Here is a 72089-nt window from a genome sequence, read left to right as displayed (position 1 = left end):
TGTGTGCTTGCCACTATGCGGCAGCCTACTGTTGAGCGTGCTCATCGCACCTTAAAGGAAACTTTACAAAAACATAAGGGGGGAATAGGAGCTGAACATACTCCTAAAGAACGCCTGTCCTTAGCTCTCTTTACCATTAATTTTTTGAATTTGGATATTCACGGTCGCTCTGCGGCCGATAGACATGTGTCCCCTCAGCCCTCTGTGAGTGGCTATGTTAAGTGGAAAGATGTTCTTACGGGCCAATGGAAAGGCCCCGACCCCGTGCTGACATGGGCACGAGGATCTGTATGTGTTTTTCCCCAGGATCGCACGGAACCATTGTGGGTCCCTGAACGCCTGACAAGAAGAGTCTTGACGCCAGCTACTCAGCAACAAGAAATACCACAGCAATCCCGTGATGAGGATCTTCATTCTGCTGAGCGCTCTGGCTCTGGTGCTGGTGCTGATGACATGGACGACACCAATGCAGTGGTGGGCAGCGGCACGGGCTTGGCCAATGCCGATGCCGGTTCATGATTTAATGATTCCAGGAATGCCTCCCGTATCATTGGCGAATATTTGGCCGGAAATTGGTCCAGATAAAGCTATGATCATACAAGCTCTTGCAGCTTTAGAAAATGGCATCTCACCTCAAGTCTGGCTTGCGCAGATTAAACAGTAAATCTTTGACATGGTCGTTGCACCCCAAGTTTTATGAACATTGCACTGGGATCGACATGTCTTTCTTTGTTATTCTCTTAGTGTTGGAAAGCCCTTGCACTCTGCCGGCTTTACTGCCATTGCACGCAGATGGGTTTCCACACTAGTGCTTTTCTATCGCCTTAAGACCCGTGCCTTTCTTTTAGGGTGTTGCCAACTTGTTTGTCGTCGTATTTCTATACAGCCACAGTTCAGCCTCAGCCATCCCCCTTCGTCCACCATCATCACGATACAGGATGCGAGGCAAGGCACTGCACTTGAGTGATCCTTGAAGTGGACCTCAAGGAGAGCATGTCCTATTGCATGCGGGTTAGATGCGTCCACGCCCCGTCCCACGAAAAAAGGCGTCGGCTGATATGGCCTCAGATCTGGGGAAGGGCCCTCCTTGGGGCTGAGCCATACTATGCAGCCACTTCTGCACAGTGGGATAGGACCTCTACTCTCGCCTGTATTGTTTTTGGAAAACAAAAGGGGGAACTGTGGTGAGCCGTTTCTGCGGACTGTGGTCGCCATTACAAGATGGCGCTGGCTCCGCTGTGGTCTGTAACAAACAACTCCTTATTTGGGAGAGTTGGCGCATGGTTTTTTAACACCCTATGAGAAAGCTCCACGTGGCAGCTTCGCATTGGGGCTTGAGATGCTTTATTAAGGCTGGGAGAGGCATCCGAAGAAGAGAAGAAGAAATATCAAGGACCTGAATAAACGGCTGAAAGAAGATTCCTGTTGTTGCGTCTTCCTTGCGGGCAAGGGGGTCGCGACACTTACCTACATTCATCCCTAGAAATCTAGCAGTAGTTTAAAAGAGAACTTACATGGTAATTTGTCTGTACTTATTACACTTGGAGGAACACTTAAAAAACACTACACATAAACAAAATACAAAGCAGGCACATTGCTGTGGAGTACAAGTTCCTTAGAGTGACAATAACAATTAGTATAAAAAGAGCAGTGTTGGCTCCACTGAGGACTGACATTTCCTCAAAAGCAAAGGAGTAATTTAGAGGAAAGCGATGACAATTAGCCACCATATCAGTGAGTTGATTGTTAAATCAGTGCCCTAAACTGACTTTGAAATAACACATGGGCATAGCAGTGTGACTGTGTGCTGGTAAATGGTAACAAATAGAAAACTTTTGAATTTCTTTTTGTCAAGTAGGGTTTGTTGTTGTTGTTTTGTTTTGTTTTTTTAACCACAAAGAAGTCAAGAAAGCACCTGTCCATTTATAAATATTTCACAGAATTAGATTGGTACCTATGTTAGAGAATTTCAAGACTGCTTTGTAATTATCAAGAACAGATCTCAAATTCTTATTTAAAAATAAAGTTAATGTCATGCCCAAAGTCATGGAAAAATTTTAAAGTGGTGATTAAAATAGAAATTTAGACTACTGACTTGAAATCCCATGCTCTGACCACCAGACCACACGCCTGCCCAAGGATACTTAAAATTTTTACAGAGTTATTCTTCTTTGTAATTAGATGCAGTGATTAGAGTGTCTTTTGCATTACACTGCATTTTTCTTTTAAGTCGGGGTTGTAAGCCACATAGGGCACTGTCCCTTAGAAAACTAAACAAGGGATTTTAAGTTTTGCAATACAATCTCCTGATATTTGTTTATAGGTTTCACACATCAAAAAACAATGAAATCTGTAATTTTTCAAATTATAATCTTCTCATTCTCTAAGTTATATGCCTATGAGAATTTGCAAATCTTTTGAAGAGAATGTAATCTTTATGCTTACAAAATGTAGGCTTTCATATTTGGGTACAATTACAAATCAAGGCCCTTTTCTCCCATAATAATCAGTTTCTCAGAGTTGTGGGTTTTACTCATTTGAAAATAAATTAATGGGAATTTTAAAATATAATTCATCCAGCTATTAAATCTTTTGAATCTTTAAAATTAGAAACCATTTATGCTCTCAATCCCCAAAGAAGCAATGGCAGAAAGTGCTTTATATTATAGAATGTTATAATTTAATTTTTTTGATTGGGGAAATAAACAACTAAAGCCAGTTGAATTTAAAGTACAGAAGATACCTTTTATGTTTTACATAGAACCTTTTATTATTTCACATTTTTTTCATTACAGGTATATACTGTGTGACCAATATTAAGTTTATGCCTCTCAAGTACCTGTGAAGAAAGAAAGTCAATTCTGAAGCATGGAAAATTTAAATTGAATTAAATAGCATTCAGTGTTGCAAAAAACAATGATATATTTTCTTGCTCTAAACATTAGTTTTTAAATTAGAGGCCAATCTATAAAGGAGCTAACTTAGCATAATCATTATTTATTTTAAGATAATAATAGATGATAGTTACCAAATGAATATAGTAGTTTTATGTAGAGATTTATACATATTTTCTTAATGAAATTTCTAATTAGATGACAACATTCTCAAGGCCATGCATTTTGGAACAGGGTTTTGGGTTATTTTCCTATTGATATTTTGAGATGAAAAAGTGGTCATTCACATTTTCACCACTTTCCCTAGAGTAATCTTCAAGGCAGAGATTGGGATCTGGGCAAGCAAGGTGGCGACAGACACAAATAAAATTTGTTAGCTCCCAGGCAAGTGCAGGTTTTTAAAAAAATTATCATTAGTTTACATGTTTACTTAGTTTACTTAGTTTAAGGGAATTTTGTGAGGGTTTAAGTTTCCCAGATGAAAAATGTGTGGAATCAGGAACAACAATCTTTGTATTCTTCCAAGTCTCTTGCTCACAAAGGTAGGAAATAAGCTGGAGTGCAGGTTCTTTGTCTAACTTGCTCAACACTGAACCTCCAGTGACAAGAACACGAATGAAAGAGCGAATGAACAGTGATTCATTCCCCTGGACACCTTTCAAACCAAGTTGCCAAGTTAACATGAGTAGTCATGGGTATTCCGTAGGTAATACCACTGATCAGTGGGTGGTGAAGGAAATATACACAGAAAGATCTTTGAGAGAAAGGAGCCAGGGCTGTCATCGGGGATTCATGAGGGCAAATGGCTTTCTGACAGTGACCAATTGGTTAACCTGAACTTTCCCAAAACAGATATAAGTCATAGAAAGCCTAGTGATCTATTCACTTCAAAATTCTCCTCTTACATTTATGAATAAAATATGACAGTTGGGCTTCTCTTTAAAATCATTCTTTGAAGGGTAGGGTACTGGGGAAAAGGAAAAATGAATAAAGATGAATTAAAATTGGATAATGTTGATAATTATTGAAGTTAGGCACATAGAACTTGCTATCCTATTCTCTCTACTTTTGTGTTTGAAATTTTTTACAATAAAAATTGAACAAATACACACCCTTCTACTGTTTACTGACAGTAAACATCTATACTGCCTAATGTGTACACATGTCATCTAGTCTTAAAAAAGCCCATCTTATAGGCATAGTAAGGACATTTTTTAAAGTATCTACATATTTTTATGTATCTACATAAAAAATACTTTTTAACTCTGCAAGAAATTGTGATGGAAATTGGTACAGTATCACTGATACCAGGTTATTGATGATCTTGGGGAAGAACTAAGGATATATACACATTTTCTTTACACAAAGCCTAAATGGTCCTCAGAACATCTCTGTAGTCCCTTGGACAAGGTCTGAGGAAGTCAAGAAAGTTAAAGTTGCTGAGTAATTAAGGTAGACTTCTATATCCACCTAATGGCAGACATCTGCTGAAAAGACTTACGTGCAGTCCTTTCTTCAGATGGTGGAATTATCAGTTGATAGTGTTTTCATGGGATTCTTATTGAATATGAGTCAAGTTTATTTACTAAATGAATTTAATCTTAGTTTGTGGCTGAATAACCCTTTTATGATTTTCCATTTCTCTTAAAGTCTAATTCCTTGCCATGAGATACATTTTTAGGCCTCTTCAGAGGACTTTTTTTTTGAAACAGAGCCATATCTTTTATTTTTTGAGTTGTATATGGGACACAATCCCTTTATTTTATTTATTTTTATGTGATGCTGAGGATTGAACACAGTGCCTGCCATGTGCTAGGCAAGCGCTCTACCTGTAAGCTATAGTCTCAGCTCCAGAGCCAAATTTTTAAGCAAAGCGAGTACTGGGAATTTCTTGAAAAAGTGATCTGGAAATACGTAGATGGAATCATGAAGGCTCATGTGTTCCTTCTCTATGGATATTTCAGAGCCTCTTATGGTGAGGGTTCAGGAAGGTGAGACTGCTAACTTTAGAGTAGAGCACTTTCTCAGCTCAGTGATTTGTGACATCATACATAAATGTTAGTCTAACATATGTTAAGTAATTAACGTGAAATGTGTTGGAATTCTCAATTTATCTTGAGATATCATCATAAATGATATATTCAAATAAGATTAAAAGAGATGATCAGAATAAAGGAGATGATTTTTCTAGCTCAACCCCCATACTTTCCCACTTAAAGAGGAATTTCATGATTGATTTGTGAATGTTTGTCATGGAAGCTTTTTTTTTTTTTTTTTTTTTTTAAAGACAACTTTAAATTACAGGGTCCTAAGGGGCCAGGAATTCTCTTTCTACAAGTACTTTTTTCATTTTTGATAGTACCTAATAAATTCTATTGCCTAATAGACCCAATACCATTCTTTGCAATTATTACCATCACTAGTGCAATTTAATATGAAAATAAATGATTCAACTCTTACAAGTGTTAATCCAAATTTTTTAAAATATTTATTTTTTAGGTGTAGATGGACACAACACAATGCCTTTATTTTTTTTATGTGGTGCTGAGGATCGAACGTGGGTCCCGCTCATGCTAGGTGAACGCTCTACCGCTGAGCCACAATCCCAGCCCCAATCCAAAATTTTTAAAGCCAATTTTTTATTAAATTAAAAAATAAAATGTTATCAGTTCTAAGACAAAAAAATTACTTAACAGACAAGGTCAAAATTAAGTGACCTGTTCACTTAAAATCATACCTTAACTCTATATAGCATATTCTGTAATTTCCAGCTGACACCACTCCTCCAGCCCCCTGCATCTTTCTACTTACAGAAAGAGGGGTTTCTACTTCAAATGTTATAGGAAGAGGAAATCTAATTTTGACCTTCAGTCAAATTGATGCCAAAGGAAATTTATGGTTTTCTTTACTTTATAAGCTATAATTGCAAATACAGTTTCCTTCATCTAAAAAAACTATTCCACCCTGAAATTTTCAAACAAAAATAGTTTGCAGAAACATTGGCAAAAGACTCCTTCAAAGGAAACTAACTAGTTAGAATTAAAAAGAAAGAGATGGTAGATATTTTAAAAGGGATTATGTTTTTCAATATTTTGGGCACAATATGTCTAATTCCTACTTTTAAAAGCATTTCTCTGTTAAAATTTAAATGTGCTTAATTTGTAAATAAAATAAAAATAACATGACTCTATAACTTTGAGAGAAAAAAGTACCAATGATATAAAAATCCTTTTATTAAATATTGTAGAAACAAAGTTGTCATCAGCTAATGACATAAACTACTAAAATATATGGCTCTATATTATGGAATTAATGAAATATGTAACCAACTCAGTTACCAAAAGCATTTTGGCTTAGTGTTTTAATCATAATATCTGATCATATTAACTTCATATAAAGGTCCAATAAATAAATTATATTAACTCTGATATTGTTTATTCTAGTATGTCATGGTTATATTTAAAATCATGACTAATTTTGATTTTTACTGACTGATCACCTTTGCCACAACTGTTGGTGATGTTCAACATGAGACACATTGGTATTTCAGTTTTACAATTAGTATCATATTTCAGTAGGTGAGAGGTTAAGGTAAATCAAGAGGTTAGCATTCAGTAGAAATGTCATCCCTTCTTATTACTTATTGCCTCAGATTCCAATCTTTACACTGATCCTCTCATTACTTGTAAATAATATCGTGTATGTATGAACATATATATGAATTTTAATTCTCACATTCAAATATTTTTTATTCCATTGATTATTGAACATGACTCTCATTACAAAACCATATTTGACCAAGGTGTCACAAGGAGACACCCACTAACTTAAACTCAAAATAGTTTTAGCTTACCTTTTTGAATGTATCAGATTCTGAAATGATAGCTACAGTAATGAAAACAGTAGATGCCTGAATCATTGAGTGTACTTTATTATTGTATTGAGGTAGTTTGTTTATCTTTAAAATGGCCATCCTAATGTTAAGTTCAGAGGTTATTTGTTTCTAGGAGAAAATAATTAAATACAATAAAACAAAAGAGTTAGAAAAGATATCCCGAGAAGCATCAAATCTTTCCAGAAATGGTTTTTGTGTCAGGACAGGATAAATGATACAGTTGGGAAAATAAATAAAGTCATTTTAAGAAATGGTAGCCAAAAAAACTTCTGCCAAAAAGAAAATGACAAATCAAGCCCAAAACAGCATAAAATAAAGGTAAAATGGCTTCTGGCATCATTAAAATGATGTTAGCTGCTATGAATATTCAACAAGACAGTGTTCTTGGTAGTGAGAACCAATGTTATTTGCTTTGTGAAACATTGAAAGGGATTCATGTTCTACAGGCCTCTTCAGGAAAACTATAAAGGAATGTATATTATGAAAGGTTCAGATAATTAGAGCCTTGATTTTGGAATGGCAGAATTAGAAGATATTCTCTAAAACTTTAAGGAAATATTTACAAGTAAAATGAAATCTTTCTGATGTGGCATAGATACTTAAACTGTACATTGTTTGGTGCTTACTTTCAGAATGAGACTATTAAAATTGAGCTATGTTCCTACCCAAGAGGACAATTCATAGAATGCTAATATTTTAAGTTGAAAAGAGATTTAAAAACACCAAATTCAGCTCCCTCATTTTACATATAAGGCAACTAAGGTGCATTGAGGTGAAGCCACTTGTGCAATGTTATTTACTTGGTGACAGGCTGGCATAGAAATATGGCTTCTTATCTCTGGTCTGAAGTTCTTTCCACCATGCAATATTTGATTAATCAGAGACATCTGTATGTTTACCCAAGGCCAGAAAACATATTATTTATAGCAGTGACTGCCTTCTTACAAAGGCAATGTGGGGTTAAATAGAACTAAATACCATTACAACTACTGCTCTAGTGGTTAGACTGCTGACCTAGTCCACCTCTGGGCATCTATTTTCAACCATATAGACAGGCAAAGTCATCTACTGTGCTATCATGTGAAAGTTACTGTAGAAAACATTGTATTTAACCACCCTTTCTTTCTCACCATTTCCCAAATAATGGTATCTTATTTTATAAAAGAATGGAGCTTAAATACCTAGATGCCCCGGGATGAAACTGGTTGACAGGTCTTGATGTTTCTATTTGAAAAGGTGAACAAAGGAGATGATTAAGGAACAAAATTTTTGCTGAATCTTTGTATTTGGCTCTGGGAAGCTTATCTCATGGACAAGACAAGGAGATTGTTTATCAGGATGGAAAAAAACAAGAGTTTTAATTAATTAAATATTTGGCCTATAAAATTAGATTTTAAGTACATCTGTTAGAGATGTTTTTTCCACATCAGAAATCCTACAAAGGCTTCCCATACTGCCTTTAGTATATGATGATCCTGCTATTTTGTGATGAATATTCTTTTAAATTAGAAGGGATATTTTCACATGTTTCAAAAAGAGGAAGACACTTCAAATCCATTATGTTTGGGATCATCTCCTTTACATTTTACTTTACTTTCAGATTTAGAATAGAGGCATATCAAATACCTAATTAGGCCAAATACCAAATGGTTAAGTATTAGATCAACGTTTTCCAGAGACTAATGGGAGGTATCGTCATAGAATGAACTTCCTATAAATAATAAATTAGTTTCAATTATATTTTTATAATATTAGCAATCAATTTTTAAAAGTTTGACATCATGATGGCACAGGGACATTTGTACTATTTAATCGCCTCTCTCTCTCTCTCTCTCTCTCTCTCTCTCTCTCTCTCTTTTATATATATATATATATATATATATATATATATATATAAATCTGTTTCTCAATTTAACAGTTTAAAGATTCTTGTATTTTCTGAATAACATTATCAACTTTCATAATCTTCCCTAATTTTGTATCACTTTGCTTTTTAATACTGCTAGCAGAGAAGGAAATTGTAATTCTAAGTCATATCTGTACATTCAAGATGAATATTCTAATATTAAACAGTACATGAGGATGACCTTCCTGGTTGGCATGTCCTTGCTTTCCTGTACATGATGATAATTTATGCAATGCAGATGTGACAATAACGACATAGGTATGTGGTTATTTGACTTTCCAAAGGCCAAAGGGTAAGTTGTACTTGAAGTCAGTAAATAATGACTGAATACCAAAATTTAAGTAAAATTTCCCTGTGTCTCTAATTCAGAGTCTGGTAGAACATTTCAATAAGCAAAATGCATTTTCGTTTTTAAAAATAGTTTCTCTGTTCTCTTTCACTCTCTTTGTGGAGAAATAGCTAGATATTTTAAACTGAAATAAATGAATTCCTCTAAGATCCACAAGATGGTGCTATAAAGTGGCATTTAGAAAAATTTTAAAAACTATACAGCTTCTAGGAACAAACTTTTAGGCAGGGTCAACTAAGTATCATTTATAACATCAACTACAGATAAATACTATTTTTAAAATGGATAAGTCAATATAAGGAAGGCATGCCTTTACTCCTAATGCTGCTTTCTACAGACTGTATACATAAATTATATTTTTGTTTAATTTGTTTTTGACCTCAGGTTTTAAGAATATTTTATGAGAGCTAGCACCACAAAATAAAACAACAATATTTTGTGATAAAATTAAGAATTGAATTTGGATCTCAGTAAGTCTAAATCATAGGAAAAGTGTTAGACTGAAACAGAGACCAGGTTTCTAATCCCTGTTCTCAACCTGAACTACATCCTCTTATCCTTTTACCCATGCCAGGAGTTCTTAGCCAGGAACATTTTTGCCCCAGGTTGGATATTTGGCAATGTCTGGCAATATTTTGGTAGCTACAACTGGGAGGATAAGTGAGGGAGTTGCTATTGGCATCTAGTAGGTAGAGACCAGGGATGCTGATAAATATACTAGGATGAAAAGGACAGCCTCCCACAACAAAGGATTACTCAGCCCTAAGATAACAGTAATGCCAAGGTTGAGAACCCCAACCTACTTAATTTCATCATCTTGATTTTTTTCATTCATTAATTCCTCCACATTCATTCATTTATGTATATAATTATATGCCCTTTAGTCCATTAATACATTCCTTCCACAAATTTTTATAAAGTATCTAATTCAAATCTGTACTAAGCTCCAGAGATTTTTTAAAACAAGAATTAGAGTATTCCTATTAAATATAATGGGAGAGATGGTTATGAAATAATGTAACAACATATGAAGTGACCAGTGTTTCATTCCCAAGTGTAAGACATTCTGGGAACAAGGAAAGAATGCAGGGAATCCTAGGGAAAAGGATAGAATTCAGGAAGGCTTCACAGGCTGGGGGTTGTTTATTGGGAAGGTGGGAGAAGGTAGAAGATAAAATTTTGAGCAAAGGACAAAACAAAGCCAAAGGCATATAATAGTCAAAGTGTGTTTGATAAGCATGTACTTTTAAGATAATGAGTAAGAAAGATGGGAAAAGGAAAGAGAACCACCCCTCAAAACAAAAATTGAACAGGGCCACTCTGGGAAGGTACTTGAACTTCATTCTCCAGATACTTAAAATTTAAAGTAGAAAAATGATATTAGACATGTGACAATTACTTACCCTATTTAGGTTTGAGTTTTACACCTTTAATTGTTTGATGAGATCCATGTCAGATTTTCTTTTAGCTTTAAAACTGTTTTGTAATTATAAATTCAATCCATTAGATACATTAAATATTACAATTAGATTTATTATTGCAACTGTCATTAAAAATCTTCTCTATAAAGATCATACTGAAAAGATCATATATTTTCAATATACAAAATTATTTTGTCACATTTACTTTCATTAAAATGAATAAAATATATTCTATGAATATATTTGGTGCTTGTTTTAAGGCCGCACATACTTGTGAAGATCAAAAGATCAAGGTTCTGCAGAATACACAGTTCTCCAATTGGTTTATTATTGTCAATTAGTAAGTAACTAATTGTTTGCCCTCAGGATAAATTCTTAAAACATATTTTTTTCAATCTTTTCTACTACTTGTACTTTTATCAATAAGTTGTAGACTTAATTAGATTTAAGTAGTTTAACATTTATTTTGTAATTTGAATAACTACTTCAAAAGTATTCATGTTTTAGAAAAATAAAAGTTTGGAGAGTTTGTCTCCCATTAATAAATGAAGAAAACCTACCTATTAACAATTGTGTGAATTTTGAATAAAATTAGTAGTGATCAAATGAATGTCTGATATAATTTATTTCTGATTTACAAAACATATTTTCATTGTATATTTTCCATTACATATTTTTGTATTTGTAATTTAAATTCAGCTTTAATATATGGGAGGCTGAAACCACTCCTGCACACAATTCTGCAGTCATTCAAAATTTCTTATCAAAATATTGAATGGCATAACATGACAAAAAAGAAAAGGAAGGGGGTACAGTGCAGAAAACAAAAGCAGGCTCCATATCTAAACAAAATGCAGAAACCCCAGAAATCTCCCTTAAGGAACACTGCCATCCTCTTATCCAAAATAAAGGAATTAAAAATACTGATGTTGAAAGTGATGGAGGCACTGGGAAGGAAAGGGCTATATTACAGTCTTCCAAACTAGTTAATGATACAGTAACTTAACCACTTTCATCCTTGCTTGTTGTCTGAACTATAATTGTCTATTCTATTTGATTGCATCTTTTTAAATCCTTCTTCCTCCTTCCCCTAAACCTTTATCCTTCTGGTTTCTGCTTCACATTTTCTTGAATATTAATTAAAAATTTTGATGGGTCATTTAGATTTGAATAGCAATTCATATTTATTTTCCATCAGATGAATTATTAAAACCCATCCAATAATTACAGAGTAATGTGGATTTTCTACAGCACTTACATTTTGAGACCACATTATGGCCCTCATTTCAAGATATAGGGTTAATCTTTTTTTTAATAGTTGTTGGTGGACCTTTATTTTATTTATTTATATGTGGTGCTGATAATTGAATCCAGTGCTTCACACATGCTAGGCAAGTACTCTTCCACTGAGCTATAACCCCAGCCCCAGGGTTAATCTTTAAAAGATGAAAACATTCAGATTATTAAAAAGGGTTTAAGGCCAAAAAAAAAAATTCTGTGGTTTTCAAAGGCACCTTAGGGTTCAGGAAGGGATCTTGGAAAAAGCAGAAGTGGGGAAAATACTGAACTGCAGGGACACCCCAACTGTTTACCCTCACCACTTGGTCCCTTAGAAGCTCTGCTTGCATCTCTATTGCTTTAGGTGAGGCATCACTTGAATGAAGGGTTTTGAGGAGCTACCAGATGATCTCTAAATCCCTTCTGCCTGAGGGTCTAGGAAATTTTATTTTCAAATGTTTCTATGAGCATAGAATTCCAACTTAAGAGTTGAATAATGTCTGAGAAGCACAAGGTAGGATACAGAAAACATTAAAAACATCAGCACCAAAGTATTCATCTTTTCCACTCCTTCCTAAGACATTTGACATTTTCTATTTACATGTGATAAAAAGGTACATTTTTAAAAGTTAAGTATCCTCAAACACTAAGATATGTAGTAAAAGACAAACAAACTAGCATGAAAAACCTTCATCTAAACTTTCAGTCTGAATGTTCTGCAGAGAAAGACCTTGAAATGTGCCTTAAGAGCAGATTTTAAGAGCAGTAAGAACCAGGACTGGTTCTTTCCAGAAAGGCTCCCTTTCAAAACAAGGGATGCCTCTGAACACAGATCTGAATGAGGACAAGACTGCTTCTGTTCAGGGTGGCTGATTTCTGTGCACACAGTATATTCCTTACCTTTTTGGTGTCAATAACAGTTGATATTCATTTGTATATACCTATGAGTATTAAATAGCAGCATCAACAATAGTACAAAGTTGCCTATAAGTTCAGAGCATGACTGGATGCTACTGACTGCCATAACATGTATCATCTTTCTTAATGAAAGCTGGCAGTCACCAGCATTGGTTGAAATTTTTAAGTAAATATTTCTTTATAAAACCTCACAATGCAACAAAAATTCAGAGGACAATGTCTAACCATTCCCAGCAGTTTTCTGAATACAATGATACATTTTGTAAATTATAATAACTTTAGAAATAATCTAAGTGTAGTCCCATAAAACAAATTTTCAGCAAAAATTCAAAGTCTATTTTAGGAATTGATTTTCATCTGCACTATAACTAACAGTAATAAAAAAAACATTTTATTCAATGTCTGGTTCCATAATAAAGGAAAGGGTAACCAAATGACCATGTGGAAGGTAAGGCAAGGAATGAATTAAGAGATGGGCAGATGATAGAATTTAACTTTTGGCTTGTTACCTGAGATGTTCCAGCTGTTCATGAATAGGATATATAACAAGTAATTTCAATTTAAGCCAATCAGTATGCTGACATTCTTCTCTACTAGTTTTTCATGACACAGCTCAGTAGACCAGAGGAATTGTGCAAAGGTAATCTATTGCACAATCTATAAAGGTAAAGATATTTCCAGAATATTAAAGTGAAAAACAGTTAATTCTGGAAATTGTGTGGAGTTTCCCCTGCTCCTTCATTAAGACAAAAGTAGCTAGATATGGTTTTTCATAATTAAGGAATATATATATATATATATATATATATATATATATATATGTAATGGAGAAATACCTATATATAATACATATATATATATATATATATATATATATATATATGTAATGGAGGTATTTCTAGTAGTAACTGTAACATCTTTCTGGACATCAAGTTATTTTTCTTCATTTAAAATAAATGAATAGCACAGCTTCCACCACTACAGTAAAAATGGCAACAATGAAACCCATTTGCTATTTTAGCTAATGACTAATAGAACATATATTTCATAATATCACATGAAATAATTTAAACTCACAAGAAAGAAGATTGTAGAAATGAAATCTGATTTAGTGCAAAAAATGATGAAAGTTAAATCTCTGAAAAAAAATGTTACATTAGGGAATTCTGTCTTTTCAACAGTAATTCTCTACTCAGGTTCTCCTGAACTCTGAAAAATGCTAGAATATGAACATAGATATATAATATTAATTAAAGCTATTCTTCAAAACATTTCAAAATTTCAGCATGATAGGAAACCCAATTACCATGTACTGAAATGTATCAGGTAAGTAAAGTTGATTCTTCTGCTTATTCTAATGGGAGTTTCTCTTCTTTGGAAATCAGTTGACTGCTTCCAATTTATGGCAGTCTAGAAACTCTTGAACAGATTATAAACTATATGTCTCCATTGGTCTGGAAAGTTTTACCTTGACATATTTGGTTTTAGGCAGAATGGAGTGGGTCAGTTTCCTCTTAGTCCTGCAATCCAAAATAAACTGGCACAAAGGGGAACACAACCATGGGGCTGAGATCAGGGTGAGGCTCAGTTGAGGAACAAGATCAGGGAGGAACCTATCTTTATTGAAAATCTTGGTACTTTGTCACCACGTTTCTTATTTTTTGCATGAATTTCTGATTTTAAAAACTACTGCATCACTGAGGTTTTTGGCGCCCAGTTGGATTTTGCACCCAGGGTAGGCTGAGCTCCTTACTTATCTCACCCTAATCTTAGTCCTGCTCAGTCAACTCCCTGGCTCAGGTACATTTGTGGAGACTCTTTTATCCTCCTCAGATCACATAAACCAGGAAAAAGCTCCTAGAAGACCTAAGTTCTTCCCCCCTCACAAAAGTGAAAAGGAGGGGGTAAAGTATTCTCTAAGGAAACCAGTGGGAAAGCAGCAGATGCCTATTGATGTAACTGACACTTGGGAAGTTTTAGCTATTCTTTACTCCAGTGCTTCTTTGCTTCTGGACAGGAATCATAAAGAGCAAAAGCACTAATGCCCAGAAGGTAGATTTAGCAAGTGTTGTTAGGAGTCAGTGTAATTCATTAACTCAAAAGGTTGAATATCCCTCCAAAGATTATTAAGTTTAATAAAAACAAGAGACAATATGGGCATGTTATTAATGTAACATAAAGCTCTTGTAAATAAGGATCTGGGAGGGATTCCATGTGGTAGAGCTAACTTAACACCAGTGATATCTTTCTACTCTTTTTTTTTTTTCCATGATGCATGGTTTTTTTTTTTTTTTTTTTTGAGAGAGAGAGAATTTTTAATATTTTATTTTGTTAGTTTTCGGCGGACACAACATCTTTGTTTGTATGTGGTGCTGAGGATCGAACCCGGGCCGCACACATGCCAGGTGAGCGCGCTACCGCTTGAGCCACATCCCCATTAGTTGAAGAGCACAACTAATAATTTCAATCTTATTGCTAAACTTCTCACAGGAAGCACTGGTATCTGTCTTGTCTTTTCCAAAAACATGCTGTGGTCCTCAGGCAGGAGACAAATGCTGCCTTCCACAAAGAACACTGGGCCCTGCTTTCTACCCATTTGTGTTTGAAGTGAGCAAAATGGTGAAGAGACGCTTCCAGAATGTTAGTGCCCCAGTCATCCTGTGTGAGAGAGTTTCTCACAGAGAGGATTAGGAGATGCATGAAGACACTTTCCTTTTGGCAGTTGCTACTGCTAGTTAGAAGCCCTAGGTGTCACATGGTTTTCCCTAGAGGGATATAAGACCACATGTAATGCTACCATCCTGTCTCCTGTTAAAAAGCAGTTTTATCATTTGATTGTTTAGAAAGGTGAAATAAAGAGGCCTCAGTTTTTTGTCGCACCATGGAAGGAAACTTTGGACACTGTGGTTACTTTTTTGAAAATGGAAGCTAAAGCCATGGGCAAGACAATCTTTCAACAGGAAACACAAAGACAGTGAGGGACATAAATCTGGCTGAAAAGCTCCCCAAATTAGTGAATGCTGACATTAGATGGGTATCAGTTCTTAGGCATATCTATTGCATACATTTCTATGCAGATTCAATATTTAAAAAATACCTAAATATATTTTTTAATTCCAAAGCATCCCAAAGCACTTTGAGGATTTAAACTGATAAGCCAACCTCAAAGGGACTGATTCTTGCAACTAAAACACAGACACCTCTGGGGTGAAATGTGGCAACAGTTTGACAGGCATAGCAGTAGCTCAGGCCAGAAAGGATTTATCCAATTAAAATTATGGGATGAATTTTGGCTGGCAGAATGTAATTACCAGCCTTGGAATGAATCCAGGATCCTGAGGTTAACACCCCTCCTCTTGCCAACAACCCTCCTACCTGCCAACACTCCGAGATGAAGAAGGCTGGATCTGACATAATCGCACATAATACTGTTGTGACATCTAAGTACAATGATGATGATGTGAGAAGCATCGTGAACCTGATTTTTTTTAACACTCGTCATGTTACTTATTTTTATGCCACATTAGGCTAGAAACCAAATGTCCACAAAAATGTTAATTTCCTCAAATCTGTGTTTAAAAATTATAATTAGAAAATTAAAAAATAGATTTAAAAATTAATTTATTCCGTCCAAGTGCTATTTAGTGATTATTTCACTTGAGGAGCGAAATTGGATCAAAATGATGACATTTAATCCTGGCTACATTAAAAAAATAAATAAAAAAAACAACCCAAAACAGGTCCTGATTTTTTTTTTTTTTTTTTTTTTTTGGAAGAGAAATATGTTTTCAAGGTTGACTAGCCCAGAAAAAAGAAAAAAAGAAATGCGTAAGCGTGGTTCACATTCCCTGGAACTGACTGGGGATGTACAAGTGCTGCTTTTGTCCGGGGGTGGAATCAGTTCACAGTCACCGGCGCTCGGGGAAGTCAGTCTCGGGAGGGAGGGAACGTACCACAAAGAAGGTGTGTGTGTGTTCCTCCTTAGGGAACCAGCGAAGAGCCCCCTGCTGGTGTGCGATCAATGGGTAAAGACCTCATCCTTAGATCCTAATGCCCTTTTACAGTCGCCCACTTGCAAGACAGAATCGTGTAATTCCGAGAAGCGCGGGATCCCTGGAAGTCGCATTCCGCCGCGTTGGGGCAGGAGGGACGCGGAGCTGCGGGGCGGTGTGCTGCGGGGTGGAGCGCCCCGGGGCGCCGGGGAGGCGGAGCCGCGGCTGAGGCTGCGCGACGGGCACGCGCGGCGATTCCGGTTCGGCGGCGGTGCTCCCCGCTGCCCTCGGGCGCAGGTCGGTTCCCCTCCGGACTCCCTAGCGGCAGCGTGTCTGTGGGCCCCGGAGCCCCACCCGGGCAGCCGGCCGCGGGCCTCGTGGGCGGCCACTCAGCCACGAGGGTTACCCTTCCGCCTGCCTGACCCTGGGACGCCCGGCTCCGGAGCCAGGCAGGACCGCACACGTGGTCTCCGCGGGGGGGCTCTGGACCGGACATTGCGCTCCGGCCTCCGGTGCGGAGGTGCGTGTGCCCAAGGCGGGGGATTTGGAGGATCCGTGGAGGATCCGTGGAGGACCCGTGGAGGACCCGTGGAGGATTGCTTCTTTTGGATTTGCCCTGCTAGTTCCTCTTGGGACAGCTTTCGGTCTATCACCGGAAGTCGCCAAAGAGTGACTGAGAGGCGGGTGGGCTGGGATCTCCTTATCCCAAACCACGAAGTGGATGGGGCGAGGGGTTGCGTTTGGGTCACTTTCTTAGAGGAAACTGTCGGAACGCCTTGTATTGGCGCACATTTCACTTTTTGCTGTGAAGGTAGATTTTCCTAACACCATCTTTGTGTGATTTAGCTGTCCACAGGGAATCAAACTGTGGAATGAGAGGATGAAACTAATCCTTTCTTTTGCACTGTTAGGGGTTGCCATAAACACCATTTGTTAAAAAGCATAATTATGTTGGGAAAGTGCCTGATGAGACAATTAAGCTACATAAACACACTGAAAACAAATGAAAACCAGAAGACGCCCACAACCCTTGTGTAAAGCAAGTTTTTGTTTACACAGAAAGGGGAGAGGTCTGAGCTGCTCCATTACAACAATGTTATTAATGTCTAGAAGAACCTAATGATCCTATTTTTATGAATTTGCATTGAGCTGATGGTCAAAATATGAAAATCTGCCTGCAAACTTCAACTAACTTCGAAGTGCTGCATCCTTCTAGGTTAAGATGATTAGGCCAACAATCTTAGTGAACAGAAGACAGCACATTTATTTGTGGAGAGATCATTATTTGTACCAGAGCTCTTTTATTTTAAATTTGTTTTGTTTCAGGGTTGAACACCATTCTCTGTAGTGTTGTCACATGGAGACATTTCCAGGACACAAAATGACCCTCATCAAAAATTTGTCAGATGAATTCGTGAAGGCTGCATTAACTTTTAGTTTTGATATTTAAAAGAGGCCAACATTATGACGACCAGATATTGAAAAGAGGAATTGTTTTCTTATATTTTGAGGTGTTTTAATTCCTTTAGATCATAATGTTGTTGTTTGAGGTGTGAAAAGATTAGTTGACAAATGCCATTCTAGAGTACTAGAGTCAATGCAACCTCTAAAACTTGTGTAATTGAGCCATTTTCAACAAAAGATCAATCACATTTTTGGCATTGTTGAGTCACATGTACCAGAATCTGCGTCATCTTTTGGTTCAAAGTACAGTCCTGTGAAAAAATTTTAAACTGATGTAGAAACTTTGGAGATCAAAGAACAAGGAGGAATTTAGTTAATCAAATAGTTGTCATTCATAGAGCCCAAATGGGCCTCTTGACTGTATAATGTCCATGGCCTGACCTGTGGATATGCGTTTTGTTTTTTTCAACAGGAACAGTTTTTACAAAAATTGTCATATTAAATAATACTAGTCTTCCTCATTCCCCTTTTCTGCATTTCCCTAGTAAGTCTAGATTTTCTAGTTTTATAAAAGGATCCTGCCTATTTGTTAAATATTATAGACCTGGAAAAAAGGGATAAGCTAAGGAAGATCATGCCTAAATGAAATAACCTACTTGAATGAGAGTTTCCTTTATATAACAGAGTCCAGACTAATTTGCCAGGCATTTTCAGGGTTGTTACTGTGTTCATATGTTCATAATTGTGTGACCATGTTCATATGAATGATGCACATGGGATTCTGAAAATTTTTCCTTTAAATGTTTTCTAGGAATGTGAAATAGTGAAGTGTTCACATACCGACAAGAGCAATGAGATTCTCATATAGTTGAAAATGAAACCTGTGGGTGCTTTTTTCATAACCTGAGAAACAGAATTTATACAACCAAAAATAAATACAAATATTCTTTTAAAGAGAAAAAAAAAGATGTGATTTTTATGGTTATTGAACATGAAAATATGAATGAGGTCTAGAGACTGAAATAAAGGATTTTTTTTTATTATTCCAGAAAAATCATGTCCTCCTCCAGACTGGGGTCCTGTTTGGCTGTCTGCTTACTAAACATTTCAGAAGCCAGAAGAAAATACATTGTTGAGAACATAGCAAAAGCAGCTCTTGAAAAAAATGGTAGGAACAACAAACAGTTGAAATGGATATTGCAGTGTTTCGATGATACAGTCATTTTTGTACTCAACATCTACTTTCTTTCTAGAATTCTGCCTTTGGTCTTGAGCTGTTACAGCTTCCTCTGAAGCAACTGCAGGCTACTGAGATAAATCACTTACTCAGATGTGCACAGATATTCTTTTTAAATGTCTGCATACATTCAGGAATGTATCTCTTCACGTTTGCATGATTCTCTGAGATGTGAATTGTTCAGGACAGATTTACATAAAAGCTTAATGCTTCTTTCATAGACCTTTTATTTGATCATTAATAAAATAACATAGTAATACATTATGATTTTTATTTAGCAGATTAAATAGAAAATAAACTGGCCAAACATGAACCACCTTCAAAGCACTCCTGCCAGCAGAGCCTTACAGTATTATTATTTCCAATCCATTCTCTGGGAAAAAAAAAAACTATTAGGCAGTTGTCTTTAAGTGATGCAAATAAGGTCACTCAGAAATTTGGTGATAGAAGACTCTGCTGGACATGGTGGCCTATAATCCCAGCAGTTTGAGAAGCTGAGGCAGGAGAATCTTGTGTTCAAAGCCAGGCTCAGCAACCTAGTGAGGCCCTAAGCAACTCAATATGAGACCCTGTCTCTAAATAAAATACAAAAAAGGGCTGGGGATGTGGTTCAGTGGTTAAGTGCCCCTGGATTCAATCCCTGGTACAAATAAATAAATAACCTCAAAATAAACATAGAAACAAGCCTCCATACTTCCTAGGACCATATTACTGTGAGAGAGACTGCTGTTTTTTTTTTTTTTTCACCCTTCATAAAATGTTCATGTGATGACACATGATACCATTTATTTTTGCTTTTACATATAAGCCATGGTACTTACAAACTTACAATTATTTAAATATAAATGCTTTTTTTTTACTAAGTCAGTAGCCTTTTGGCAACAGGTGAGCATTAGGGTCACAGTCCTAAAGCATTTGCAACAGTACATTTTGATTTATGATTGTCATTTTTGATGTGGTTTTCATGAGAAAGAAGTGTTTCTCTCTAACCCATCCGTAACTAGGAGCACATTTAAGTTACTGTCTTACAACTTTGAGGAGCTGGAAATGTCTCTGAAAATTCCTGATAATTGCTGATTTAAAAACCCCTTTGGAGTCTGTGTGCAGCTGTTTTTTGCACGCTCTTTGTGGGAAAGAGCCAGCTTAGGCTCTTCATTGTCAGAAACAGTATATCTAATGGGAGTGGGTTACCTGTGTCTGTGATTGAGTGAATGTAAGAGACATTTGTGGAAGCACACACTGATGGATGCCTGGGTCTCAACTCGTAGTTTTTATCAGCTTATTAGTGGCAGCCGTTCAAATGGAATTATAGCTATTATACTCCATTACAAATCCCAAACAATTTACTTCCGCTGAGATTCATACTGACAGCTCCTCCTGCCAGCACTCATTTTTTCCCTATATGCGTGCTTAAGAAATTGCAGGAGAGAGTGTTTCATTCTTTCAGCATTTGATTCAATTGAATCATATAAAACTGAGAATAAAAGCCTTTCAGAAGATGATTTAGGATGAGAAAAAAAAAATAAATCATTTCTTTTTTTTTTTTTCCAGGAGCTAAAGTATGTTGAAAAACTAGATAAAATAGGAGGTTGCATGATTTTGTTCTTGTCTCATCTTTGAAATGCAGGGTAGGTAGCACTAGTTAAGAAAGTCAACCTGTTGTTTTACAAATAATTTAAAGGCATTTACTTTTAAGCGAGTGGAATAAAACTATATAAACTTTATTTTTTTTCTCATTAAGCAATGTGAGCACATTTAAATGACCCAAAAAGGTCTTAGGTAAAGGAACCTGAGTTATAAATTTTAGACCTACACCAGGGCAGGGTTCTCTATAGGTGCTTGTTTGACTCTAAGTAAGTGACATATGTTTATCTTCTCATGCTATTAAAATTAATAGTGTAGGGCTGCTGTAAGCTGTAGTTCCTGGGTGTAACTTCTTTTTCCTTTTCTCTGAAAAGATTAGTTGTTAAGCTGCCAGGAGACAGGGGGACAAGGTATAATAGCATAGCTAAAGGTTTAATTACTGCCTAAAAACTTTTGTCCTTCACTTTGAATTTGCTTTTGTAGGCTTTAGGGGGAGTTTTAAGGAGCCTGGGCCAGGCTTGTAAACTTCAAAAATAACTTGAATTTATGTATGGCTGCCATACCAGGGTATGGCAGCTTTCTCCTCCAGGTTACACATTCAAGTGAGTCATAAGCCACCAAAAGCTGGAAGTCATTAACATCTGAAAGCTGTTGGTGGCCTCTAGAAAGGAGATGGTGGAGTCAGAACAGATTCTAATGGACAGGTGTATGCACACTAGAGACCTCTGATCTATGCATTAATTGGCCTGTCACTAGTTTTTCCATGTTTCACATCCTGACCAGACAATTTGGTTTCTGTATTTTGGAAGGAAATATTGACAAGGCCTAGAAGATAAGCTTGTTAAGGGGAAAATTTAGAATGATATAATTTTACCATTGATCGAAGGGAATATCCTCTTAGATGAGTTAAGAAAACTTCTGCAAATTCATTTAACAAGTCCAAACAAATGTCTCTCAGACATCAAACACTTATGTCTGAGCTTAACCGTCTGGTTATACTGTAAGATGCTGTAAGAAGTAGACATCACTACTCATGATTTCATTCTTAACAGTGTCTCAAAGCTCCCATCCCAGATTTTTTTTCCACCAGACTAAATTTAATTATATCAGAAGAATGTAAGTATGAAGATTCATTATAGAAAAAAAATTATGCATTTTTTGACATTATCTTTACAGGGCGAAAACATCCTGAAGTATCAGTGCTCAATATATTTTCTGATCAAGACTACAACAGATCAGTAATTACAATTGCAGCTTCTGTTGATAAGTTGGGTAAGAGTTTAATTTGTTTTTACATATTTATCTTTTTTGGTGAAGGGTAGGCTTCAGGTGTCTTCCTTAATTACTGATTTCCTGTGTAAATTTGAATACTTCCTTCCATTTAGTGAGGCGTCTACCCCCAATTTTCATTTTATCCTTTCTTTGAGTACATCTCGAAAACTTTCTGTTTCTGCTTTATTACAGTGGACGTTTTGGCCTAAGATTTAGTAACATCCTTTTGCTGAAGATGATCACCTGTCTTTTGTGGTTAATACATTCAGGGTTTAACCTATGTAGTAATAGTTTTAAAGTCAGCCTGATGTCACTCAAGTTGACACCAATGGAATGAAATATACTAAGCAGTTGTGTTTTGGGTTGGTAGCCTGAAATCTTTAGTTGAACCATAGGTTGAAACGAAATGGGCTCCATGTCTCATAGGGATAGTGTAGGGTTTGGTAGGACAACTTTTTGAATTTGAAGAATCACAATTGTGAACAAAAGTTCATGTTATCTTTTTTTTTTTTGTGTGTGTGTGTATGTGTGTGGTGCTGGGGATTGAACCCAGGGTCTTGTGCATACAGGACAAGCACTCTATCAACTGAGCTATATCCCCAGCCCACATGTTATGTTAATATTGCCTGGTAAAGGACCCACAATATTTTCAAATAAACTTATCTTCAACTTGGAAGATTGTCTTCTTTCAAAAGTATGTTTTCTTGAAGTTTGAAGAGCTAACCACTAACTTCCTGCAAGCATAAAACTGATTATCTTGACTGTTAATCATAACATAAGATGTAAAATCTTCTTTTTTCTCAGTGGAAATGATCATATTGTACTGCTAATGGAAACTCAGAATAATAACAAAACTCTCAGGTGTCTATAATATGTATTAGATATAATAATTCAATTACTTACTAGATAAGAACAAAACTATGCTTCTAAAGTTTTATGAATTTTTTTCTATATTTTAATATAATTACTTAAAAATCATTCTGGAAATTAAAAGGAATTTTATGAGATTAATTGAAGAAAATAAAAGTTACCTACTATAAGAAAGTAACAATTGTTTAAGACCAATAAACATTGCATAATTCTTCAGCTTTTGGGAAGAAATATGAAGTTATATGATGGTTGGGAGGTGGGGTGAGGGGAAATGTTGAATCTTTTATTTTTCAGTTATTTATTTTGATGGAAAACAAACCTTTAGTACAGATTACAAAAGAAGAACAGCTAGTGGAACAATAAAATCATAACTTCTTCTTTAGAAACAATTGAAAGTTTAATGATTTTTTTTTTTTTTTTTTTTTTACAATTTCACATTTTTAGGCAGTTGTGTTCTGGCTGCCTGTTTGGAGGCCTTCCGAGCCATAGACATGGAGGTTCAAGAGGGAGTCCACCCTTGCCTGGGAGCAGTGGACCTGATCCCCATTTACCCTCTCTCTGGTGTTGGAGTGGACGAGTGTGGAGCTGTAGCCAGAAGTAAGAGAAAGTTTTGGGTTATTATTCCTGTTGGAAACTGTTTTTACAAACCCAAACAGTCTGTGACAATGAAAAGCTAATCACTTCTCAACTCCCTGAGAAAAGTCAGCCTTGAAGAATTGTGTCAACAAGTGTTAGGGTGCAGTGGCACACTGTCTTTGGGACTCAACCTTCCACTTTCCATGCCATGACATTAGGGATCAGTAGCTGCTGTGGGATGTAGCAAAGAAAAAAAATCAATAATTTTGTTTCTTACAAATTCACAATAGATTGTGAGGAAACAATAGTCGTTTCTAATGAGTTTCTTTGACTCTCAGGACAAAATGATGGCTTGTTTTGCCCATCTGTGTCCTATTTTCTTGAGCAGGGGTAATGGTGAGGTTGAAAAACCACTTAAATGTAAACTACTACCCCTTTTCCCTCTGATTCCCCCCTCCTCCTTTTTCCCCTATGCACAACTTTCTCTTAAGATTTTCTGTAGAGCTGATCTGTCATGTGCCTGATTTCAACCCTAGGGCCAAGTTTAATTTGGAAAATGTGAGCTGTGTCACTTGAGGTGCTTTTGAATTCGGCAAATTGGGAGAAAAGAAAGACCTTTTGCCTGGACTGTCTCGTTGCACCGTGGTTAATTACGAGATGCAGAGGCTCATAACCTTTGGGGAAAAGCCCGCCTAAGGATAATTGCATTCTTCTCTGTATGACCTCAAAAATCCCTCTATGATGTTGTCTCATTTATAGTTAATAGTAAATTGTCTAACATTTGGGATGTCGATTTGGACTTCAGCTGAGCTACATCAAATCCCAGAAATAGGAAAGGAGACTTGTTTCCAAAGGGACCTCACTGTGGTGCTGCTTTTTAATGTGACCTGACAGCTAAGCAGTGATTTTCCCAAGCAAATCTTGGCCCCAAATTTGCTTTACTTTTGATCCAAGAAAGAGTTAAAATTCAGCATGGAAGAAAATATGTTTCACACAGAAATGAAGAGCTTAGAATTGTCCAGACCAGAATAATGATTTTAATTGTCTTCAAAACAATTATAGGCAATTACATTAACTCTCAAATTAGCTAGTACATGAAGTTCTTCCTTACATCAGGACTAGTCCCCCCCCTTCCCCCCAGATGTTTCTGCTGTGTGTAGGAGACGGTGGAGAACCAGAGGGTCTGGACACAGTATTTCTCCCTTCCCTTGCCCTTTTGCTTCATTGGCAGCTACTGTACCTCATGATTTAAACATGGACATTTCTAATTAAATGAGAGCTCAGCTGCATTCTTGAACTAATTTATAACATTTGATTTGAAATGTAATAGCTTCAATCTTCATCTGATTAAAAACAGTCATATACTGTACATGGTTACTATTTTGATGCTCCAACATGCAGTTTTTATTTTTACTTTCCCCCTTCTACACAGCTGTTCATCTAATATCATCCAAATTTTTTTAAGTTTTTTTTTTTTCCTGTAACTGCATGCTCAGGCATTCTTATGAGGCAGAACTATTCACATTCTAGGATCCTGCTGTTTTCAGAACAGTGAGGGGATGTTTTTCACTAGAGTAACCCATTTCCAGGGAAACCAACTTTCAGATAATTTAGTTAACTTTCTTTGGGACAAAGCACAGCACAGGACATTCTGGTGACATGAAAAACAGTTAATATTGATATGTGTGCCTCACATATGCTTTGTATGCAGAAATTCTGCTGTGAGCCTACTTATACCTTAATAAAGGGTTTCTTAAATTAGGTCCAAAATTGGGGTGAAATGAACTTATATATTCTATTAACATTATTTGTAAGTTTTTATGCTTGTGCTTTTGTGTGTGCATAACAGAAACACACACATAATTTTGCATAAAATGTTTTGTTGGAGAACTTGTAGAATAAAGGGAAAAGCAATGCAAAAGTGAGAACAGACTGAATTCAAAGATGTGCAGACTTCAGTGTAACTGTCCAGAGCTTAAAGAGAGTGGAGGATGGGAAAGACCTTGGAAATGTTAAGAAATGAGGCTCAAGAAGCCACGTTATGAAGCTTTGGAGGCCAGGTTGAAGAGTTCACACTTGACCTAAAGGAAGTGGGAGCTATAGCAGTATTGTCAGCAAGGAAATGGTCTGATTGACTTTGAATTTAGAAAGATCATCTTGCCTACATGATAGGAAGATGAATATGATTGAAAATGGCAGAGTAGAGAAGCAGGTGGACCAGTTTGGGAGGATGATACTGGCTTAAGCTAATAGAGAATAAGCAGACCCATAGGAGGTTGGAGGATAGGAAAGAAAGGAGTAGTACAATGGTGTCATCCCTCCCTTACAAACAGTGCAAGAATGGGAACTTAAATAACATGATACACATCTTGCATGCTGTCATTTGGCTATGGATTTATAGTTTAAAACCCAGATGAAATGTTTGTATTATATATTTTATACGTATGTATATACATATATAGAGGGAGGGTTTATATTTATTTAAAGCTTATAGATTTTTTTCCCAATATTTTGGACTTTGACTTTCATTTTCTATAAAAACCCACAATTCAATCTATTAGGTTATATCTAATGTTGATCTCTATTATGTCTCTAAAATTTTTCCTCTCCTCCTGCTCTCTTTCCCTTTATTTTCTTTCTTCCCTCCCTTTCCTGATTTTTTTAAAATCAAAATTATACATGTGGCTAAAAATAAAATATTTTATAGGGTTTATTTAAAAAACTCTTAAGTACCTCCCCTATTCCCTACCCACATCACTTCAGTTTCCTTCTCTCAGAGCCAAGTATTTTCAACTCTTTATCTTATTATTGAAGATTAAAGTCCATATGTCTTAATATCATACTTAAATTGGTACTTCTTGGTTTTTCTGTTTTAGGCTTACTATTGACTTCTCACTAAAGATGATGAGAATTTAGTTTCCTCTAACTCTCCCCTCCTCTCCCCTCCACACACACACACACACACACACACACACATATTTCCTAATCTTCTTTCCTCTTTGTATATCAAAATTTGGATTAATATTTAGTGTAAACCTTATTCACAATGAATTGTGTATACTTTTATTATTATTTTACCCTTTTTGCATAACTTTCTTTTTGCTGGAGTTGATCATTATCATTTTGATGATTTGTTTACTTGGTATTTTATATGCAGTCATGCACTGTATAATGATGTTTCAGTCAATGACAGACTGCAGAAACAGTGCTATGTATGTGCCCTATAGTCTTAAGTGTTACTAGGCTATGCCACTTAGGTTTGTGTAAATAATACATCTAATGATGCATATCTCAGAATATATCCCCAACAAGCAATACATGGCTATACTTGTCACTGGTTCAACCCCAAATTCTCTGTCAATAAATATATTTCTCCATGCATTCAGATAGAACAGTCCTATCAATTTCATCTTCTTAAATATCTTGTAGAACTCTCTGACCTGTTCTAATTAGGACCAGTTGCCCTCAGTGCTTTAAGAATACTATCATTATTGGATCTCCCTTTGCCTTTCTCCATGTTAGATACCCTGATTCCTGAGTGTGAATCACATTTTTTCCCTCTTTTTTCTTTCTTAGTTTATGCCCCTTCTAACACTCCCCCCCCCATTATATCTTCTATTTGCTTTGCAGAAAAAAATGTAAGTATTCAAAAGTACACTTTTGAGATCTTGCATGTTTGAAATGCCAGTATTCTATCATCACACTTTATTGTTAGTTTGGCTAGGTAAAGAATTCTTATTAGAATAACTTTATTTTGGAGACATTGTGTCAATGAGTTCTTATTTCCATGTTGCTGATGAGTCTTCTGAAATCTTTAGGATTCCTGATCCTTTGTATGTGACCTAGCATTTGTCTCGAAACTTATGAGATTTTGTTCCTCATGTTCTGAAATTTCTGTGATGTACCTTTGTGTTGTTCATTTTTCATTCATTATGCTGGATACTTAGCAGACCCTTTTTATCCTTGAAACTGGTTCTCTAATGCTGGACAATTTTCTTAAATTATCTCATTGATGATTTCTTTTCTCAGTAATTTCTGGAAGCCCTATTATATTTATTTTGTAATTTTTATTTGTTCTTTTTAGTTATACACAACTCGAAGAATGTATTTTTACATATCATATGTACATGGACTGTAATTTCCCATTTTTGTGGTTGTACATGATGTGGAATTACACTGGTTGTACATACATAGGAAAGTTATATCTGATTCATTCTACTGTCTTTCCTATTCCAAGCCCCTCTCCGTTCCTTTCATTCCCTTTTGTCTAATCCACTAAATTTCTATTCTTCCCTCTGCACATAACCTCACCCCCCGACCCGAGCACCTTTTATGGTGCGTTAGCATCCACGTATCAGAGAGAACATTCAGCCTTGATTTTGGGGGATAGGAAGCCCTTTTTTATAGTAGAATTTTTCTACTAATCAACATTTCTTTTATTTTCTCTTATTTTATATCTGTTTATATTTTTGCTATACTTTCTGGTGTATTTCCTTTACTTTATTTCTCAAGCCTTCAATAAATTTTTCATTTCTTCTATATTAATTTCCATGAGCACTTATTTATTCTCTGAATGTCCCATTTAGTTTGTTAATATAAGTCCTGGCCTTATCTCATGCATACATTAACAAAGGATAATTTGGGCATTTTTTTCTTGTGTAGTGTCAGTAGTCCCCCAACCCCAATGTACTTGTTTTTCTTCTGTTTTCCTTAGATGTCTTTTGATCCCTCTTAGTATTTGAAGGTACTCTGAGTGAACACCAAAAGACTAAGTGTATACTTTTAGTATGTATGTTGGGTTTTAGGTGTAGGGTGAGCCAGCTGGATTGTTTCTCTGGGGAACTCCCATGCAAGTGTTATTTTGGTCTTTCTCCAGGGCTGTTGAAATTCCCTACAGAAGGATCTTCTAGTCTTTAGTCCAGAGTGTAGAGGAGCTGCCAGTGTCCTGAAAGAAGACCCCAAAGTTCTTAGCTTTGTAAATGTCTCCTAATTCCTCGCTTTTCATGAATCACATGTGCCCTCTACTGGGCCCCATACTTCCCAGCCAGACATCTTATGGTTTCACCTCTTTGGGACGAGTTAAGGCAGCTGCCTGTCTGTGTGAAGCTTGGGTGGGACCTAACTGCCCTTAAACACACTTCGTCTTACAAGTTCTGTTTCCAGGTGTTCGTCATGTAAGTCAGGTTGTTTCTCTGTTGTCTCTTTTGCTGCCTGAGTTCTGCTAAGTCATCTACCACTCATTTATTCTTTCCAGCTTCCAATGCTATTGCCTCCTCTTTCATTTTCTGTTTGAGTAAATGCTTTAAACATAAGTGTCTTTACTATCTTTTTCTTGGTGGTTTTGGTAGAAATGAAAGAAACATATGGATGTACACTTCCATCTTTGTCTGAAGTTTTTACTTCTTTAATTCTTGGTGATTTTAATTATGAATTTGGAATCATTGATAAATGTTCAGGAACACTCTTTTAACTTTTACTCAGCTTTGAAGGTATTTTGTCTGGATTTCTGGACTTCTCTAAGTTTGGTATAATTCTCCATGTGGGGCTGGGGATGTGGCTCAAGCGGTAGTGCGCTCGCCTGGCATGTGTGCGGCCCGGGTTCGAGCCTCAGCACCACATACCAACAAAGATGTTGTGTCCGCCGAGAACTAAAGAATAAATATTAAAAATTCTCTCTCTCTCTCTCTCTCTCTCTCTCTCTCTCTCTCTCTCTCTCTCCTCTCTCACTCTCTCTTTAAAAGAAAAAAAATTCTCCATGTGGTTTTCTCTGGACTTCCATGCTTCCTTTACTCACTGTTCCACATGCAGGAGCCAGTGTCTCTGTCACATGACCCTTTTGCCTGCAAATCAACTTTCATGAAGAAGCTTGAGTGTTAGAAGGGAGGTGTTAAGCAAAAGGTGTTTAGGCAAATTCTCCCTGTGATTTCCTAGTGAAAATGTGCCTACCTCCTATGTAGGCTCAGAATGTTCAGCTTAAAAAGTCTGAACCATAGCTATGAGTTTTATAAATGATGGGGGAGTAGTTTTTAATGTCATTAATGTTATTGATCAAATGAAATGATGTTTCTGCCCTCCATATAAATTGAGGTTATTATGTAGGAGATGGGAAAGATCAAGTGCTAGTTAAAGTTATACAAATGAAAAAATAGCTCTTGTGTGTTTGATTTTTATTTTTTATTTCATTTCAAATATATAAAACATTAATGAATTTGATTATAATTATCAGCCTCGTAGATTTTTTTTGAGTATTTTTATGACTTAGAGGACATGTGCCATGACAGATTCACAGAGTGTCAACACTTGTATGGTAGTCTTGAGACCCTTTGATTACCTCATTACAGATTGTCAAAACATGGACTGATCTGGCAAATCAGGAGCAACTTTTCACTTCAAGAATTTTCTCCTCTGATTCTCCAGTTGCTATGGAGATTGTCTCATAAAACAGCATTGACTTTGTTTGAGATTAGTCAATTTAGGTGCTGGATTCTGGTATAGTTTTAGCACCATCGACACTGCTACACACTTCATTGCCATGGTATAAAAACAATAGTAGATTTTATAGTTATAAATATACTTAGGGCCTAGCATTTAGTTTGAGAATTACAGGATACTGCCACCATATAAAAAGCTGAAAAAAGAGGTATTGTGCTTTAGCAAAGTACTTAAACCATGAAGATTGATTTCCAGTTCCTTTAGGACATTTCAATCATAAAGGAGTGTTATCAAATTATTCACAAATATGTATTAGTATAGCCTTAGTAAATGTAAGAGGATCATATCTTTCACTGTAAAACAGGTGCTAATGAGGAAGGTAAAGGCTAGATGGGAGACTTGGAATGAACTAACCTAATTGTCCCAGACCAAAATACTGGATGAATGCAACTATACTTGAAAGGGCTACAGTCTTTTCTAATATTGGCTTTCCTGCAACCTGAAGCACCAGCAAGTTAACACTCCATTGAAAAACCCTTGACCCATGGGAGGACTGATCTGGTAGCTAAATGCTCTCCTCTTTTATCCTTGAGATGGAGAGTTCTGAGGCTCATTTCAGCAGGATCAACTCCCAGTTGCTCCCAGCTGTGATAATATACCATGGGACTTGCTTTTCTTCCTTTCCTATCTCATTCTTCATACTTACTGAATAAGTTTGATTAAAATAGTGACAAGAATAACTGTCCTATAAGAATCTCCTCATTGGGATGAATAGATGGAATTCAAGAAGTCTTTGTTGTTGAACTATACACTTCTTGTAATTGATGGAATGCAAGAAATCTTTGTTGATGAACTGTACACTTCTTGTAATTGTTATCTAGTCCAAAAGTCACACAAAAAAGTTGGGAGCTTCCCCCACAACTTGTGACAAATACTTCACTAGGAAAAGGGTCTCGTGGAATACTCAGAATTATATAAGTCACTACGGGAGACATTAAACATTCACCACCTACTGGCAAAGGCATCTTGAGGCACTTAAGATGCAGGGGCTTTAGACTTCTGGTTTTCTATAGGTGCATACAGCACTCACAAATATACTTTATGCAGCTGCTGAGGTATGTTAGATAATGTGGACCTACTAGGTCTGTAGCAGGTTACTGAATACCAAGCTAACTTTTTAAGCCCAGATCCCCTAATCTTGGAGATACTTTTTTCCCTGAATTCTTTTTTCTTCATACCTCTCCTTCCTAGAATTTATAGAGACTTCCAGCATCAATGCCATTTGCATTAGAAAATTCTGAAACAATGACATAATGTTAATGGTATTGAAGGCCTAGAAGATGAAGAGCATAAACCCAAGTCCTCCACACCCTTATGCAACCATCTACCCATCAACCTGGTCTCTATTGGTGGAGTAAGGGTATGCTTTTCAAAAGACTCAGAATGTGATAATCATAATGACAGCAGCAAATGTTATAATTTTATGATATATAATAACTTTAGAATCATTAAATGTTTTATCATTTATTATGTGACTATTAAAATTACATATAGTAAATAATCCACCTCTAGTTTTACCTAATCAAATATATAGTAAGACAATATCTCAAGATATTACTTATGCTTGTCTTTCCTCCATAGCATATGCATTACCACTTGAGTTGTCTGCTTAATGAGAATGAGGAAGTAGCAATCAGTGATCATGTTTGAATTTCTGACAGTCAAAAACAGAGGCCTTGGGAAAGCAGGGTTTAAGTTTTATATCATGGCAACAGAATTAGACAACAGAGAAAGAGGGAGGTCTCTCACTTGCTGCCCCCAGGGAGATTAGAGGACTGGAGTGGGGCTTGAGAAGAGGTCATAATAAATAGTTCACTTGTCTTTTCCTGAATTTGAAACCTGCCATTCAAATTAAGATGGATTGATTAGGTTACAGCTCTTGTAGTCCAATCATTTCACCTCTGAGCATTCCTGCATTAACACAGGAGCTTTGGAGGAAGGCCCATACATACCCAGTTTCTCTCTCAGACTCCCCAGCAGGGGATGAAAATTGGGAGGAGAAAGGCTAGTGTTTTAAGTTACTAGGACTGGGGTAACAAAGTATCCCAGACTAGGGGACTTCATAGAAATTTATTGTCTCATAGTTCTGGAGTCTGGGAGTCTGAGATCAGGGTGTAAGAAGTATTGGTTCCTTCTGAGGGCTGAGGAAGGATCTGTTCCATCTTGGCTTGTACATGACTTGCTTCATGTTCACATGGCATTCTTCCTGTATATTATCTGTGTCCAGATTTCTCTTTTTTATGAGGACACCAGTCATATTGGGTTAGGGGCCCAACCTACTCCAGCATGATCTCATCTTAATTAAATACATCTGCAATTACCCTATCCCCAAATCAGGTCACATTCTGAGATTCTAGAGGCTGGGACTTCAACATATGAATTTGGGGGGAAACAGTTCAACTTGTAACAGAGAGCAAAACAAGCTGAACTGTCTGGGTAAGATTTTTCTCTCAAGGGATATTAAGGGATATTAAGGGATATTTAAAAAGGTCAGAGTGGAATGCATAGAAATAGTCATTGCCTAAAAATTAGTGTAGAGGAGAGGAGCTACTAGAAGGGAGAGGGCGGGACTTGACTCTCGAGGTAGAGCTGGGTTTGAGAATACTGAGAGATGGTGATTATTGTCTATAGCCAGTGGCATTGGCCAGGAAGATGCTTAGGAGCCAAGCACACACAAGGAAAACAAACTCATGTGAGCCATATGCTTGCTATTTGGGGGAGCGCAGAATGAGTGGAAAAGTCAAATTAACTCTTTGCTATAGGCAGTAGGCTTTGGGTTGAGGGCTGTTTATACATTACTGCTATGTTTTTGTTCCAGAACTACCTGGCCCCAGGGTGCTGTTAAACCCAAGGAAGACACAGCTAGGATTGCACAGAGTGCATTTATTGGGGGACTTACTAACACAGTGTGGTCCTAAACAGCAGCAAGTACAAGTGGATTCCCACAATTTGTGTTAGAAGGAGGGGCATGTATATTGGTTAGTTTTCCATTAAGACAGCAGCGGAACAAAGAATAGTCACAACCGTATATTTATTAGAGTTGCATTGAAATTTTCTAAATTCTTTTAAAACATTTTAAGTACTGTAAGTACTGATCACCATCTCATCCCTAGTTTCCTGAATAGGCCCCTGCCAAGTTATAGTATATAGTATCCTTCAATCAAGAATTTTCCCATGCTTTTACTTGCTTATCTGTGTACAGTTGTCCCTCATTATCTACTGGGGATTGGTTACAGAACCTCTTGGTGGATACCAATATCTGCAGATGCTCTATTCCATGTCTTCGTCCAAGCCTGGTTTATTTTAAGCTGATATCAAAGAGTCAGGCACCTTCCTGGTGCCAGGGTCTGATTGTCAAGTTCTACCTACCACTCTAATAGTTTTGTCAATTTATAGTGTGCAGGGAAATTGTGCAGGAAAACACTAACTAGAGTTACTCTGGGACATTCATGGTTGTTTTTGCCACTCAAGATGCTTGCAGTCATGCCAAGCTGAATGCATACAGTTTTCCATCAGAGAGGGTTCTGGTCATCCCCAAGGCTCTGCCATGTTCCGCCTGAACTATTCTTTGAGGTGGCTTTTCTATAATCCCCCAAAGAAAGCAAGAGATTATTAATGGGGAAAGCAATATTAGGAAGTGACAGGCCTGATACCATTCCCATCCACCCCTTATATATAAATGGATACCTGCCTGTAAATTTCTGATCATCCTGAATTAACCAATGATATCATGTTGAGTATCTAGACAGGAAAGCCAAATGGTAAGAAGGTAAAATAAGAATTTAGGGAGTGAACAACATGAGTTCAAATCCTTTATTTGTCAACTGGCTTTAGGAAATTTTTTTAGTCTCTTTTACAGTCTTTTTTTATTTTTTTGTATCTATAAAATGGGAGAATGATAAGATCCTATGAGAATGGTTATAAGAAATGACTATATTTAAAACCTCTGTGGTACTCTGTCTATCATTATTTTCAGTGATCCTGTATGGCCTATGGAGAGGAGTGCTGAACAGTTGGGGCCCAAGCTATTCCCTTTCACCACAAAGACTGGTGGGGGGGATCCCTGTCTGTTTTATGTATCAATATTCCAAATAAGGTTCATTTTTAAAAAAAATTTTTTTTTAGTTGTAGATGAACACAATACCTTTGTTTATTTTTTATTTTTTTAAAGAGAGAGTGATAGAGGGAGAGAGAGAGAGAGAGAGAATTTTTAATATTTTTTTTTAGTTATCGGCAGACACAACATCTTTGTTTGTATGTGGTGCTGAGGATCGAACCTTGGCCCCATGCATGCCAGGCGAGCGCGCTACCGCTTGAGCCACATCCCCAGCCCCCCAAATAAGGTTCATTTTGAGAAAAGAGATTACAAGTCAAGATGTTAAAAACCACTTGAGCAGGAGGTGTCCAGAGTGCTTTCAGCTTTAAAATTCTGAGTTTTGTAGCAAATAGCTTATCCCATATCAGTTCTTATTTGCAAAATGATATTCAGCATCTATCTCGGAGAAGATAAATGGAGAGGTGTTTGTGAATATCCACACAGTATCGGAGTGCTTGTTATGCTTCTGTTTCCCATAGGAAATTCTTTTGTGACTCAGAGAAGTATAATAGAATATCCTCCCACAACAAAGCAGGGGCCATGAAATCTGTACATGAAATAATTAGACCATAGAACAAATTAAAATAAGTTACTGAGTACAGTATAAATTAAATAAGTCATTCAGGAAAATGCCATTCTCTAAATAAATGATACCATACCAGAAAGTAGTAAAAACATCAGCATTATGTCCTATAAAGAAATAATAAGCTTCCTAGAAAAATACTGTGTATGTATATATGTATATACATATATAAACATATATATAATATGCTCCAAAGTCTTAATATACCATTTACTTTTATGAATACCTTTATCTATATCAATATCTCCATGAAAGTATATTGGATGTTAGGAGTTGGGACACATAATTCTTCTCTTTATAATGAAGACAGAGGATAGTTCCCAGTTTTTCATTCTAATTCACCTCTGATCACCATTCTCATTCCTAGTTTCCTGAATCAGCACTTGCCAAGTTATAGTGTAAGTATAGTATCCCTCAATCCAGAATTTTCCCCAGGCTTTTACTGGCTTATCTATGTACAGTTGTCCCTTATTATCTACTGGGGATTGGTTCCAGAACCCCTTGTAGATAACAAAATCTGCATATGCTCTCTTCTGTTATATAACAGGGCATAGTATTTGCATATAACCGATGGACATCCTCCTATATATTTCAGTTTATCTCTAGATTACTTATAGCACCAAGTACAAAACAAATGCTATGTAAATAGTTATTGTATTGTTTAGGGAATGACAAGGAGAAAAGTTTGTGTATGTTCAATACAGATGCAGTTTTTGATCCATGGTTGGTTGAAACTGCAGATACAGAATATATTTTCAATATGGAGGGCTTACCATATACCCATAAATACAACATAGAATTGCTTGTGTATATTTGTATTACAAATGGTATCAGACTATACATTTTTCATTCAGTAAGAATCTTGGAAATTTATTCATAGAATTACATATAGCTCTAGCTCATTCCTTTTAACTGCTGTATAGTTATCATAGTATGAATATATCACATTTACCTATTTTCTTGATTGTGAACATTCAGATTGTTTCCCATTTTTCTTGGTACCAATAATGCAGCAATGAATATACATGAATAGCCTCTTGTGCATAAATGCAAGACTTTTGCTAGAGCAGATACAAAGCAATGAAATTGGTAGATTTAAATATTTAAAAATATTTTTTAACATGAAGATCAATCAAGTGCTTATCCTGACCTCATTACTATAATAGGTGATACATTTTTTTCTTTGCATTTTATTTTTTACGGCCATGCCAATAATAAATGGACAATTCAGAGATGCAAGCATTTTGAATCATAAATGTTGCTATCAGTACATCATTATATCTAACCTCATTTGTCTTTTTGAAATGATTCATGACAAAGTAAACAGTAGCATCCAGTGATGTGCAATAGAGTTCTGCTTCCCCCTTAAGTGATTTTCTGCTACTTCAAGAAAGAACAGGCAACAGAATGTGTCAGTCGAAATGCAATTTAGGAATTGCACTTTGTCTCATATTTCAGCCTAATGTTTCTGCTCTTTCATTGTAAAGATCAGCTGCATTTTATATTTTTCCAGTCCTTTAGAATAACATCCAGTTCTAGTCAGCATGTTTAATGTACTTCTCAGTGATGTTCTAGCACAATAAATTTTTGTATCTCGTGCATGTGTACATATGGTAAAAATTTCTTCAAGTTCTAGTGATGTGGGGGAGGAATATTGTGGTTGCTTTGTTAATGCAGTGTTTGTGTTGGAGCGGGTACGGCCCCGCGCTTTAACTCTCAGCACTGGGCGTAATGAGATGGCTTTGATGGTGGTGTAAAAGTCTAGTGGGATGGTCACAGCTTCACACTTCAAAGCCGAGCATATGGGGTGAATACTGGTTAGCTTTGTAGTCTTTGGGGATGGTTGGGAGACAATTCTTAACAGCTCTGTTTAATGAAGACATTGGAAAAGAAATGTTCTATCTTTAAAATAATTTTGAATTGCAAAGAGAGAAATTTTCACCACCCCCCTTCCATAGACTAAACTAAGAATAATGTTTCCTAGTCTGCACTTAATTAGACAGTGTAGCATCACTGCTATACTGTATTTTCAAATGCCACTCTTTTTAAACTACTATAACAAGATTAATCGGCCAGTTTTATTTTAAGTATGTGTATGGATTTAGGCAAAAACTTTTTAGGGCTATCTGTTTTACCATCTGAGAGATTTTTTATCACTTCTGAAAGAGAATTTTCCCCCCTTCTCATTAAAAAATACATAAATAAAAAATCAACTAAACAAAAAACTTGGCTATATTAAGAGAGCTATACTAAAACTAGAGGATGCTTATAAGATTTCAAGTCTAGCACCCAGTTTAATTTTTAGATTTTGTGCTTTTTTTTTCCCTCTACTTGATTTGAGTCTGAGGTGCAAGAGGTTGGAAAATACTCTTATGTGCTTATGAAGATTTGATACTTTTTTCGAGGATCACTGGAGTTCTGTTTAAGAATAATAATGACAAACCACATATTCATGCATCAGATCAGAGGAAAGAGATTTATTCCTAGAGAAAGCGAGTGACAGACTTGAGGTTTCTTTCAAAGTTGTGCATTTTGGCTGGTATCAAGAATGTTCAAAGACTAAGCGAAGACTAAGCTTATAAGTTATGTTCCTTGAGCTGCTGAATTGCAATTCTGTTTAACAGTTAAATTTCAAGTCTCTTTATACCAGTAGGACTAAAGTGCTACTGAAAGAAACAAAAGCAGAAGGAAAAAGAATAGCATTAAATACCACTATCAATATGAAATGTGTGCTGCTGAAGTATGACAGGCAGGTACATTTAATTAAGTAAATTCTTAACTAATGTCTTCATGTCTTTTTTTTACGATTGCATATTTCAGCCACTTACGTCTGTCATAGACTTAGAAGACATTCATATTAAGAATATGAGGCTTACACTTCTCATTGGATTGAGAAATATCTCATTGCATTGATTCTTCTTTGCAAAGAGGAATATAACTGACTTTTAGTCTTTAAAGTTAGAATTAAAAGTGCTAAATATACATGTATAATCATTTTTTTTTTTCAGTCTGTAAGGCCAACCAATCATGAAGGCATATATATGGGGGGAGAGTATTGTCATCAAATCAGCCATTTCAAAATACAACCAGAGAAAATGGAAAGATTAGAACTACTAAGTGGTGGGAAAAACTTGTTAAAAATTGAAGAGAAACTCATAAAATTAGTCTTTTAATACCAAGCAATTTAGGAAGCTGCAGTTTTGTTTTGCATGGTTCTAGACTATCTGTTGGCATTATATTCCTTCTGAACAAGAGATTCAAAAGTATCCCCTGTCTGACAAGACCAAGTGGCTCCAGTATCCCAGGTACAAGTAGCTTTGACTGCTGCAGATCATGGGAACACAGTGGTGGAAAGTTGGTGTCATAGTTTCTAACTAGGATATGTGTACTCAGTTTTCGTTCATTACCATAATGACCTTTTACTCTCATTTCTGTCTGCTCTGGAATCAAAGGCAGTTTATTTGGTTTAACAAATGGTTAGTGAGAAATTATAGCTATTTTCTTCAGGGAGAGTGGAACTTAGAACTGGAAGCAAAATCCCACAATTAACTATGTAATATAAGCAGATTAGATGGGTTGCTATTGATAAAAATTAATAAGAGCTCTAAGATATCACATGAACTCCTAAGGGGAAGAAATGAATTCCAGTGGGATGAGAGCATAGATATGAAGTGGGGATTAGTTCTGGAATCCCTGCTTGGAAACATCCGATTCTGCTGCAGGGGGAGGTGGGATGAACAGCTTAGAGAGCTACAATCATCAGTGGATTTTCAGCAGAGGTTCACAGAACTGTTGCTTGGAATAATACCACCACTTACCTAAAGGCTGAGGAGACTGGGTTTCCCACAGACTTGACCTTGAAGTAGTTACAATTTTTATCTTCTTTAAGGAGGCAATTTGATTTGTATGATGTGGATATTTGAAATTACAAAAGGTATAATTTGTACATAGGCACATTGAGAAAACCACATGATAAAATTAAAACTAGTTGTTTTGAATATACAATGTATACCACAAATAAAATAACTTGGTAATAAACAATCATCTGAATAAATATGTTTCTTTGAAATGCAATCTGTCTAACTTTGCTTTTCAAAATTCCAAATATCTACCTGCTGTAGGCCCTCAAGGTTGAAATCATTAGGAACACAAATGTTATTTATTTCCTTGGGTATGAAAAGTTTATTATACTGCCTAAATATCATTTTAGCCCTGGTTGTTTCTTTATGGTAAGGAGAATAATGAAATATATCATGTTCTTGCTTCATTAGAAAACAGTGAATTATGTAGAAAAGATCATGGAAGAGGGGTGTTGTTAAAATATCTGGGTATTTTTGGAAAATAGGAATATGCCAGTCTAGGTTTTCACAATTCACAGTCCAGAACAGGGGTGTACCTTGAAGAATGAAAAGGAAGCTAGTGTTTACTGATTGACTGCTGTGGATCAGGCATTGAGCTAGATGCTTTTTCTGAAATCATCCAGCCTTAGTCTCTCTATCCATTCAAAGACCTGTTTCTTTTTTCTTATTTTTCATCATTTTTTCCACTCCTTTAATCTTCCTCTTTTTTCTCCTTTGGTTTTATTAAATATTTTTAAAGCAAATTCTAAGGATCATGTTTTTTACTCCCTATGTAATTCATATTCTTTGCAATATAAATATTTTCTTATATAATCACAGTATCATTATCACATCCAAGAAAATTATAATTCTTTAATACCTTCCAACACCCAGTATATAATCTAGGCAAACATCATTCTGTGGTGGGATTACTTGATTCTGGATCTAATGTGGTTCACACATCACATTGATCGTTTTGTCTCTAAATCTCTTAATCTAAGACCAATCTCCTTCCAGTTTTTTCTCTCTCAGTTGTCCTATAAAATTTTCACATTCTAGTTCTGTATGCTTCTTTGTAGTGTATTTAAATGTTAAGGGTAATTTAATTTAATTTCATCCTTCACATTTCCTGTATATAGGTTAGCTTTAGAGACTTGATTGGTCTGAAGTTTAGTATTTTGGGCAAGAATTCTTCAAAGGTAGGCTGTGTGCTTCATACTGCATCCTATCTCTAGGCTACCATGTCTGATTATATCACTTCTGGTGATGCAAACAAAAATTGCCTTTGTCTGCCATTGTAAAGTTCCTAATGGACTTTTCAGGAGATTTTTACCCACTGCTAATCTTTAGCTAAAGCAATTTGACTCTTTGGGTTTGCAAAATGCTGGTTTTCTGATTCTATCATTACTTCTATATTTATTCCTTGGGTTTTAAAAAATATTTAAATTTTTTTCCTCATCAATTTGGGCCCTCTGACTTCTTTGAAATACTATTCATACAGGAAAAGCAGGATAAACATTTATTTTATTTTTTAATTGACAAAATTCTAGATAATGTTTTAGTGCTTCAGAGGGAGCTATTTTTCTTTTCCATTTTACAGACAGAGAAGTTCACACTCAGAGATGTCAAGTCAATTGTTCAAGATCCTAATAAATATTAAGGAGCAGCAATGGTGTTCAACCCTATGGTATTCAATCCTGGCCTAAATGCATATGTTATGTCTTCTACCCCTGACCCCAATCCCCACCAGTTGCTGACAGGTAGGGGTTGCTACTGCAAATATGTCCGAGTGCTTTGCCCTTTAGAAGCGAAGCTTCAGGAATACTCCTTAGCAGATATTCTGGGATATATAAACATAGACAGTACTCCAGAATTATAGCTCCAGATAAAGGTGCTGACCTGGATGGACAAAGCCAGAAAACATGTTAGAGTATTTAGTGGGAGAGACTCTGAGGCATTATATTTTATGCTTTAGGCTACTGTAGCAGCCAAAGTGTGAGTCATTCTTAAGTTTTGGTTGGAGCAGATACACGTGACCAGAAACATTTGGATAGTGGTCAGATGTTCAGATGACTTAACATTTTAATTCTCCTTATGTTCTCCCATTTCTCTTACCTCCTCCTTCCCACTGCCATTCTAGATTTGAGGAACAATTTAGCTAAGTGCTTAAACATTATTTTGTAATTCCTTAACCTCAGTTGACTGTGTCCCTGGCTTCTGTCCCCATTCCTTCCCCTAGGAACTGTGACCCTCTAGTATCTTAAATAGTATTAAAGAAGCACAAATGACTTAATCTAAAATAAATTTAGGAGATTTTTTTGAGCTTCATGGTGTCTACAACATCATGGGCTTTCAGTGCTGGAGTCTCTGCTGACTTAAAGAACATTTCACAAGATTTTTTTGTGCCTTTAGTGGTACAAAACCTTTTTTTTTTTTTTTTCGTGTCATGCACATTTCATTTCTTCCATCAACAAGACAGTCTACACTAGAAACAAATGGACAAATAACAAATCCTAAAATTGTAGTTGGGAAGGTTCCTGTGCTTATTGTGGACAGAGTCCCTGTCTCAACTCTGATGGCCCATGAAGTACCTCCAAATAAAGAAGTCCCACTTTCCTGCTGTCCTAGGCCTGTACCCAAAGTCCCTAAGTACCTACATTTTACATTATCAGACAGAAAGATGTATGCTTTTGCTATACTTGCTGCCAGTGGACAGCCCTTGGAAATTAGCCCCTTGGAAAGATGTGATAGCTGTAAGCACAGGTCCTCTGAAGGACCTAGGAATCTAGAAACAACAGGAGAAAAATTCTTCACTGTGCATTAAGAAGATTAAGTCAGGTACAGAGAATCCAAATGTTTAAAAGAATGGTAAAGGAAGATTGAAAATGTTCTCTCTTTTGGAGTAGCCTCCAATTATGTTTATGTATTAGAATTCCTTACAGAGTATCTTCCCAGAGCTATCCAATGACACTTTCAGTGATGACATTCATGATCCATATGAAGACCATGAGCCTCAGTTATTGAGCACTTGAAATGTGGCAAGTACAACTAAAAACCCCTAATTTTAAATTTTAGTTAACTTCAATTAACAAAAATTAAAATTAAATAGCATATGTAGCCAGGGGTTACCAAATTAGACAATGAAGATCTAGCTCTTGTGCTTTTAACTTTTTATATCTCCTCATGACATATACAAATTGGGACTATTGTAAAAGTGTTCAAAATTAAAAGCCCTGATTTTGTTAATCTAAGTGATACATTTTCTTTGTGAAATTAGATTTGTAATGGGTTAGAAATTCAAGCTTTCTTGCTTAGAGGAAAACATTTATTATGGGACTAATGTAGAGGGAAAATTAATTATGCTCAAACTTTGATTTTTTTTAGTTTGTATGAATTCTATGTATTAGTGGTCACGGCTGCACGACAGTATGCAACTTAATGCCACTGAAGTGTACACTGAGAAGTGGTTAAAGTGATAATTTTTTTTGTTAATTTCATTTTACTACCATAGCAAAAATTAAATACTTTCTCTTATTTTATTGGGCCTGATTTTGTTAATATTTCTCATGCTATAGGCCTCGCTAAGGACCTGGTCTTGCACGTTCCTGGCTGCAGTGTGTTTCTCTTTGGTGAAGCAGACCTGCCTAAGAAGCGCAGTCTTGTTCAGAGAAGGAAGCAGCTGGGCTGGTTCACAAGGAGGGATTTCAGTGCTCTTGAGCCTGACCTGGGAGCTGCACCTGCCCGAAGATGTGGTCTAACAGGTTCTAAGTGTGGTCTTAGCTCTGTTCTGTTTTGTTTTCTATTCATGGACAATGGCATCCTGAGGACCCCTTGTTTGGTCAGGCCCTTATAGTGATAGGAGAGTTACTTATAGTAGTGGCTTCTCCTTGTACCTGGTGAGGATCCTTTTTCAGTTCTGTTCCATACTAGGCACTCATAAGCTTACTAGTGAGCCTTACTCAAGCTCTTGTCAGATATTTGATGGGGCACCCAGGGAGGATATCAAAGATATATAGCAAACCCTGCAACATGACCTCTGAGACTAAGAATGGATGCAGATCTGGTGTCAGGATCCTAGAGGCCCCATCTCTTCTGACTGTGGATCTGTGTCCCCAGTGTGATGAAGATACCTCAGGAGATACAGGGAGTGCGGACTTAGGCCAAGGTTCCTTCTAGCTGGTAGGAAGATATTTCAGTACTTGGGCATCTAGCGTGGCCAAGTTGGTGCTTACAGCTGCAAGTCCGTTCTAGCGGCACCCTGGAGCAAAGCTTTTCTAGACAATGTGATTCTAGAACAAGAGAGCAGAAATACCAGAGAGAAAGGTATTTCTTTCCCCTGGATCTTATCAACTTTTGCCTCCCTTTGACATTCTGGCCTTCACCCCCCACCTCATTCTATAGGGATTACCTTAGAAAAAGCAAAGTCCTGACCCTGTTACCTGCACTCCACTATCCTAGGGTCTTTTGAGTCTTAATTCTTTCATCTAAAAAATCTTGTGTAAATGTCACAAAATAAGCCATGTTGGGTCAGATTTTGGTGGTTAGCTAATACCTTAGCAGTTACTAAAATACCAAATATCCCAGGAGCAGGAGGATGAACATAAGATACACATTTCTTATGGCACAGCTCTGCCAAAGCCTTCAGAATCATTTACACATAGACATAACCCCAGAATTCTGCTCTTAAATAAATAATATATATGATTACCTAGAGCTGTGCAATGAAATACACAGGTTTTAAAGCCAAGTTCAAATCCTGGTCTGTGTGACCTTGGAGAATTTCTCAATCTCAGGAAAGTTTAATTCCCACATCTATAAAGTGGACATTGTATTAGTGTCTCCCTTATAATATTGTGAAGTTGAAATAATGTCTGTAAAGTGCCCAACACAGTAGTACTAAAGGGTTATTTTTCTTTCCCAATAAAGTGGAGATTTATAAAAATGTTGTTATAGATGTTTTTTGTTCAGTATTTTGTTAGAGAAAAAAGGAAGAAACTGATTGCTCTCTGCCAATTTGACATATTTTTCCATGATTTGTCTCACAAATGGAGATGTGTAAGTTTTATGACTAAATTTTCAGAAATCTATTTCCTGGTTTCTAATTTGAGCCTTCCTAAAGACTGAAGGGATTATACCACAAATGTAGTCAGCTCAGTGCCAGGTGGGCTGGGATTACAGTCAGTGGACAAGAGTTTGGAAGAGGTATTCTGGTGTTAGAGTACAGAACTGGTTTTAGCCTTAGGTTCAGCATACATATTAATTCTTATTTTTGTTTTGCTGTCAGAATAAGTTTTGGGAAGAATTTTAAACTGATCTGTATGTCACATCTGAGTTTAAGACCAAATGCTAATATCATCCCTATTCATATTTAATCTCCCAAGAACAGATGTGTTATATAATTGTTTAAATCAAGGTGAACATTGCTTCCAGTCTGATCTTTTGATTACCTGTGGTTGGAATAATCAGTATCTGTACTCCATCATTACCTATTTTATATTGTTTGATTTGAAATGGACAACCCAGGGGGATTTCTGATTTTTTCTCTATTTTTATTCCACATGGATATCTGTGATTTACATGCAGAATTTCATCAAAATCTGTAAATCTCAAGTTAAAACTTTAAGATGCCAAAATTGGCACAAAAATGTTTAAAGATGATATTTTAAAGGTAATATTTAGTACTGGTGATGATGTAGTTAGAGACACTCATTCTGCCAATGCTAGTGTAAATTGGTATAAACTTTTTGGAAGTGAGTTTGTGAAACGTACCAAGAACTCTAAAAATTGCCTCTTAGGAATTCCAGTTTTAGTGATAAATCCTAAGGAGATAATAAAAGGTATCAGTACTTAAGCATCAGTGTATTTATTGAAGCATTATTTATGAGAGCAAATTCTGGAAACAATGTAAATGTTTGTTATTTGGGAATGATTAGCTATGTCATATTCTCCAGAATTAAGTTTTGGAAGAATTTTTAGACATGGAAAATATAATCTAATATAGAGAGAATTTGTAGTTAATTGATGCAACAAATACATATTCAGTAAACTGCCAGGCATTATCATCATTGAGCAAAATAGAATTCATATGCTCTCTAAGAACTTAGTAGTTGGGGGAGGAATAAGGAGACAGACAGAAAATAAACAGCTTAATAAATAAATGAATTGTATAGTTTTTTAAAAAAATAATAAGTGCTAAAGCCAAAAGAAAGAAAGAAGGAAAAAAAGGAACAGAACAAGAGCGTTACAAATTCTTCGGTGAGAAAAATTATGATTTTAAATTGTGTGATCCAATTTAGGCCTCATTGTACAATCAGTATATGGAACACAGACTGGAAGGAGTGGGGCCAATAGCCCACATTGGAGATGTGAGGAGATTTAGGCAGAGGGAATAGCCCGTGTCAAGGCCAAAGCATAAAAAAATGGTATAAATAGTATGATCTCAGTATTGTAAAATACATATGTTTATGTATTTAATTTATATCACATATGCATTAGAAAAACATTTTTAAATTTCTAAACTTTCCAGCTTATTTTCATAACATATTTAAATCAATCTTCTGATTATTGCCATCATTTTCCTTGAAGGATAATTATTAAGGCTTATCAGTGGTTAATTTTATACAAGCTACATTTCAGTGCATTTATCCAGATTAGATTTGAATATAATTAGCGATAAGAAGGGAAAAGTAACAGAAATCTTTTCCCAGATGTCTTTTTTCACCAAGATATGCTGACCAAAAGTAAAAATATTAGTTTGCAGAAGAAACGTGAATATTATGAATTGACCATCATTCAGCCCTTATTTAAGAGGCTCAGGGAGGGTGCTAGTAGCAGAAAAATAAAATGCTCTAAGAAGGAGTAATTCATTTCTAATATTCCACCAAAACATATAGTCATTGGAATTTAAGACTCTCAGCCGAAATCTTAGGTTACCTTAATTGCACATATTCTTTCTTAGAAACATTTTATCTAGAAAGGAGTAAATTGTTTTCATCTTTTGAAGTAATAGCCATTGAAATAGAATTTATAACTCTTGTTTCAGTAGGGTAGAAGTGTTATTCATCCAAATTTTTCAATGAATTTCATTGCCAGTAATAGCATTTTTCCCCTTATTTTTTTAAAATTTAATGGCTTTATATCTATTTTTCTAACCTTTTTTTTGTTATATCAGTGTTTTCCAACATATTTTTCCATTCCACTCACCAAAACAGAAGAACCTTAACATATTGTTTTTGTCTTTTTTATTTTCCTGAAAAAATTTAATAGATATGACTGATGCTAACAACTGAACACAATTTGTCAACATGCCAGTGACAGTACCCAAGAGGAAGCAGAATCTATAAGGATACAGGATTCTGTTTTGAAGTTCCTGAAGAGAAAAAAAAAGTGAGCTCAGAGGTGGTTAACACCCTTAGTTAGTGCCAAACACACAAAATCTTTTCAGCCAAATTCCTTCTAGAAGTTTGTAGCTGGCCAGCTCATGGGGAACATAAATAAGGGCAAAGTAGTAATAGTTGATACTTTTAGGTCTATAAATAAATACTTTATACATACATATTTAGAAAGCCTAAGCACTTATGGGATAATTTAAACATTGCTGTCTGATATATTGTATGAATGGCCTGCATTGGCATCACTGTTTAGAAATACAGGGAAAATTCTTTGAACTGTAGTTTCGTCTGATGCCTCAGGAATCATAGAGGGAGGTAACTGGTACATCTTGGAACCAGGAGTTTCTGTTAGTTATTTAAATGGCTTACTGAGAAGCTTCCCTTGCTTACTTCTTTCTGCTATAAATAATAAATGCATCATCAGGCACTTTCCTGGACATTGAATAATCCAGTTTGCACCACACCAAACATTCTCCTGGTCTTTGAAAATAATTCTTAATTTTAAAATAAGTCTAATTTTAAGAAGACTATTTTTATTATTTTTGAATTTTTTTTTTTTTTTAACCAGAAATCTGTTTGGGATAATGGAAATGAAGGTCTCAGTATGCAACTAAGTGTTTAATCTACAATGGACACATGATGACTTAGATTTTGTGTGAATTCCAAAAGGGCATTGTCATACAGTCGAAAAACTGGGGAGCAGGCAGGTCACCTGGGGGTCCCCTCATCTGGTCTGGCTTCATTATATGACGTTAATGTGTACCCAGTTCTGTAAAAAACTTTTCTGAATTATTGTGACTCTAAAAGATTTAAGGTCTAAAAATTGAGGTTTATAGCTCCTCCTGGAGCAGGAATACATCGTAGTCATTTGCAGGACAGCTGAGCAGGGACAATGTCCTGTCAAGGTGGAACTTGAATTCAGATCCACCGGGAGCTCTTCCCATCCCTCTACTGCACTGTTCTCTCTTAGCTTTCCTTTCTGTTGGTTCAGCTACATGGATGACTGTCCTGCATTCTTCCCGCTATGGGGGCATTGGACTTAGCAATTATGTTTGTTTTATGGCTTTAGTCATCAAATGTCCAGTTTCAGCTGTGGTTTTTCTTTAGTGCATGTTCTAAAAAAATGTAAAGTCCCAATATGTAATGATAACCAATTCCTTTGGTGTAATAACTGTTTATATTTTTGAGCATGAGGTCCAAGTCCAATGTCTTGTTCTGCTTGTTACTCTAAAGTGAATACCACATTTAGGCAAGAGTTTTACCTTATTTTAACCTTCCTCATGTTTTATACCCAGCAACCTGCCAGCAGGTTTTCAGGAAAAAAAGCAATTAATGAGGGAGTTGAATTGGTCAAAGAGAATCTATTTACTCAAACTGTGATATAATCTACAAATTATAATCTATAATCTCTTTTCAGGTACAAAAATTGTCAAATATTTGTACCTATAACATTACCTCCTCTTGTGCATGAGTTAATACCTGCCACCAAAGAGGGGCTTGATACAATAAATAGGACTTCTGAAGATATTCGTGAGCAACTTCTGACCTCCTAAACTGAAATTCATTTCTATGGAGTGAAATACATAGAATTTTTTCACCTTTGATTGATTGAGAACGATAAGTGTCTGGAACTATTTTTGAGAATAATTTTGATCTTAAGGGGAAAAAATACATGTATTTCTTCTGAATGCTGCTTTTTCATTTTTTTTGAGTGGGCTCCTTGCTATTGTTTTGTCTGAATATAGTTTTTTATTTGTGTTATTCCAGACGTGGTCCTACCACAAGCATCTTTAAACCAGACATTAATAGTATAGTTCACAGTCATTACTGTCAGTGCTCAAACACAAATATTGCATTTGTGTTTGCAAAAGCTACACATCAGATGTTAATTAAGTGCATTTGAGTTTTTTTTTTCCTGCTTAAACAATCTGGCACAAAGGGTTTATATCTATATCAGTTCACCATAAGGTCTCCACAATATCTGAATCACCAGCCGTACAGTATATGATAAATACAGTGTTTCCACACCAGAAAATAACAGAATTGTCAGGAGAACATCAGGCCTGTTATATTTCTCTGTGAAATAATAGCAACTGAATCTCAGTTTCTTTTTCTTTTTGATTAAAAAAAAGTATTTAACTAGGAGTAAACACCAATATTTAGAATGATAAATTTTTCATTAAAGAACACATGGAAAGTGAAACCATACCAGAGATTCTTTTCCTTGTTTTAGCTTGCTTCAGGGCGTTGTGACAGTTGCGTTGGAATAAAATTGGAATTTTAGCCTTGCAGTGAGGGGATTCATGCTGCCACCAGAGCAGCCGAGTGCCAATCTGCAGGAGGCAGGAGAGGAGCGAAACCGCAAACTGAGAAACAAACTTTCACATCAGGTTTCTAATTTTAGAGCAAAAAATGGAATTACTTTAATTATATGACATTTAACTAGAAATACGATTTGCTGGGATTAATTATCTCTCTCATTTAAAATACCTTCTTAGTAGGTTTAAATTAACATAAAAAATCAAATTTAGCATTTAAATAAGGTCAATGGGACTGCTGGATTTAAATGCAGAATTTGATTCGGTATAATTGGATCACCATATTGGTTTTGACTTGGAAAGATTAAGTGGAGGAAATTGGAAAAGCATGAATTTGGGCAGAAAGAGACATTTTCTTTTCTTTCTTCCTCTGCCTCCTCCCTCCTGAGAAAAAAAATGGGTCATGGCCTCATAACCCCTTGGAGAGAAAACTGCCACCCTGATTAGGTCAATATCTCAGATTCACTAACTGTCTCTGTTCACTGCCTGAGTGGGATATAGCAATAAAACCAAATAAAATTCTTGTGTAGATGGGGTTTGATAGAATTTAAAATATACATATCAAGAGCATATGTGAAAAAATGACTATGTTATTTGTTTGCCTCTAAATTATTTCTGATGTTTCATTTTATTTCTCTAAGAAATAATGAAGTTTACACTGTTTAAAGAATTTTAAAAATAGAGTTTATTTTATTCAGGTAAATCAGGTTAGGGCACTGTATACATGCATTCTTTATGGAACCTTTGTGCTTACCTCTTAACATCTAAACTTGTTCTATCTTTAATGATTTATCTTGAGCAGTGAGTTCACCTTATTATCAGGGATGATCACTTTGGAAATTCTACTAAAAAGGGGACAGTTACTAGTCATATAGTGGTTTAAAAAAAAGCCTTGGAATTTTCAGGGTGGATACAGGAAGAATACCATGTCTGTAGAGATGTAATGGCCCACAGAAGTATGGAATGAGGCTATTGGGTCTGTCTGAAGGAATATTTTTTGAAAGTGACCTGCTTCCCAAAGTTGACAAGCCACATGTGAATTTCTCAATGTTGGTTTGGCCTATCAAAGCTATGGAATAGCAAAGTACATTAAACTAGGGATATATTTTGAATATGTATGCTTCGTGTATATACTTTTTAAAAAATATTTATTTTTTAGTTTTAGGTGGACACAATATCTTTATTTTATTTTTATGTGGTGCTGAGAATCAAACCCAGTGCCTCACGCATGCTAGGCGAGTGCACTACCACTTGAGCCACATCTCCAACCCCTCATGTATATACTTTTCTGTATATACTTTTCCTGTGTGTATACTCTTCAGCAGCACCTGTTTGTTAGAACTGTGGTAAAAATGTCTTCCTGAGTCAGAAGAAGGTGTGTGTAACAGATCTTAGGAAATGGCACTATTTATAACATTACCTATTGAGAGGTAGAGGAAAGAAAAACAATGTTTGGATGTTTTCTATTAATGAGTAGCATCAACAAAAAATTCTAGTTGTACTCTGTGAAATGTTAAAAGATATTTAGAGTAAATGATTGATGTATGAGATTGTAAGAGAAAGATGTATTGACTGTTAGGAAATTTAATTTGTATGAAATTAGCATTATGGGGAAATACTGTAATCTGATTCATTCCTGCAGAATTCCCAGTAGAAAGAGGCCCAGCCTTGGGAGTCGAAATGTTTCATTATGTACATGTGTGGGAAAAAGATGAGTGTGCTGATTTTCTGAAAAATGTCTATTAGTATGAAGCAGTGAGGCTAGGCAACAAAGCCCCCAAACCACCAGGGTCTAGGGGAGAGTGAACACAGAAAGCACTTCTCTGATGGATATTGAAATAATAAGCAATAAGTTTGAAAGCAGCAAGAAAAAGCAATATCAGTAAAATAATGTTGAAATAGTAGCTAAGGAATTGTCATATGCTGAAGATGAGGTCAGCTTTTTATCCCCATCAATCCGTAGTCAACGTTGCTTTTAGAAATGTAAGGTTCCCCCAAATTGAGGAAACTGCAAACCTAAGCTTTTTATACCAATGCTAATTTAACCAAGTTGTCCATCTTATAATGTAAACTATAATTAGAGGAGAGCTATTTATGTAATGTGAGCTACACCATCCCTGAGGCAGGGAAAAGCAGTGCATTTGCCCCTGAGCTCTAGAGTAACAGGGCTTTGGCTGGCAGTGACAGCCCCAGTCTCTTAGGAAGCTGGGGATGGAAGAAAGAGTTGCCTGCAACAGTTTGTGCAAAAGGGCATGAGCATGTCTGTGGCACTCTAAACCCTTCCAAACTCACATCATCTGAGACACCAGAGTCCATTTGCCCTTCCCAATCCTGAGGCCATTAGTTGCTTCTCAGTTGTCTCTTTTCCTAATCAAGATTTGGTGTGGAGGTTCATTTTAATCCATGATGGCAGGCATTTGGGAAGAAAGTGGCACGTACAGAGGTATGGTTTACTCCTGTCTCTGAGATCCATAGGAGTGACACTGAGTTCCAATCTCTGGAGATGGTGGTGGAGATGAGTGAAAGCCAAGGCCTGATATAGCTGATGATACTGAATTCATAACTGTGCTTTCTGTTCTCTGTTGTTATTTTAGAAAGCCTGGACTCTTTTTACTTCTTCTGGAATTAAACATCCCTCTGCTACTTTAGAGTAGATAAAATTTTCTGCTTGTAGCTCAAATGCCTATTATTTCAAAAAAGACTTTTGGAAAATCCTGGAGTTTAAAATGAGGAATATTTGTATTCTTTTAAAATGAAACCAAGTAAAGTACACTCCTTTGATTAAAATTGACTGAAGAATTGAATCTTTGAGGTGAGATCTTTGTTCTGCTCTATTAAGATGCTTTTCTAATGATTTAGGTATTGGTGCCAGCCCATACGTGATGAACTGCAATGTTACTATAGATTCTCAAGACTTGTCTGTGGGAAGAGAGATTGCTCATGCCATTCGAGGCTCCAGTCCACATGGATTGAAGGGTGTCCAAGCAATGGCTTTTCCCCATGAAGGGAAAATTGAGATAGCTTGCAACGTAGAGAGTTTTGAAAACCAAGAAACTACAGACACCTCAGAAGGCTCTCAATATGTGACTTATAGTGTTCTTGGGGACCGTTTTTCTTATGTGTCTCCACATTACATAGAAGCTCAAGTTAAAAAGTTGGCAAGTAATCAGGGAATTGGTACCATAGGAAGAGCACTAGTTGGATTTACACCCCTGGAGTGCAAGAACTGTGCTGAATACGCTATAAAGGAAAATATTGGGGAATTCTGGAAGATTCGGGAAGGTGTTTTCATGTGATCAATCTAAGGCTTCACTGAAATTTTAAAGAAAAGTATCAATCATTGCAAAATTTACTTTTGATCAATGAAGATCAGAGGAAGATACAAAGAACTTTGTTGCATCTGCGTATTGAAAAATTGGAAGCATTATTTCCTCAACAACAATAACAAATGCTTGTAGATCATCCATAATCACCTGTGATGTTTCTAGTCATCATCAAAACTTTGTGAGTACAACTGTCAAGTACGATGCCATTTTGAATAACCTGAGTAAGGTGGCCATAGTTGCTGAGCCACCTTTATGAAACAACAACAACAACAAAAATAGACTCAATTTGGTTTTCCTGAACAATTTGTTTTACAATTGCTGGGACTGAACCCAGGGCTTTGTGCATGCTAGGCAAGTGCCCTACCCTCCCAGCCTGATTTTCCTGAATTCTGTATTCCCAAGTTCTGTACTCAACTCTTTTTTTTTTTTTTTGAGTAATCAATTTTTTAAAATGTGCATTTATGAAAATCAAGTACTAAGTGATTAAAAAGTGGAGCGATTATAAAATAAAATCTTTCTTTCAAAGCATGATTGTCCTTTCTGGCCTTGCCACATTTAGAACGACCCATTGTTCATCCCAGAGATAACTCCATAAGCCAGATTTATCCAGGTTTTTATTGTTTATGTAGGGAGAGAGCATCGTGGTGTTGGGCATAACTTCAAGGAAGTGTTTATTGTTTTTGTAATTTAAATGGAAAGTCTAAAGGTTTAGAAATTGAGTACTTTTAAACAGAAAGAAAGATACTAGTGGAAGAAATTTTATTTGAAACAAACTAAAACATGTTATTTTGTGAAGTAAAAGAAGCTACTTGTTGATTCCAACAGTTTTACATAAATCCTTAGTATTTGAAACATTTTAGTATAAATGCTCTATTCTTAAATCTCAGAGAAATTAATTTTTCTACTAATTCTCTTTAGCAAAACTAATAATGAACTTCTCTAAAAAGAGCACAACATACAAGTCTATTTTAAGGGATTAAAAAGAGGTCAAACTCAAATCTTTTATAGGATCTGATGATCTAATATTTTTTAACTTACATTTGAGTCTGATTTCATTTGCCCTGTTCCAGAATAGTGATTTTGTGAGTATCTTCTTTCTATACAATTACAACACAGATAAAAAATGATGGACTAGGTGTATTTTTCATATTTAAGGAATATTACTTGCTCTGGTGCAGAAGGAAAATGCTGTCCATTGAGATCTGATGGGTCATGACAGAGAAATGATAAGTCCTCATTCCTCCTTGCTTTGACAGAAGCCACGTGACCCAGCAGAACGAGCACTGAACAATGGGTTGGTGGACTTGGTTCTGGTCCTTATTCTTATCCCCTACATAGCCACAGTTTCATTATTTATTAAACAGGGAAACTAATTTCTGCACTAAGAGCTGTGTTGGGGGCAATAAACGTTTGTAAACTATAACATAAAAATGAAACTTAGTAGTAGTCTTTGCTAATATTTTCTAGAACTTTTCTTCAGTTTGGGGGCATCTGTATTGAATGGCAGAGAGGGGATAAAAGCATAAGATGCCATTGATTCTTTTGGGGTTGTAAGAGAGGTGGATTAATTTTCCATTTACCAAGGTTAAGCTCTCCAGGTTCTTTTCTCTGTGTTCCAGACTGCTGGCTTTGGTCGAGACCTATGTGTAGCCACACATTTACTTACTAGATATAGTGTTTCAGTTTTAAAAGATGAAAAATCTTTCGAGATGGATGGTGGTAGTGATTGCACAACAATATGGATATACTTACACTGAATTACATATTTAAGAATGATCAAAATGATAAAATTTATATTGTATATAATTATCATAGTTAAAAAAGAAAAAAAAAAGCATGTATTCCAAAAAAGTTAAAAAAAAAACAAAAGACAAACATCTGATAAGGTAATTTCACTGAATCCACAGTTTCTAAATAAAAAGTAGTCAATTTCTAATATTCATTAATGTATACAAATATACGAGAGCACTGTTTTCTCTTTTGAATCTATTATGATGGATTCCGCTGTTAACTTATGAAATTTGGTTTAAAATTGGGTTTTAGTTTAAAATAGAGTTGATAAAATTTGGCCTTTGATCCAATACTTAAAAACAATAGTTTACTCTTTTATTATAATTTTCAAAACCAGCACAATCACACTTCTTGTCTCATTCATCTTCTGATTCCCCATCCTTCCATCATGGTACTCCAGGAAGTCTGAACCAGCTGTAGATTGCTGATGTTTTCCCATGGACGGACATGGCATCATCAGCTCTTGCTGTGCATGAACTGGCAGAATTAGCTGGGCGGGATCTGCAGTAACCAGGAAGGATTATCCCATCAGATTAAGGAAACCTGACCAAGTGAGCAAACCTCTACCCTGACTCATGTCAACCTTACCTCAGATTGGCCTCTTTGGAAACAGACCAGATTTGTACACATGTTTCTTCAGTACTTTTAAAAATTAATTTTGCCACAGAGTGGACATTGTATGGTGTGTGGCTTCACAGCTGGTTTCACCTCTAGCTTCTGCCAGCTGACTTTGCCCATGACTTGTGCCACTTGTGGATAGGCCCACATCCATGTGGACAAATAAAATTTATCTTGAATCAACTCTTCAGTGTTTTTGTTCTACCCAACTTTAAACTTTAGCTTTGAATTTTTTTTTTTTTTTAAAGAAGGAGAAAGAAAGCAAGAAGCTGGACTATGAGGGGGATAAGGTTTATTTGCGTGTGTGTGTGTGGGTGGGTGTCATTTGTTTTCAACCTAAATTTGGCTTGTCTCATGATAAATTAAAATATTTCAACAAAAGGCCAGGGTGGGGGGTAAGTAAAATATAACTGAAATAAAACAAAATGGGGGGGGGGTAATATTTTCATTCCCTGACATAATGAAAAGCCTTGCTCTGTAATTGGTTTGTACTGTCTTGGAAGTGGCGTCGGTGGTCAACAAAGGACCACTCTATGAGAGATCTGCAAGGAATTTATCATACCCTCTGGCTGAGCCAAAGCAGGCTTGATAGACAGTTTTGTTTCATATAAATATTCTCATGTTACTGTTTACTCTGTGGGAATATGAGGATCTCACTGACAGGGTACGTGCTCCACTGCCTTGCTTTTAAAGGCATTTATTTGACTCTGTTGTTTGTACTTGCCCAGAGACTTCAGAGAATGGCCCAGGAACTTGTTTGATAAGCATCCAGACCATGCTCCCAGAGTATGTTGTGCTTGGGGGTTAGAAAAGCTTATTGTTTTAAGCAAGCTGCACATGGCTTCCAAGGAGCCCATTTTTTGTAGGTAAGAACAATTAGGACATAACAGCAATCTCTTAGAATGCTTCTTGAAAATGTAAGCAAATGTCCCAGTGAGCATGGCTGGGGTGGAACTCAGACTGTCTTTGGATTATTCTGCCAACTTTCTTTGTCCCTAGTTGTAATGTTTTGAGACAAATCAGCTTAGTATAAGTTAAGATGTGAGAAACAGACCTAAACACGGGACAGATTTCTCTTTCTGCAATTTTCGTGTGTATGTTCAACCTATTGTCTCTCGGCTCTGCACCCACTCTTCCATACTCGGCTTTCTGATGCTGGCACTCTGCAAACCACATTTTTTCTTAGCCAACTAGTGTTCTGCTCGGCTCTCATATGTGGGGTGCCAGACAGGGAAGGCTGCAGGCTGGAGAAGGGAAGGGGGCTTGCTTTTTGCTGTTACTGTCTCTTTATGACAGCCCCAACTCAGCAGTAGTTCTTCACCCTGATGGTAGCTCTTGGTTCCAGGCTCCAACTTTTTTTTTGTTTTTTGTGACACTTTCAGAATTGGCTTCGTCATGATCCTCAGAAACCCCAGCATGAGCTGAGCAGTGCCTTACCCTCAGAGGCCTGAGCCCCAGGTCTGGAAGGCCTCTTCACTGAGCCTCCTGGACTCTGAGAAACCAGCCTCAGTTTCTTCAGCTGTAGTGGGTAGTTCTTGCTGCAGCTATTTTACAATGTCATGGTCCTTTTGTTTTTTTAGTTTTCCAGCAGCTGCTGAGCAGTTTTCGCGTTATTTCTTTTGAAGTACTAGATGTGGTTTCTGTTTTATTTTGACTGAGCCCATAGTGGGTCCTGTAGAAACAAACCAATCAACTGAACAACAGAGAGCAGAGAGAAGAAGGCAGAACATTTGCTGAATGAACATTGTTCCCAGTGGAACTACAGCATCACCATTGATGGTTACTCTCCTTTTCTTCTCATTAGCACTTTATTCTCTTATCTGTTTTAATTTTGTCAAATTCTGTGTTCCCTGTGACATTCTTACTATTTCAACTAGTAGAGAGCTGAGTGGTGACTTGAAGTAAGGGTGGGACACATCGTGATACCCATTTGATGGTTCTTTTTAAAAAAACTTTAATTAATATTTATATTTTAATTTTTATTGGCATATTATAATCACACATGATATATATTTATTGTTAGATAGTCATACATGCATGCACACAATAGAACAGTTTAATTTGGTCAGTTTCATTTCCCAGCACCTCCTTTCGGATAGAGTTTTCCAATGAGTGTTTTTCATGTAGGAGTTTATTCTAGCATTCAAAATGAAGACTAATGTAACTATGCATTTAAAAATTGTCTTTTCAATCCCTGTAATTGTTACTTGTCTTTCCTTTTTAGTCTTCTTCATCTGTCAGGTATCTATGTGATTCCTTTTAGCTGTGGGAAGCCCCCAGCCAAATACCTTGCCCAGCCTTTCTGCATATCATCCTCTCAGCTTTTACTAAGCAAACCCCAAATCCCATCTGCAGCCAGTTTTTTGTTTCCTAACTCTTTTAAGTACCTGTATTTCCCTGAGGAAAGACTAACTGCTTTGAAGAAAGTAATAATTGAAAATGATGTACTTTAACAGTAACCCATTGTTACAAAACTGTCATTTCTGGTGCATGTAATGGAGTTTTGGTAATTGATAAATATTACTATGTTTCTCCAAAAATTATGTTTAGTACTTCATCTTCCTTCATGGTGTCCACTCCAATATTTTGCAAGGATAAAAGGAAGATAAAATGGTACCAAAAATTCTTGAGTGAATCCTTTAGATATCACTGTTTGTATCTGTCTTTAATTGAGTACCAACTAATTATCAGGAACTATTACCTGATTTTTCTTAACCCTCTGGTGTAAGTGACTAAAAAGTAATGCAATTTTCCAAGTTCTTTTAGCCTACTGGGTCAACCAGGAGACCCCTCCTACCATATTTTGTATCCTATAAGGTTCTACCACTGCCTTAACCCTAACTAATGCTCTTAGACCCATGTCCTCAATACTCCAGGGCTCTTTGAGGCCTGAGCATCTTTTATCTCTAGTTTTTTGTAATCCAGTTAAAATTGTACTTTTGACTGATTTACCTACCCCTCTTATAGGAGACCCAACCTCAGGATCCCAGGACTTCTTCCAGACCTCAGATCTCCCACCCCCTTAATACTTAGTATTCTTTCCTCATTTAAAATTTCTTCATACCCTATTTGAATCAAATGTATGATATGTCAAGATCATTGTATTATCTTAAGCAACTAATAAAAAAATAAATAAAATGCAATATCTCATTAAAGCATATAAAAAATAAATAAAAATAAAATTTCTTCCAGATCTGTCTTTTCCATAATTATTAACTACTGATTTGTTGCCCATTTATTTCATTCTTCTCATACCTAGAAAACCTGTCAGCATCTAGTTTTATAGCTTTCTCCCTGGATTAGTTTTGTAGTGCTTCCTCCTCAGGATTGTGCACTCTGCAATGCTAGACACAATCCTGTCTCACCAAGTGGGGAGGTGAAAGATGCGACCCATGCCTTCAGGTCTCTCCCAGCTGAATTTCCCTGAGTTGAGCCATAAACTTGCTTTAACTAATTGAGAGATTCCTGGAATGGCTCCCACTATCCTTAAAGGGCCAAGTCAACCACAGGATTAGAGTGGTCCCCATTAGTATTTAAATCAGGGAGGAAAATTGCCTCCAAGTGGGGCCCACACTGCAGCTAAGACCAGAATGGATTTGGATTATGCAGCCAATACCCCAGAAATGGCTGCAACTGAAGACAGTTGGTCATATCTTTTACTTCGAATTCTCATCCCCACATTTTATGCAGTTATGGTTTTGGGCTTTGACATCGAGGCATGGCAGGGTTGTATTTATCTTCTCTTGTTTGTTTTGCTGGCTGGGCTGTAAAGTCACTGATGATAAAATGTCATCACCAGGTGTTTATTGAACATTTATTATATTTCCACAGGAGCAGATTTACTATTATGCTAATGACTTGTAAACTGTAGATACCCTCATTTGTATAAAGACTTTGTAAGACCTGGATAATGTGTTTATAGATCTCAGTAATATGCTCACATAATTATATGGTTTTGTTAAATTTGCAAAAGAAAGATATTTTAGGCACAATTTATTGAAACGGTTATCTCTTTCACCTCTGTCTCATTATATTTTGTTTCATGACAGGTGGTATTGAAGCTGTTAGGGTCCTTGCAGCCTGTGCAGTCGCACTGTCCTGGGCTTGGTTCAATGTACTGTCATTACTGTCATGAAATTCCGGGTAATTTGAAAGGGGACTCACATTTTCATTTTGCACTGGGCCCCACAAGTTATGTAGCTGGTTCAGGGAGTGGCTATGGACATTTTTGGACTTAGATAAAGGAGAAGTTGAGTTGAGGATAATTAGATTTTAGTGGGATTATATTTATGTGGTTCATAGTCACTTCCATGTGTACTTAAATACTTGCCAGCTCTTCCAGTATAGGAATGGCTTCCAGAAATACTACTTTCACCCTCAGTGATGGCTCACTCAGTGCTGTGATGCACACAGCAGAACTGGAGGGGTATGACAAATCAGTGCGTCCTCTGGTGCCCAGCACGAGAAGTATGTAAGAAGTAAAGGAGACGCAAGATTAAAGAGGTATGGAGCCAGGAACTAGTTTGTGGGAAATCTTTCCAGTTTTAGAAGCATAAAATTATAAGCAAAGGTTGGAGTTCTTAGTAATCTCCCTTCAAAACAGAAGCTCTGGGCTGCAGGAATAAGTGTGTTGTTGTAGTATATACAATTATAAATACAAGGAATTGTTTCTTTTCTCATGATAATTATATGAAATAGAATTTCTGGGTTTTTTTGCAAACAAATCTCTAGTGCAACTACAAAGAATTAGTGTATCTGGGTGGGAAGTTGCATACCAGGAAAGTTATATCTCAAATATTAATGATTAAAAATAGGTATCTAGGGGGCTGAGGTTGTGGCTCAGTGGTAAAGTGCTCGCCTAGCACACGTGAGGCACTGGGATCAAACCTCAGCACCAAATACAAATGAAATAAAGTTATTATGTCCATCTACAACTAAAAAAGAAATATTAAAAATAGGTATCTATCAACCATTCTAGAAGAAAGTATGCATGAGCTTTCTCTTTAAAATGACAAACCATTATCATTTGAATAGGTGATTAAAAAGTTTCAGTCTCAGAATTAACACCCAGGAGTGTTAGGGCCATACAATTGATAAGGCAAAAGATGGCATTTCTACATTCACACTTTCATGTGGCTTGGCTGGTTCCCATTCCAGGTACCATATACCCACAGGGAGGGGACATTCATGTCATAAACTTATTTGTTTCATAGTTTTGTATTTTCATCTTAAAATGGGGGAACACCTGCATTCAATTTTCCCTGGAATGTACAACTGAATTCTCTTATACTCCTCATTTCAGATGAGGTTTTCTGGATGACACCATCTGGGAAATGTCACTTTGATTAAAGTAAATATTCAGCATAGTTAACACTGGGAGCCTATTTGAATTTCCCTAAGTAGCCACATCTTACAGAAGCAGAAGGCAGTCAGCTCTTTGGGTTGGGAGAACTTGAGAGCGATGCATTCCACGGTTTGGTGTTAGTCGGATGGCAGTGTGTGGCCAACTGAGCTCTGAACGGGTTTGTGTATTTTCCTTTTCTTACCATTGGACTATTTTTTTCTTCTCCAGTTTATTTTGACACTAACAAGAAAATATATAAAAATAAAAAACTCAGCTTTATGATTGCCAAGTTTTTCTTTCAAACTTTAAAAAAGAAACCAGTTGTTGAAAAACATGATGAATGGTGTCCTTTGTTTTATTTTCAGTGTAGCACACGAGGGCACTGCCACTGGATGGAGGCCAAATCCCCCAGGCAGGCGAGGCAATGTTGGACCAAAAGTGGGTTCAGTGATTTTGGAGGTTGGCTTCTCAGGATTTCCTCTCAGCTGTTGCAAATCTCTCTTCCCTTTCCGCAGGGTTCCCTCACAGGCCCACCCCTGCTATCTCCCAGTCATTCCTTGTGTTTTCATCACTTGCTACTGACGAGGGTGTCATCTATTTGTAAGAAAACACTGCTGGTACAACGTGGGGCTTTCAGCATTTGTGTTGTGGTTCTGCCAGCTTCAGTGTGGGATTGTGTATGGTTGAGGGCAACAGTCAACTGCTAATATGTGACCAAACCCTAAGAATGTTAGTTGTTCTTCCTCCTTCATTGTTGTCCTGTCACCAAGTGGTTTGGAAGGACCAAGGGGCAGAGACTGAGTGTGCTGTCAGCCACCCTCACAGAAGTCCCTCTCTGATCTCCTCTCTGCCACTCACCACTGGAAATAAGAGGAAGGCTTAGGTGGGAAGGGTCCACTGAACTTTCAGGGAAGTGAGGGAAATGTCTCTGGGGCCTTTAAGACATTCGTATATCTCCTACAAAGTTAAATAAAAATGACTCTGAGGACATAGGTACACTGTCACTCAGCAGAACCCAGAGCACTTCCCCAACTGAGGAGCCCTCTCTGAAAACTTTACACAGCTTAGCTGGAGGATTTGACTCATTTATTATAAATTTTGTTTGCAAGGCAGTTTTCCCCACCAGACTGTGAACTAGACTCTTTTGAGAACAGGGACTGTTTTATTAACCTTGGTAATTCCAATACCTGGTGTCAGAAAATCTTTGTTGAATCAATTAACATACAGATAACCAAGTTCAAAGCCCTGGTACTAGGCCAAACTATCCACTCTCTAGGTGTGGATGGTTTAATCATTTATCACCTGACTTATGTTTTTGTTACATGAAGTTGAGTTGCATGCATGAAGTACGGTTAAAGTAAGAACTGTTTGGAGTTCTAGGGAACTGAGAGATTGGCTCATCTTATGTGTAAGGCAGGGTGAATGGGAGTGGAAACCTCAGAATTCCTCATAAAGACACATAAAATGTCTTCAGTACACAAACACCTAACTTCCTATGGAGGCGTCACTGGAGAAAAGTGTTCATTTGAGCTCCTCATGCCTCTTGCAGTTATCTTTACTCTGAAATTCAGACTGTCTTTTAAATGCCCCATGATCCACTTGTAAACTCTTTAAGCAAAAATTATGCCAGATTCTGTGGCTACCAGATTGGAGCTTTTCTCTCCCTGCTTCATTCAGCTAATTGAGCTGTGCTGGAAGCCTCAGTAATTTATTCTGTGGAGTCTTTCTGTGCAAACAATTCCAGGCTGAGGGAAAGAGACTTAGCTGAATCTCTCAGATACTTGACATGCAGAATTCATGTTTTAGAAAACACCAGTGAGTCAGTGTCCTCAAATGTAATCAATAAGAGACAGTCTCCATCACCAGCTTCTCATTAACTGAGCTCAGAGATCTCTCCTTTTATTGCTTTTTACGTGTTTACAGTATCTCATTCTTTCCTTGATTCTGGATTTTCACACCATATGGCCACATCTTTAAGTCATTTTTCAGCTGCTCTATTAAATAGTAAAATGAGATTCAGAACAGATTTCTTAGATTTTAAAATAGCATTTTGGGTGTGTGAATTTTTTTGTAAATAAAAAATGAGTTCAGGCACTCAGAAGCATGAAACTTCAGGTATTCCTACCCAGACAGAAGAATATGTAGCTTTCTTCTTAGAATAAATATGTGATTATCTCGTGGAATTTCACCTGCAGTATAAATTGGTTCATTCATTCTGTATATTGAGATTCGTTTCTACTTAAATGAGATTTATCCTTCACTATTACTAATGAGCATAGATTGAAAATGAAATTGAAAGAATGTCTTTATAACTATTCAATATTATATTTCTCATTAGAAATTATTGTGTAGCTTATAAGCATATATATCATATATAAATAATGCTTTTGGTATAATTATGGTTGTGATTCTACTATTTGATAATAGAAATGTGGGATTCTTTTATGTTTTTCTTTCTTATAAGGATGATTTGGTGATCAGTTCTTTGAGAAGCTGCAAAGGAGAACATGTTACTGTGAAAATTTAGATCTCACAGTTTAGGATCAGTCATGAGGGCTGAAGGCATAAAGCCCTACAGTTTGATGCAGATGACTCTGTAAAGGGTTAGACATTGAAAGATATGCTTGTTTTCTGAGCCAGAAAGGGCATTTTGGTGTAGGTTGATTGGTTTTTTTTAAAAGGGTAGTTCTTAACAAAAGGAAACCACTGCATGAGCAAATTTTGTAATATCAGTAAATTTGCCATTGATCTAGAATTTACAATAGGGACTATGCCAATCACATCTAATCAGCTTATGTGTATATGATTTGAAATCTTCAATTATCCATTAAAATCTAGATATTGACTTGAAGAAGCAATTGATCTTGAGTTGATTGTTTAAAGTTAAAACCAAATGCACTCAAACTCCAGGTCAATAGTTTTCTTAATTGTAATCCAATAAAGTCAGTTTTAAGTAGTATATAATTTGTGAGTGTTATAAATACAGTTCACATATTTTAACTCCAATTATGCTATCATTTGGCAGAGAAATATGCTTCAGTTGAAGATATATTTTGATGACTATCAGTATTGTTAAGTTCATTATTTAATATTCAGGAAAATAGCAATTTGAAGCAAACTTTCTGCTCTTTCTTTAACCATTCTGCTATTTTGAATTGCTTTTATCATTATATGATAAACATATGTAAGATCATTAAGAAATGAATAAAAACTAATAAAAAATTAAAAACTTTTTTGCTTCGTATTTAAAATCTTTTTTTTTATTGGTTGTTCAAAACATTACAAAGCTCATGACATATCATCTTCCATACATTTGATTCAAGTGGGTTATGAACTCCCATTTTTTACCCCAAATACAAGTTGCAGAATCACATCGGTCACACATCCACATTTTTGCATAATACCATATTAATGACTGTTGTATTTTGCTACCTTTCCTATTGCCTACTATCCCCCCTCCCCTTCCCTCTCATTTTCCCTCTCTACCCCATCTGCTGTTGTTTAATTCTCTCCCTTGTTTTTTTTCCCCTTTCCCCTCACAAACTCTTATAAGTAATTTTGTGTAACAATGAGGGTCTCCTTCCATTTCCATACAGTTTCCCTTCTCTCTCCCTTTCTCCCACCCCACTCGTCTCTGTTTAATGTTAGTCTTTTCCTCATGCTCTTCTTCCATGTTCTGATCTTAGTTGCTCTCTTTATATCAAAGAAGACATTTGGCATTTGTTTTTTAAGGATTGGCTAGCTTCACTTAGCATTATCTGCTCTAGTGCCATCCATTTCCCTGCAAAATCCACGATTTTGTCATTTTTTAGTGCTGCCTAATACTCCATTGAGTATAAATGCCACAGTTTTTTAATCCATTCATCTATTGAAGGGCATCTAGGTTGATTCCAAAGTCTAGCTATTGTGAATTGTGCTGTTATGATCATTGATGTGGCAGTATCCCTATAGTATGCTCTTTTAAGATCCTCAGGGAATAGACTGAGAAGGGCGATAGCTGGGTCAATGGTGGTTCCATTCCCAGCTTTCCCAGGAATCTCCATACTGCTTTCCGTATTGGCCGCACCAATTTGCAGTCCCACCAGCAATGTACAAGTGTACCTTTTCCCCCACATCCTCGCCAGCACTTATTGTTACTTGACTTCATAATGGCTGCCAATCTTACTGGAGTGAGATGGTATCTTAGGGTGGTTTTGATTTGCATTTCTCTGATTGCTAGCGATGGTGAGCATTTTTTCATATACTTGTTGATTGATTGTATGTCCTCCTCTGAGAAATGTCTGTTCAGGTCCTTGGCCCGTTTGTTGATTGGGTTATTTGTTATCTTATTGTCTAATTTTTTGAGTTCTTTGTATATTCTGGATATTAGGGCTCTATCTGAAGTGTGAGGAGTAAAAATTTGTTCCCAGGATGTAGGTTCCCTGTTTACCTCTCTTATTGTTTCTCTTGCTGAGAAAAAACTTTTTAGTTTAAGTAAGTCCCATTTGTTTATTCTTGTATATAACTCTTGGGCTATGGGCGTCCTATTAAGGAATTTGGAGCCCGACCCCACAATATGTAGATCAGAGCCAACTTTTTCTTCTATCAGGCGCAGAGTCTCTAATTTGATATCTAGCTCCTTGATCCATTTTGAATTAACTTTTGTGCATGGCGAGAGAAAGGGGTTCAGCTTCATCTTGTTGCATATGGATTTCCAGTTTTCCCAGCACCATTTGTTGAAGATGCTATCCTTTCTCCATTGCATGCTTTTAGCACCTTTATCAAATATAAGAAAGTTGTAATTTTGTGGATTGGTCTCTGTGTCCTCTGTTCTGTACCATTGGTCCACCTGCCTGTTTTGGTACCAGTACCATGCTGTTTTTGTTACTATTGCTCTGTAATACAGTTTGAAATCTGGTATCGCTATACTGCCTGATTCACACTTCCTGCTTAGAATTGCTTTTGCTATTCTGGGTCTTTTGTTTTTCCATATGAATTTCATGATAGCTTTGTCTATTTCTACAAGAAATGCCATTGGGATTTTGATTGGCATTGCATTAAACCTGTAGAGAACTTTGGGTAATATTGCCATTTTGATGATGTTGGTTCTGCCTATCCATGAACAGGGTACATTTTTCCATCTTCTAAGATCTTCTTCTATCTCTCTCTTTAGGGTTCTGTAGTTTTCATTGTATAAATCTTTCACCTCTTTTGTTAGGTTGATTCCCAAGTATTTAATTTTTTTTGAGGATATTGTGAATGGGGTGGTTTTCCTCATTTCCATTTCAGAAGTTTTGTTGCTGATATACAGGAATGCCTTTGATTTATGCGTGTTGATTTTATATCCTGCCACTTTGCTGAATTCATTTATTAGTTCTAGTAGTTTCTTTGTAGACCCTTTTGGGTCTTCTAGGTATAGGATCATACTGTCCGCAAATAGTGATAATTTAAGTTCTTCTTTTCCTATTTTTATGCCTTTAATTTCTTTTGTCTGTCTAATTGCTCTGGCTAGTATTTCAAGGACTAAATTAAATAGAAGTGATGAGAGAGGGCATCCCTGTCTTGTTCCAGATTTTAGCAGGAATGCCTTCAGTTTTTCTCCATTTAGAATGATGCTAGCCTGAGGCTTAGCATATATAGCTTTTACAATGTTGAGGTAAGTTCCTGTTATCCCCAGTTTTTCTAGTGTTTTGAACATAAAAGGATGCTGTACTTTGTCGAATGCTTTTTCTGCATCTATCGAGACGATCATATGGTTCTTATCTTTAAGTCTATTGATGTGGTGAATAATATTTATTGATTTCCGTATATTGAACCAACCTTGCATCCCAGGGATGAATCCTACTTGATCATGGTGCACTATTTTTTTGATATGCTTTTGTATTCGATTTGCCAGGATTTTATTGAGGATTTTTGCATCTATGTTCATTAGAGATATTGGTCTGTAGTTTTCTTTCTTTGAAGTGTCTTTGTCTGGTTTTGGGATCAGAGTGATGTTGGCCTCATAGAATGAATTTGGAAGAGCTCCTTCTTTTTCTATTTCTTGAAATAGCTTGAAAAGTATTGGTATTAATTCTTCTTTGAAGGTTTTGTAAAACTCCGCTGTGTACCCATCCGGTCCAGGGCTTTTCTTGGTTGGTAGTCTTTTAACGGCTTCTTCTATTTCTTCCTTTGTTATTGGTCTGTTTAAATTGTGTGTGTCTTCCTGACTCAATCTGGGCAGCTCAAATGACTTAAGAAATTTATCGATGTCTTCACTGTCTTCTATTTTATTAGAATATAGGGTTTTGAAATACTTTCTAATTATCTTCTGTATTTCTGTAGTGTCTGTTGTGATATTGCCTTTTTCATCCCGTATGTTAGTAATTTGAGTTTTCTCTCTTCTTCTCTTCGTTAGCATGGCTAAGGGTCTGTCAATCTTATTTATTCTTTCAAAGAACCAACTTTTAGTTTTATCAATTTTTTCAATGATTTTTTTGGTTTCAATTTCGTTGATTTCCGCTCTGGTTTTAATTATTTCTTGTCTTCTGCTATATTTGCTGTTGTTTTGCTCTTCCTTTTCTAGGTTTTTGAGATGAAGTGTGAGTTTGTTTATTTGTTGGTTTTTTCTTTTTTTGAGGAATGAACTCCAGGAAATGAATTTCCCTCTTAGAACTGCTTTCATTGTGTCCCATAGATTCCGGTATGTTGTGTCTGAATTGTCGTTTATCTCTAAGAATTTTTTGATTTCCTCCTTTATGTCTTCTGTAACCCATTGATCATTCAGTAACATATTGTTTATTTTCCATGTGATGCTGGATTTTTCCTTCCTTCTTTTATCATTGATTTCCAGTTTCATTCCACCTATTTAAAATCTTAAAAGCCTAACCACATCTGCATGTTCTATTGTATCTTTTTATTTATTTATTTATATTTTATTTCAGATTTAATTCAGGGGTAGTTTACCACTGAGCTACATCCAATCCCTATCCCTTTTTGTTTGTTTATTTAGAGATAGGGTCTCACTAAGTTGCTTAGGGCCTTGCTAAGTTGCTGAGGCTGGCCTTGAACTTGTGATCCTCCTGTTTCAGCCTCTTGAGCCTCTGCCATTACAGGCATGCACCACTGCACCTAGCTCTGTTGTATCTTTTTAATATCATAAATTTCTGGAAGACATAGATAATTTCTGCAAAACTGCTGTGTACATTTCTAGAATGTAAAAGTAGCCTCTAAGTCCCAAATTAAGAGGGCTACATATTTTACATAACAAAATCCATCACCCTTCAGCATTTACTAAATTAGGTAAAATGTCATGGTTGTACAAAATTATATAGAAATGACAGAGTTTTTTTTTTTCCCTAAGAGTTTGAAATTAAGAGATATGGCACCCAAACAAGTAAAAGAAATATGAGTGACAAGTGTGATGATACACACAGCCCACTGGTAGGTTAGAGGCACAAATATTCCTTAAATTTTTTCAGCCTGAAGGTCCGCACAGAGGGTCCGTCTCCTTGAAAGAGATCCTCCAGGGAGTTTGGAAAAGGTAACAGCCTTATGATGCTTCCATATCATTACTTAGTAGGAAACAGTGTATTTTTTTTTGAAAAAATTACTTAATAAATATTTATTGAGGATCTACTATGTGTTGGGCAGTATTTGAAGAGATGGGCCTGTGAACAAAGCAAAGCACCTGCCCTCAAGGAGCCTGCTTTCTAGTGACAGGAGACAGTCCCCCAATCAACAAGTAAATAGAAGCACCAATGGGTAATGCTAAGTGTCATGTAGAAGTATGAAACAAGATAAGAAGGACATTTTTGTAATGATCAGAAAAGGTCTCGTTGGGGGCTGAGGTTGTAGCTCAGTGGTAGAGTGCTTGCCTGGCATGTGTGGGGCACTGGGTTCAATCCTTAGCACCACATAAAAATAAATAAAAGTATTGTGTCCATCTACAATTAAAAGTATTTTTTAAAAAAGAAAATGTTTCATTGATAAGATGCCCTTTGAGCAGAGACAAGATGGAAAGAACAGAGTGATTTTATATTGGAAGAAAGCAAAGCAGCCAGAATAGCTAAAATAAGCCAGGCAAACCCTCGCCCCTATCTCAATTCACCTTGTATTAGGCTGTTGGGTTTGACCTGACAAAGTGAATAAAGGACACCAATAAGATTATTAAGATGAAAGGATTCCTTATTCTCCATCAGATACCATCCTGGAAATATGATTTTATTAGCTACCATTTCTTGAGTGCCTCATCTATTGGACATTGGGTTGAGCAGTTTGCATTTTGCAATGCAGGTTGAAATTTATAATTTCTCTTTGTTTTCTATTAAGGACACTGATGCTCAACTGAAATGATTTGCTCTGGTCACATGTCTCACAGTGGTAGAGCCAGAATATGACCTCCAGTTGATCTGATTACATAGTCTCTACATGCTGTTGACTCTCCAAGAATATCAGGGTTTTAGAGGACTATGACATGAATGGGTCATGAGAATATCTGCAAAATGTGACAAAGATTAATGTTCTTAATTGAATGAGAAAGGTTGAGTTGTCTTCTAGGAAAACTCAGAATAATAAATGACTACCAGCCTCAGGTTGGATTCATTGAAGACTGAGTGTTTCCACCACAGAAAAGTGAAAATGTGGCCATTATCTTGTAAGCTTGGAATCTTTGGGCCCCCACTTACTCACCTAGTCCATGACTCTTTTTTCCCCTCAAATGAGAAATATTTGCTTTGGCCACAATGCGTTTTATATTTTTAATCTTTTGTATACTTTGTTAGGAATATTGGTTCTTCTCAACAGATGTAGCCAGCCCACTATTATGAACAAAAATTGCGCATTTCCTCTGAGAAGCACTGGAAATATATTGAATTTCCAGCTCTCAATTTTTCCACACCAGAACTCAGATAACATTAATAAGATTAATATCCACTACTATTCATCCAGAATTACACAGTTCAGGGCACCTGTAATTTCAATGATGAAATTTAGAGTATTTGAATGCATCTAAGACGTGTCAGAATCCACTGGGGTACTGACTCATTTGAACATCAACATATGGAAAAGTGATCTTCTACCAGGATGATTAGAGCTGCAGATCCTGCTCTTTATGTCACTCTTTTCTATAAAGTTTTGGTGCTACACTTTGAACTAACCTTGTACAGGAAAAAAATGATAATGAAGTGAAATACACATATAATGAGTATCTGTTAAAATAATAGGTCTGGAAAGAAACTGGAGTTTAATGTAACACAGGAATTCTCTCCACTTCTCCAGCAGATCCACATTACAGCTGGTCCAGGTCTTGGCCCAAGTAGATGTGAGTTCCTGATGTCAGTGCCATATGTTCAGGGTCAGGGATATCAGTCCAAAAGCCATTTGGACCTTCCCTTCATTCATGTATGCTGTGCATTTATTGTAATACTAAACTCTGCTTTTTTTTAAAAAAATGAAAACGTCTATATCAAAAATTAGCTGAGACTTTTAATTGTCTTTCTGATTCAATCCTAACTATCTATAAAGAATGGATGATTTTGTGGTCAAGGGCAAAATATCTATATAAATGCATTGCACCCAACTTCAAAATATATTTATCTTCTCTTAGTTTTCCAGTTTGGTTTTGGTAATTTTATTATGATTTTTAAATCATGACTTTATTTTCACTTTTGTTACCTTTTATTGCAAGGATGAATATTTTTATATAGTTTAGGTTATTTCCATTTGCTTCTCAAGTCATGTCCCCCACTTCATCTATTCTCAGGAAATTTGAAACTAACTCTCAGAGAATTTCTAGACAAGAATTATACGTTGGATTTTTTTTCTCCTTTGTCTTGCCTAGATTGTTTATTGTTTGCCTCACCTACTTTATTATTATTTTTAGCCTCATGTATTATTTGCATTTCTGACCATCTCATTATATTTCTAAGGGAACTTTGGGTACAGAGACACTTATAGGTATTTAGAGATGTTAATTCCATATGTACCAGCATTGCTGTTGACTCTCCAAGAATATCAGGGTCTTAGAGGACTACGGCATGAATGGGTCATGAGAATATCTGCAAAATGTGACAAAGATTAATGTTCTTAATTGAATGAGAAAGGTTGAGTTGTCTGCTAGGAAAACTCGGAATAATAAATGACTACCACATCAAGATCTGATTCTAGTTGCAGGAAGGAACTTGAGTCCTTGCAGGGACACTCTGCAAGGTCTTCTCTGGCCATTGTATGATTCCAGAAGCATTCTGAAGTCTTTATTTTTATGCATGTGCTTCCCAACCAATCCCTTAATACAAGTCAGAAAATTATCAATTTTATAACCTATTTGAAGATAAAATGAAAATCTTTTTAAAAAGATGGAAAAAAAGATCCATTCCTTAATTTAACCAACTCTGATGGTTAAATTACTTGTGCTTTGTAGTAAAATATTTGGAAATTAAAAAAATCATCCCCATGGTTTCTGTTTAGGATCTTTCCTTGGATACAAAATGTGTCCATATGGAGTAATTTAGAGAGCAGTTTGAAGCAGTGTGTGGACATGAGAAGGAGATAAGTCTCTGTGCTGAGCATAAATGGACTGTAGAGATAAGAAGTCACCAGAGGGAAATAAGGTAGTTTTACAGGAAAAACAGATCAACAAGAAGTGTGATCATATTAAAAAATGCATAAAATGGGCAGGAACACAGAAATAGGAAATGAGCAATACATAAATGGGCAGTTGTAGGCATGTGTATAGTCAGGCATAAAAGGTACAGAAATGGAGCTGGGGTTGTGGCTCAGTAGTAGATCACTTGCTTAGCATGTGTGAGGCAGTGGGTTTGATTCTTAGCACCACATATAAATAAATGAAAAAATAAAGGCCCATCAACATCAAAAAAAAAAAAAAAAGGTACAGAACTGACCATGCCTTACTTTTTTGTCAAGGAGCTCACAGCCAAGCAGGGAAAAGAGTGTACACACCTGTGGCAAATGTGGATAGTAGCTATGAGCAAAAAACTTCTCTGCTATATGAACTCAGGGAGGGCTTCTCCAAGGAGGAAATAATGTTTGAAGAATGAGGCAGGGACTTTAAAGGGAACACTATGTTTAGATGAAGAAAAGTAAGATCACTGATGAGGAATAATCTTCAAAGTACTTTAAAACCTGATATCAGTTATTTTTAAATTTACTGAAAGAACTCTTACTTTGTGACATCTTATTGCATCACTGCTTTAGAACTTAACATTCCAATGAAATTTGATTCATCATCAAATGTGGTAGAAAAAAATATAATTTTTCCAAAATTCCATCTTCTACCATTTTTAGATTTTTCCTTTTCAACAAATTCACTGTGAAATTTTTTAACACATAAAATTCAGTGGAGGAAAAAGACAAAATTCATAATGGAAAGCACTTCACATTTTCTACTTATTACCTTCTAAAGGAGGTAACATAGCCAGTTCTTTCAGTACCATATGGAAATTAGGTTATATAAATGGCCTGATTTAAAAGGTGATAGTATATGCAAATATAGTATAGACTAGCATATACAAATGTATGTACACACATAGGTATACACACATATATGAACTTACGTATTTGAAAGGGGCACATTATATTTGCTTATATTTCTTATCACTTTGTGTCATAGCATCAATACTATGATATTGATGCTATTAGTCCTTTGGAAACCACAGTCATCAAAGTAAACAAAAATAGATGGCCTTGACTGCATAATATTATATGGATTTAACATAAATTTCACATTATGTACAATGACACTATTAAATGTGTTAATACAACACATAAAATGACCAATTCTCTTTAAATTTTAGTGTTTAGCATATTTGTTTTGATTGTACGTGTGGGAGTTGTGAGAAAAGCTCTGCAAAAATACTTTGCAAGTTACCATAGTGACTAAATTGTAGTGCTTTATGATGTTGTCTTTCCCCTGGGTCTCAATTCAGTTGCATGTTTTTTCAATCACAATCCAATAGTTGATGTTCACATTTTCCTATTTTAAAAAATTTGTATACACACATACAAGTTTATAACTTTACATAAGCATATAATTGGATCACATTTCACATTCTTAAAGTAAAATCTTATTTTTCTTATTATTTTTTTGCTGAGTTCCAGATTCCATTTCTCCTTCCTCATCCTAGTGATGTTTAACAAATGATTTGTCTCCTTTTATTTTTTATCTATTTTCATACAATTATATACAAACCGACGTATACATATATAAAAATCAAGCAGAATTTCATGGAAATAATTATAAGTTCATTGATATACAGTAGTTTGTATTTATTTCCTTTAATGACTACTTAATATTCCATGTTCTACATGGGCCAAAATTTATTTAACCTATGTGTTTCCATTTTTTCTACTATGAATAATTCTTCAACATTTTTAATACATATGTCTTTACTTACTGGTGGTGTTCTTATTTCTATGGAATAGAGTCCAAGAATTTGATATTACAGGGTCAAAGATATTTTATGTGTTTTAAATTTTCATAGAAGTTGCCATATTACTTTTCAAAAGGACTTTAACACATAATATTTATGCTAAGCGTTTGTGCATATCTTTCCCATGTCTTTGCAGGAATGGAAATTATGTATAATTCTTTAATTTTTGCCATTCTGCTAAGTGTAAAGTAAAATTTCATTGTTATTTTAATTTGCATTTTCCTCATTATAAGTTAATTTTCTGGTTAACAATTTGAATGTGTTTAAAGAATATTTTGTTGAAAGATT

At 36.2% G+C, this 72089-nt stretch overlaps 1 protein-coding gene across 3 annotated transcripts; it reads left to right on the top strand.

Moving 5' to 3' along the window:
- The first annotated feature begins 16836 nt into the window (after positions 1-16836).
- FTCDNL1 (formiminotransferase cyclodeaminase N-terminal like) lies at positions 16837-52160 on the top strand. Of its 3 annotated transcripts, none has more exons than XM_081262391.1 (6): positions 16837-16950; positions 19107-19225; positions 22055-22150; positions 23465-23617; positions 42182-42367; positions 51175-52160. In XM_081262391.1, the coding sequence occupies exons 2-6, from the start codon at positions 19114-19116 to the stop codon at positions 51609-51611; spliced, it is 984 nt and encodes a 327-aa protein (XP_081118517.1). In that variant the 5' UTR covers positions 16837-16950; positions 19107-19113; the 3' UTR covers positions 51612-52160. The 3 variants fall into 3 exon arrangements, with proteins under 3 accessions (XP_081118517.1, XP_081118518.1, XP_081118516.1); XM_081262390.1 differs by having other exon boundaries at positions 16898-17173; XM_081262392.1 differs by lacking the exon at positions 22055-22150 and having other exon boundaries at positions 16893-17173.
- Positions 52161-72089: the final 19929 nt, after the last annotated feature.

Source organism: Spermophilus citellus (genome assembly GCF_964194105.1).
Source record: "Spermophilus citellus genome assembly, chromosome: 11".
NCBI lineage: Eukaryota > Metazoa > Chordata > Mammalia > Rodentia > Sciuridae > Spermophilus > Spermophilus citellus.
The sequence above is the reverse complement of the archived record's forward strand: the minus strand, read 5'-3'. Positions and strand labels throughout refer to the sequence as shown.

What these genes read in the sequence shown, in the direction of transcription:
- FTCDNL1 (XM_081262391.1), top strand. Translation starts at nt 19,114, where the DNA reads ATGTCCTCCTCCAGACTGGGGTCCTGTTTGGCTGTCTGCTTACTAAAC. An exon ending in GTGTGGAGCTGTAGCCAGAA is followed by an intron (nt 23,618 to 42,181) that starts GTAAGAGAAAGT and finishes CTCATGCTATAG; the next exon opens with GCCTCGCTAAGGACCTGGTC. An exon ending in CCGAAGATGTGGTCTAACAG is followed by an intron (nt 42,368 to 51,174) that starts GTTCTAAGTGTG and finishes CTAATGATTTAG; the next exon opens with GTATTGGTGCCAGCCCATAC.